The sequence below is a fragment of the Hordeum vulgare genome, chromosome 1H (assembly GCF_904849725.1).
Source record: "Hordeum vulgare subsp. vulgare chromosome 1H, MorexV3_pseudomolecules_assembly, whole genome shotgun sequence".
Lineage (NCBI taxonomy): Eukaryota > Viridiplantae > Streptophyta > Magnoliopsida > Poales > Poaceae > Hordeum > Hordeum vulgare.
The window spans coordinates 114,677,660-114,749,748 of NC_058518.1; the positions used below are offsets into that span (position 1 = coordinate 114,677,660).

The 72,089-nt window shown below is 44.2% G+C and overlaps 2 protein-coding genes and 2 pseudogenes across 2 annotated transcripts; 1 reads left to right on the top strand and 3 right to left on the bottom strand.

The window, feature by feature from the left end:
• Positions 1 to 2,898: 2,898 nt before the first annotated feature.
• LOC123397389 lies at positions 2,899 to 4,860 on the bottom strand (annotated as a pseudogene).
• On the bottom strand, positions 4,834 to 7,371 carry LOC123407863 (cytochrome c biogenesis CcmF C-terminal-like mitochondrial protein). Its single transcript, XM_045101101.1, has one exon. The coding sequence runs from the start codon at positions 5,817 to 5,819 to the stop codon at positions 4,989 to 4,991; it is 831 nt and encodes a 276-aa protein (XP_044957036.1). The 5' UTR covers positions 5,820 to 7,371; the 3' UTR covers positions 4,834 to 4,988.
• Positions 7,372 to 20,359: 12,988 nt separating this feature from the next.
• Positions 20,360 to 24,571, bottom strand: LOC123426665 (bidirectional sugar transporter SWEET6a-like). Its single transcript, XM_045110533.1, has 3 exons — positions 23,372 to 24,571; positions 21,872 to 21,991; positions 20,360 to 21,772 (listed from the first exon to the last, which is right to left on the bottom strand). Exons 1-3 carry the CDS (start codon positions 23,534 to 23,536, stop codon positions 21,671 to 21,673), a joined length of 387 nt encoding a protein of 128 aa, XP_044966468.1. The 5' UTR covers positions 23,537 to 24,571; the 3' UTR covers positions 20,360 to 21,670.
• A 2,176-nt stretch (positions 24,572 to 26,747) lies between these two features.
• Positions 26,748 to 29,458, top strand: LOC123426657 (annotated as a pseudogene).
• The last annotated feature ends 42,631 nt before the right edge of the window (positions 29,459 to 72,089 follow it).

Consider the following 72,089-nt stretch of genomic DNA (forward strand, 5'->3'; position numbering starts at 1 on the left):
GGAAACAGGAATGAGAGATAAGAAAAAAATCTAAGTACCGAGAGGAAAATAGAGCTCGAATCCATAGCATTCTCCACGCACCCACCATTCATTAGCAGCGACCTTACCACACATCATTACCACCAACCATTTCACTCGAATCTGTAGCTTTGCTACCTTCGCAACTAGAGGCAATGAAGATATTCTTCCTTTATTTCTCTTTCTTGGCATCAATAACAAAAAGAACCATAGGTGCACCAACCAAGGCAGAGATTGGAGATACTACGATTGGAGTGCAGTGACCATACCCGAGATAGATCTGAACCGACGGTTGCGGAGAATAGAATAGGTACAACGGAAAATCATGGGAATAACGAGAGGGTACGTAGGGAACATGGCTGACCAAGCTCCTTTTTCTAACGATTGCAAAAATTGGCCGGTGTTCTTCCCAACTGCTCCAATAAACGTGCCTACACCCCATTCCGTCTAGAAAATGATATGATTGACCGATAGTACTTATGAAACCCGGCACTGAACTAAGGGTTTGATTTGCGACCTCCTGAACTGTTCGCATTGCTCTCTTCGGTTCAAGGCTATGATGAAAGTTCAGATCGCCTTCCTAACGTACGGAATACGGAATTTAGTCGATGCTAAACCTCTGTTCTAGCTGAGACTAACGGCACAGATTTCTAGTGCTATAACAGAAACTGCCCTTAACGCGCAAATGAAAGCCCTCACAACACTCTTTACCTGCAACTGCTCCCGCTTATGGTAGTAGATAAACAGGTGGTGGACATGTATCTGCAGCCTCTGCTGCTGGTAGATTGACTGTTTTATATGGACTGAAAAAAAACGGAGGGTAGTGCTTGAGAATGCTACTCTATTCCTGGAATTAGCCATCCCCTTCTTTGACTATTCGACCTGCTCCTCGAAGCAAGGAAGGGAATGAAGATGGCATTGAATGCCCTTTCCGCAAGAAGGATAGGAGTTGGCTTACCGCATCTACCTTCTCATCGCGGGATAAGGGCTGGGGCGTTAACTTAAGTAATAAAGCTGCTGGAGCGGCTGCCTTCGTTGATTCCCCACGAAGGAATCGGAATATCGCTACTTCCCCTTACTGCCCTAAGCGGGGGAGATGGATTAAAAACCTTGTGTGAAGGAAAGGCTGTCAAAGTCGTTGACCATTAATCCGGTTGAAGGACAAATGGACAGTGAATCAACGGAATCGAGTTGTTCTAAGGATTCGGATTCGGCAGTCGAGACATCTATATCTATGGAATTTCAAAAGAGAGAAAAGGATCCGAATCCGACCCGAGGACGAGCTCAAACCTTAGGGTTTGAAAATAAGAAGTAAAGCTCTCGTTTACTTCAATCAAAAAAGGTAGGTCATAACACAGATTGAATTAGACCTTACTCAATCACTCATCGCTGGAAAAAGTAGAGCGATTTCCTCGCAAAAAAAGCACGAGCGAGATATTCTTCCTTAACAGGGATCTCAATTGCGGGAAGAAGTACAAAGGGCAAAGGCAGAAGTGGAAGGGTCAAACTCCTCTATCGGGGAAAGACAGGAAGGATAAAAGTGTAAAATCACTTGTTTGAAACATCTAAAAAATAGAAATGGCTATTAGAAGTTGTATTTTTGGTGGTCATAGGGAAGGAATCAGAAAAGAGGGAAGCGCTCTCAAGGTAGAATCAGTTCCAGGCAAGTATGTCCATTGAAAGGAAAGAGTCCCTAAACAAAACAGACAGGTTTTCAGCAAATAAGACGGGTCCTGGTCTTCGGCAACAAAAGAAGCCGAAGCGAGAGCTCGATCAAAGAACCTTTATAGATCCTCATCATCCTCAGGTTCTGGATACACAGCGAGAAGGGAATCTTCCTGTTCGAATGGAAGATTTTCGAAAGAGAGGGGAGAAATCAATCACATGCGTGAGCGGATCGAGCTATTATATAATAAGTAACGGCTGAAAAAGCTATTCTTGGTAGATCCACTTGTCAAGGCGCGGAAAGCCGTGTTCCTTCTCAGCTCACGCTTTCCTGATTGATTTGAAAGACCCTACACACCACCGTATCCTTGGCTTTCTTCCCACTTTCAAAGAACTTGCTATCATTCTTTCGATTCTATCTCCTCGCTTTAGGTCTTATGCTTCTTATTAAAGGGGTTATGCCACTCCGAGTCCATCAGTGTTGAAGGAATGGACAGAGACAGGCAAACACAAAGTACTGATTTGACTACCGATAGAGAGCAGAGCTAGAGACAAGATGCCTAGGACCTGGAGGAGATCCATAAGAACCAAGTCGTGGAGAAGATAGCCTCAAACTGGAGATAATAAACCTAACTCTCCGTGCTTTAATCGAGAATGGATACAGGGTCGTTGAGCGAAACCTTTATTAGGGGGTAGACCTACCTTGTTTTGTTGACTTATTGCTTTCCAGCAAAGCGTGCCGGCCCTATCTCTAAAGCACCAAACTTCCACATTTTAGGAGATGCCCTATCTTCCCTTAAAGAGCCAGCTTATTGAATAGAGCTGTCACTCCTTACCTTACCTAAGACCCCTTCGGGATATCTTTTGAAAACCTTTTCTCTGAAAAGAAAAGATGTTTGCGATCCCTTGCCCGCTCGATTAAAGAAAGTGGGATCTGGCCTTGCATTTTTTAGATAGGGCTCCCTCACGGCATTCTTGCTCTTGCATTTGAAAGTCGAATCAGGATTCCATCTAGAGAAAGGTTCCGAATGGAACTAGTGAATGTGTATGCCGAACGTAGGCAGGTATACCTGACCTTTGATATTAAGCTATGATCTCTCTTCTCTCTCTTGAAGTTCCCACAAAACGACTCTGAACCTAAGACCGGGTTGTGGGATGTCTTTTGATATTCTAAACTAAGAAAAACGCAATTGGATTTCTTTTTATATACCTATGATAGGAAATGAAAGAAAAGGTCGAGCTTAAGCCGATTCCATTGCGGAAATAAAAGAGGCTCTCCCATTCCCACCTGATACGTCAAAAGCAATTGACTAATAAGGGGAACCAACCAGTCGAATTCGATTGATTATGTCACTCCGCATTACTATAAAAGGGCAGCAGCTTTCTACTAAAATGGGCTTTGGCACTCCTTCCGCTATTACTCGAAATAATAATAATAGTGAAAGGGCAGTCGAATTTGTGACTACGTCAAAGGCTCGTTTCACTCGAATTTAAAGGCTGTAACTCCTACTTATTTCTATTAATTAAAGCTTGCCCATGGCTGCTTTCTTCCCATTCTTTCTTCATTCCACTAATCTAATGGTTTCATTCTCCCATCGAGAGGTTATGATACTAGCAAGAGTCCTATTCTTCTCCTCTCGATCCTACCTTGGGTTATGTTTGACAGGGATGGTCAGTGAACTTCTATTGGTTTCAAAGGAGGATAGAGATCCATTGGGGAAGGCTCGAAAGGTTATTCGATATCAAGGTTGACCCTCGACGCGCCGCAGCCACTATTTTTACTCCTTTTATGCAATTATGAACGAAACTTTCTCGATTCCAATGCAACTTATCCTTTTGGAGTTGACGTAACAAACTACGCGAGCCTCCTGATGAAGCCAACAGAAATCCTATCTGAATACTAAAAATAAAAGGCAATTTCATTATGGTGGTATACCAGCCGCCAGTTCTGGAACTTCCAGTTCCAATCGGAGCATATAGATCCGTAAATGGATTTGTATGTATAGCCACTTCAGTCGTGCTCCTCGTTTCTCGAATGGAAAAAAAGTATCTTCTTTCTGGGAACATGCTAAACCAGAAATTCTTATGTTCGTGATTCTTCATCCACCGATGCAGAAAATCTTCCAGTTTTCCATTCTCATATGAGGCAGGAAAGTTTATGGGCAACAAGTCGGCACGAAGTGATTCATCATGTTCAAACATGAACCTTTCGCTCGTTGGGGACGGTTTATAAATCATCAAATTCCCACAAATGGAATGAGAAGTGGGTCCATGTAAATGATCGAGACCTCGCAAACAACAACGTTCCTTCCCCATATGGAGTTCGGGACCCAAAGGCAATCGTTGAGTGAACTGTATCTTATTCGTATTAGTTGACCTAAGCCGCACCATTATTGCAGGGGTGGGGCTCGGCCTCCGAACCATACGTGGGACGAGTTTCTGCCTCATACAGCTCGGGCCGAAGACCGGGGAAGTTGAGGAGAGATGGGGAGACCCAACTGCTGCCGGTCGGGACGGACAGGAAAGGGGGCGGGGATAAGCTTGTGAAGAAGCAAGCTTATTGCCCCACCCCCCAAAAACAAACCGAACCCAGCAAGAAAACGTATCCGCTTTAGCAACAAAGCGCTCATCCCTTGCTTGCTGCTTCGCGTTCTTTCTATTCCATCCCAGTCCATTCCGGGATAGGCGGCTAATATAATATGTGCACTAGTCGTCGTCTGACCAATCGGCCCGGACACCAGACCGCTTGTGCCCGCCCATTCTGTCTCGCCCTAAATGGAATGGCTCTCTTAGTTACGCTGTGCCCCGACCCGAGTCCCCACGTCCGCTTTTATCCGCCCGCAACCCGGCCAACACAACATTAGGGCCATCCCCCCCATTCTATGCTGACCCGGGCCGGGGCTCGCTTTTTGGGAAGCCCGTTCCAACCGCGCTCACGGCCCAGCTGGCCTGCCAGCGGTACTGGGAATTCTCCCGTTCCCTGGTCAAAAAAGGGTTGGTTGGATGCGGGATCTACTCCACGAGGAGCGGTACGGACGTAGATGATATCATCACGACCTCTCTTTGCGTACCGCTAGGGATGCTTAACGCCACTTCGCCAACTCGCATTACCTGCGCTTTCGTGTCTCTCAGTGTGGTCAACACTGGGTGTTTCCGAGCAGCGAGGCTTACACCCATTCGCATTAATTCATCCAAAGTTCCTTACCCTTATGCACGAATTTTGGAATAAGCCATCTTCCTATCAAGGTTAAGGAGTCAACTGAGCATCTCAGCGGCGGGATTGAATACCCGGATCGAATCAGAGTTCACGCCGCCCGCCCTGAACAAATAGAATAGGAGGCGTGGGCCACAGGTCGCACATAAGCCATCGGGTCGCACGACAGAAGAACACCCAACATAAAGATGCACACTCCTCCATGTGAAATAGAAAGATTCATCTTCACTTTTTTGTAGTAGTCGTGACCAACAGCCATCAGCAGTCGGCTCGTTGGTAAGGCGAGAGCTTCAAGCCCGCTTTCTGGTGGCACACCCCCCAAACAAGCACCACTCGACGAGGGGGGGGGGGCGGGGAAAGCTACAGGCCCAAAACCTTCGACCCTTCTTTCTATATGGGGGTGCCCGGGGCACCTCATCTTGTCATTTTGTTGCTCATTCCCCTTAGGCCGAAGTGTTTGGCCTTTACTTCGGAGCGCCCGCTCACGCTTCGCTGACCTATCGCGTGGTAAAGAGAAGAGAGTACGAAAGAATTGTAAACAGAGCAGACCGCAGAAAGATTCTAAATATGACAAGTCCCCCATGGATTCGATAATAAGGAAATGAAGAACGGGAACGAAACAAAATAAAGCATTTCTAGCGGATGAGCTTCTCTCCATTTTGTCTGGTAATAGAATAGGGCGGCTTGCTTTGACCAACACTCCACTTTTAGCTCTGTCCATGGAGCGTATGAATTTCCTTAAATGTAGATAGACCAAAAAAGGGAATAAAGGGATAGGAATAGGAATTATAGTACCATTGGAAGAAGAGGCACCAGTGGGAACATCTCTACTGACGAACCATTTCAATAGTACGGGTGCTGCCGTGCCACGGGGCACGACCATGGAAGTAATGAAAAAGAAGAAGTTCTGTAGTTGGACCATCTGCTCTATCCGTTCGATTTGAGCTTCTCCAGAGAAGATGAGACGCTAAAAATGAAAGTGTTCGCAACGCATACCGAAAAAGGGTACCTATGTTGCCGACCATTAATGACTAGTTCGAAGACCAGGAGCAGGGGCACGTGCCAAGAAAGATTTGTTACTTTCCCTATGGTTTTCGAACGTTTTCAATAAAACCTTCTCGTAGAAGTATTTTCACAAAGTTTTCGGTAATATTAGTAGATGCTATTCGAACCCTTCCTTTTATTAAGATTAGAATTCTTATTCTTATTATTATCTAATTATTCTTTTTTTTCATGTATATGCGTCAGACACAATCTACTAATTGATCTATATTCTGATACCCTACTATATCATAGTCTCTACTACTAGTATTTTTAATACCTCAGGAGCTCATGAGACTCTTTTAGTGAAATTCATAAGTCTCAATTCCCGAGCGATCGCACCAAAAACTCGAGTTCCATTTGGATTTCCTTCTTGATCAATGACAACCGTCATCATATCGTATTATCATACCGTTGTCACGTTTGAGTTCTTTACATGTACGTACAATTACAGCTCGTCTTACTTCTGTCTGATCTTTCTAGAGGCATTTTGGGCACTGCTTCTTTGATTACAGCAACAATAACGTCACCAATATGAGCATATCAGTGATTACCAGCTCCTAAGATTCGAATACATATCAATTCGATATCCCCACTCCGTTGTTATCCGCTACATTCAAAAGGGTCTGAGTGAGATGGATCTTGGAAGTCTGGTTTTTGATTGGATAGTGATCTCGGGTACGAGTGGTTGATCTTCGCGGGCCGTGAATGGCCATGGAAAGGAGTATTGATGTCAATATGTTCGATCGAGAAGATTGGACGATGAAAGACGGATCCTTTGTGGTTTGAATAATAGGCTGTGGTCTCGATATTGGGCTATGGGCTGATTGCTTTCTGTATGAGCCTCTTGTGATTGGGCTCTCGTGGGCGGATTACCCGATGTGTACTCATCTTCCAACAAAGAGGAGAGGACAGGGCTACTGCTGGTCCACGCATGAGAGCTCCTCTGTGTCTTTCCGGAAATTACTTCGACTCGCAAAGGTGATCCCAGCCCACAATACAATCAGTAGTTTACTTAACTGATATAAAGAGTTTCCCCTGCCTGCCCCTACTATCAATTGATAATACATAAATGATCCGGGGCTAGTGTTGGGTAGCCGGGCCCACTAGAATTCAAGTGCTTCTTATCGATTCAATACGCCCTTAACGGATCCCCGTGCTTTATCTCCATTGGGTGGAGCAAGACCCTTGTCCTATCTTTTCTTTACAGAGCAATAGAAATGATGGTTGCCCCTCGCTGCACTGACCAATGATATCTCAGAAGAGAGAAAGACTTCTATAACTTGCCAATGATATCTAGTGGGCACTACGAACTCCAGGCATACTGTACTTGACCACCCTACTTTGCTTTGTCCCTATTAGGCGAAATCAATACTTACTTTCAATTGGTAGAGAGGAAGAAGAGAACTGACACTAGTAATAGGTTGATGACTTCTCTTAAAAGAACTGACACTAGTAATAGGTTGATGACTTCTCTGACTTAATAGCTGGCCGACTTCTCTTCATGGATCACCGTTCTATATAGTTAGGCGCAGCATCGCGTTTAACCACCTATCCCTATTCCCTCAATCGATACCGTCCAACTATCCTTTTATTGGGACAGCAGCATACTTCTCGTTAGGGACAATAGTTCCTATACTTAACTAACCTCTGTGCGCAATCACTGTTTGACACATCATTCTTTCAGCTTTTCGTTCTTGACGACTCTGTTTGACGGAGCCTGACCTTGAACTAGCTTTTTGCAACACAAACCACTATCTTTACTTTCCTTTAGCAATAGTATCTAACTATCAATTCATAAGAGTCAAACGGGTGGGTCCATCCCATCTATCGACAGGTCCTGATACCGGATCTGGGAAACAAGCAATACTCGCCGCAATTCCTTAATGAAAAAAGACCTATCTTCTCTTGAAAGACTGTCCTTTCCTCGCTTGTTATTGTGATATCAATGAAAGAAAGCTGGATACTAACTTCTTCCCAAGAGCTCTATCAGCCCTGAATTCCTTAGCCATACGACTCTTCCTTAGTTTCCTAATGCTGGTGGCCCTAGCTAGTGGTGAGACGGGGCATATACTATTCTCGGTCTTATAACGAAGAGGTTGCCTAGTTTGAACCGAACACTGTACTTGATCTCTCGTCCTATCACAAACAAGTCTCTTCCCCCGAGTCCTAGTAGACTAGTCCAAGTAGTCCGGGACAATAGCGTCCCGTCTCTTCGCTGACCCCTGGCACACAATCACTATAAGACAAAGCAAGACAAACCTCTCTTATCCTTCTCGGCTAGAAGTTACAAGTTTCCTGTTCCGGTTTCGGCTTGAGGGAAGTGCCTGAAATCGATTCAATTCTTATCTCCGATTTCGAACTCCGGCTGGATTCTTATGACCAAGAGCTATTTTCTTGGTCAGAAGAATGGAAGGACAACGAGAAGATGGTTCGGTTGCTCCTGCTGGAATATTCCATTTATTTAATACTCCGACTCGCGTAACCCCGAATGGCAATGTTGTTATTGCGGTTGGTCAGATCAATAAGACAACAAGGGAGTCAGAATATTCTGATAATAGCAAACAGGGCTTTGGAATCTATGGAAGGAGCCTTCAATGCTTCTCCAGTGTCAACCATTAGTCGATAACAGAATGAAATGCCACAATTAAGTTGAAAAAGAGAGTCATTAAAAAGAGGCATGCTTGAAAAAGAGTACAGATAATATGTTATGGATGTGAGGAGCCTCACCCAGTACTTTTCTTACTAAACTAAAAAACTCTACTCTCCTTTCACAGCCAACCCACCCATTGCTTTTTCGAGCTCGATAAAAAGGAAAGTTCACGTGCCAATCCTTACCATTGGTAACTGTAATTACCAAGCCTAATCTTTCACTGAATACCGAGTAAAGCAAGCAAGAAAGAGGGAAGGAGCAGCTGTTTTCGAGCTAGGATCGATCCCTTTTTCATCCACTTCTCGCTATTTTTAATTCTACTTGAATTAGTTCTTCCTAAGTTTAGTGAGGTGAGTACTGCATCCATAACTAGAGGACTTGCTTTTCTGCTTGGCTCCCAGGGGAAGTTGGATTGGATAAGAGGAATTGAAGCGCAAGGAAGGCAGTCGGTATTCAAACAACTATTCAGAGTTCCCAACTCTGGGTAAAGGAAATCTGTACTTGACGACTGAACCAAATCCTTTGCCTTTATTTATTCTATTATTTTTATATAGATCAGGTGAAAACAAAACAAAAATACTACTACGTTGGGACAATGACCCACCTTTCTCTGCTCAACCTGTCATCTTCTCTCCTCGCTCCCTGGGACAAATAAGACTATTTATTAAGTGATAAACAAGAGAAACTAGTGATATTATCTAAGCTTCTGGCCATGTCTGATTGGCATTCAAGTCTGCCTTCCATTGCTTGAAAAGGCCTAGCACCGTAAGTAGCAATTGGCTATGTCCAAACTCAAACGTCGTATTTTATCTAAGCACAGGAGTCGTAATAAGGAAAGAAGACATAAGAATGGGAAGTATCCGCTAGTTATAACGTAGTATAAAGAGAGCTATTTCATGGATCTTGGTCACAATAAAAAGAATCCAATAATGATCTATCAACTAAATGAGTTTATTATATAATCCCGTATCTTCAAGGTTGTTAAGATGATTTAGTAGATGTGTCGGTATTGTTTTCATCTGCCGTTGGGAGTGACTGCTTTGCTAATCTATCCTTTTATCCTTCTTTTCGGAGACAAGCACATATTACCGTAACCTAGTGATTAATATATCCTGTTGGTACTACTTCGTCGAGCAATCAATCCTTTTTCCATTCTTGTTCTGAGGTTGTCGGCTTCCTCCGATGGCACCACTTGTACTCTCTGTCGGAATCTGTAGACATAGTTTCTGGGCGTCTTTAAAAACTGATCGACATAGTTGTCACACACAAACCTGCGCAACGGCTTTGGAGTAAAAGAATCTCCTGCCCGGTCACACACATCATCTCGAGCGCGGAATCTACTACTCTAACAAGATACTCGGCTCGGGTAAATCATGCTTTCGTTATGCGAGGAAAGTGAAAGGAAAGAGGGAAAGGGAGACACTGGGCAATCCGGAATCGATGAAATCACTGTTTTTTCGCCTTGTAATATGTCCGGTTACATTCCAAAGATGAATCAGACCAGGAGATAGATAAGCGCTATGGCGGACACATGGAATAAGAATTTGAAAAGTAATGATCAACTTTATGGATCCATAGGTAGATTCACTTGTGAAGCTATGGGATGGGACAAGATTCAAAAGTACCAAAAGTAAGTTAAGTGGGACGCTGAGTTCATTGCTGCGATCGAGGGTCCAAAGCTTTGGGAGAAGAGGGGATCTGTACCTTCATCTGAAAACTATTCGCCGGTTGTCCGCATTCCTCTCCTCGAGCGAAAGGTGTTCCCACGCAATCGCTATCGCTGTTCCTACGACGTAGTCAATACGCATTGGAATAATGGCATCCCCTCCACCATAGTAAGAAGTAACGGGTCTACGCCCTGCTTCCTTGTTCGGTTCTGGTTACGGGAACGGTTGACTTTCGAAATAAAATACCCTTCTTCCCTGTTTTGCAAATTCACCTAGAGCTAGCGAACCGAGTCCGTTTCCTAAGGACGAGCGATGAAGAGCTTTTTAGAATTAAATATTGGTCTACGCCCTCCTTTGATGCCCAGAGGAAGAAAAGCGAAGGCAAAGCAATGGCATGGGCATGAAAGGCTACGTAAATAAGTACTTCCCTGAAAGAAAGGGGGCAGTCTAAGGCGGGACCTATCCACTACTTGTGAAGTAATAGAAGAGAGGATTTCTCGTATCTAGCGGAAGTACCACTACCAATGCTAGGCTCCGTAGAAAGGACATCGGCTCCTACGCATCCTACGCATTAGCGAACCTACGATAAATGAAATACGAATTATTAGCGCTATTAGGGACGAGCTCCTGCTTCCTCGGTTTCCTATCCGATCAGAAATCCTATCCTTGCTAAAACCAATCCAATCCACGAAAAGCATCGTATTGTAACACTTGTTAAAAAACAAAAAGTGTTGTGAATTCGATTGAGTTCGAAAGCACATTCCCTTGCTAGAGATATTCCTTTTATTCATCCCGGATTGTGTGAATGCGTTCACACCTATCCCGAGTGGGTATAGTTACGTGGTTAAGTAATCCCTTCCTATGCGAGGTTCATTGTATGAGAGAACATAAGGAAAGGCTTGATACATCCATGTCTAGCTCATGTCGATCTTCGTGTCATTTTTCTTTCATTAGCTCAGTAGGATAGTCCACGTTGCTAGGATGTGTGGGTCTAGTCAGGTCGTGACCCTCGATCAAACCATCCTAGCAATGCCCTCTTCTCAAAACAGGCGTTCGATGTACGGATCATCGCCGCTTGTCTTTGGGGGTGGGATTTTGGAATTGGAAATTGGAATTGGAAGGTTTGACAGCGCGGCAAATAAGTAAATCTCTTCGACATAGCTGAAGAGAAATCGAGATTGTGTGTTTGGAGAGGTGTAGATTGTAGATTCCAGCCGAGAAGACCAAGAAAAGATAAGGATAAAGAATGTCATATATCTCAGGAGCTAGATCACTTCCCGATGAACAAGTCAGAATTGCCTCAACAAAAATGGATGGAATTGGACCGAAAAAAGCCATTCAGCTTCGTTATCGATTAGGTATCAGTGGGAACATCAAGATGAATGAGTTAACTAAGTATCAGATCGACCAAATTGAACAAATGATAGCTCAAGATCATGTTGTTCATTGGGAATTGAAGAGGGGAGAACGAGCAGACATCGAACGATTAATTTCTATTTCTCGTTATCGTGGAATTCGTCATCAAGATGGATCGCCCTTACGCGGTCAACGAACTCATACTAATGCAAGGACTGCTCGCAAGCAAATTCGGAAATGAAAGAAGGCTACCGAAAGAACAAGCAACGGATTTCGCGCTCATCCCTTGCTAAAGCGCATACGTTTTCTTGCTCCTTGGTACTTGTCTGATCAATCACACTGTTCATTAGTTCACTTGATTTTTCGTTCGATGTCTTGAACCGCTTACTAATCACGTATACGTATAGTAGGCCCCCTTCGCCACTCCACGTCTGGCCCGTCTTGGTCTCGCTCACTTCGCCCGCCTATCGTATCGGCTCGGCTTCGTCCGTCAAGCGACAGCTTCTGCCTCTGACGGCTTCACTATCGCTCATGACTGGTAGTAGTTGTCTCTATGTAGTAGTCGGCCTTTGTTAAGCTTCGCCAGAAGCGACTAGTCGCTTCCCGAATGCCTCTTTCTTGTACTAATTAATGTGTATGGTCTAGTCTTTCCAATGCCTCCTTCCTTGCCGCCAACGCACGCTAGATGGAGAGTAAGCAAGCTACCTTGCTTGCATTGCATTCGTTAAACGGTAGCTTCCGCGCCCTTCCTGCCTGCTTCAATTGATGTGAATGATCGTGTCTTCGACATCAATTTCAGTCTGATTAGATATGTCATTGAAACAAATCTGTTTTGTCTCTGTTTTCTTTTCGGATGATGAGGATGAGCCAGCCGATCCTAACATAATTTTGGAGGAGCCGGACGACGAAGCCTCAAAATCAGATAAAGTTGTCTCCGACGCGACCGGACTTCCACTAGATTTTTATAGGGGTCAGGAGGGAAAAGATATGCTGTTTTCTATCAGTCCCAAGCGGATACTCCCCAGCTTCCACGGTCCGCTTACCGAGGAAGAGATGCGGGAGGACCCAGGGCCAGAGCAAGTTGGGTTGGGGTATAGAGCCGTAAGCGCGGTGGGGGTGACAGAGGATGTGCTCGTACGGTTCATAGTTGGGTATGATATTCTCGTGGATTGTTGGGAACGTCCTCTATATTCGAAATATGCCTTTCTAGGAGCATTACGATCTGCAGCTCAAATGGTCCCTTATGAAGTCTCTATTGGTCTTATTCTTATTGTGCGCCTTGTGAGCACGTTTGGATCCGCGAAGGCAATCGCTCGGATCTTCCCCTAACCCAACCCGGGAACGGACCGGAGGGAACCGCAGCATGAGGAATGTCCGCGTCTCGTCGCAAGGCTCATTTTGAGTTTTGGGTCATAGGGCGGGCAGTGCAGTCCGGGGCACAAGGGTCCTGGTACTACCCAGGTGCGAAGAACCCCGGAGGCGACTGCAATGAGCAAAAATGTAACTCACCGGCCTAAACGACGAGCAAACACTCGAACGTGAGAGCAAGGGATCACCCAACGAATGGACGAGCTCCAAGGAGGGAGGAGAGAGGGAGGCAAGAACCATGCTTTCAGAGAAGTGGCGGTCCGAATCCACTCTGACAAAATAAAATAACAGACTAAGCCGTGCCGTAAGGGGGGCATTCTCCACACGGGACGGGGCCAAGGCCTTCATGTATGGGTGACAGATCGGCCATAGGAGTACTCCGGGATATACACCAGGGCAACTAATGTCGAGCATACGATGATGCCGCCCGTTTTCATTTCGTGAAAGTCCCCGGCAGAGGAAAGGGCTGTAGGTGATGGCGCGTTCTGCTTCTTAGGGCGATGAAATCGTTCCTATGGGATCGTGCGTGGCAGCTGGTATAGATGATGATGAAAGGCGGGCCGCTTGAACCGGGACCTATTCTCATAATAGGCAGCAAGCAAAGCTAAATAGGAAAGGGGGCGACTGATGACTGCCTTTTTCGTCAGAAATCCAAAAGGGTGGAATGTGGAGCTAATATGGCTGGCTACAAGTATAGCCAAAGAAAGATGAGACGAGACGGACTGTCAGAGGACGGAGCGGGAATACCAGGGGAAAGCCCGCCCCCGCTAGCTAACATAGATATCTATTCTCGGTGCGCATATTCGAGATTTAGAATCTCTTTCCGACCAGGCCAGGCCGAATCGGGCCACCACTTGGGATGGGAATGGCTCAGCCCACATGCATCATTTGATGAAAGCACTCCAGTCCAGTCGCCTCCGATCAGTGGCTTGTCAACCACCGGACCGTAGCTCCTCACGAAATGCCCCTGCATTGGGGCAACACAGCACATGACTAGTTCGCTCAAGGACCACACCCTCTCGAGAGCAGGATGCCGGCCGAGATGGAGCGCCAACCTAGACTTTCCTTGGGCTTGCCTTGCCCCAACATCTAAATAAAGGGCGGGCGCCGAAAAGGAAGCAGTGACGCCTTTTCGACGAAAGCTTAGCTTGGTAGGCGCAGCTTACTCACCCTACTCCCTTAGACAATGCAATGCTCTGAACACGAAATTTTGCAGTTCAGCCCTCTTCTCCCATGCAGAGTCGCAGGCAGCGCCTCGGATAAAAGCACAGACGAGCCACATGCAGGGAAACTTGCACGTGTGGTTCTGGCCGGGGACCCCGGTATACTGTACTAATATGTGTAGGTCCCTGTAATTCGAGTGAGATTGTCATGGCGCAAAAGCAGATATGGTCCGGTATTCCCTTGTTCCCCGTATTGGCTATGTTCCTTATTCCTCGTCTAGCAGAAACTAATCGAGCTCCGTCTGATCTCCCAGAAGCGGAAGCTGAATTAGTTGCACGCTATAATGTAGAATATGCGCGGGATGCGATCCTTAATAGTTCACTGTTGGCGGAAGCCAATGTCTCGGGGACTCATTCTGACTTAAACAAGGGGTGGGTCTTTACCAACTTCCAAATCCAAGATTTAGGGAAAAAAAAGAGGGGCAGGGCACTCTTCATTCTTCATTCGAAACTCATGAATGTCGGGTCGGAGGTTTTTTCCTTGTTATCAAAAAGGGGAGTTGGGTAAAGCAAACTCCCTCCTTGGACGAGCACGGGGCTTAGTCAAGTAGAACCGGGTTGCGCTGCTTGATGCTCCGATCGAAAACAAATCAGTGGGGCCATGCCGGTACGACAGAATATGCGTTAGAAAGGTCAATCCCTCCCCCCTTTTTGATTTTTTTAATGAAAAACCGGGCCGAACTTCTAAAAAGCAGCCCACCCGCTTCCATAGAACAATATCGCGGCAACGTAGACCTAAGTGGATTTATTGGATCCTGGGGAACCATCACAAGTACGGCCGGCCTATAGAACGAGAATGCCGTGTCGTCCAGCGGAGCTTAGAAGAAGGTGACTCGGAGCCTAAGGAAGGTGACTCGCGCAGACAGCTGACTCCTTTTCAATAGAAAGGAATAGCCAAACCTACCCAGCTGGCTGGTCAATCTCAGTGATCTTATCGGCCGGCAAAGCAGAGACGGACGACCACGGTGCCGACCTTACCAGCACCGTAGGTTTACTAATCAATGAAGCCCCTCAACCTACTATCTTTTCTTACAAACTCAACCAAGCCTAACCAAACCCCATGCTCACGACATGTTCTTGATATTGATTGAGTTGGAGGGAGTCAGAGACTACCACGGAATCCTTCCATAGTCACCCCGGTGACCTTCGTCACCAAAGCGTCACGATAGTTTCCAAGACCCCTCATATAATCTCCAGTGGGGATCAGTCGGAGCACGTAGGAATGCCGACCGCTACATAAGCCACGTCTGGCTGAGGCGAGCAGCAAGCGGGGGAGAGTATTTTGAAGTACAAGAACGTTGGGGTGGGACGCTAGTACTTAAACTAGGGTTGCTTCTTAGCGCTAATCTTGCGTTTTTCAGCAGTTAGTTGTAGCGCGCCTTCCCTCCTTCTCTCATTTCGGAAAGATTTGGCAGTATTTTCTTATGATGACCTGGTCGAGAGAGTACGAAACATCGGTGTAAAAGATTGAGTGGGATGGTTATAGTAAGGGGCGAACCAAGTGCTTGCACGAAGAAGCGAATCAATCAGAATGGAGACAAGGAAAGGAGGAGAGGCGAAACTCAACAAAAAAGGAAAAGGGAACTCGACCGACTATCATGAGCGAAGCGAGGGAATTCCTTCTGATTGGATCCCTTAGGAGAGAGACAGAAGGTATTATGAAATAGAATCAGATCTTTGACGATCCAGTATTAGCTAGCAAGTGTATGGACTCAGACTTTGATGACTCCCTAGTGGCCAGGGAAGCGTTAGCTTCACCCTTTGAACGTCTCATTTACTCTCTCTAGCTCTCGACTTTACGTATAGGAATTTCAGGTACATTGGTCGATGAAAGTGAACATCTATCTTATCTTATCTTACGCCACTTACTCTAGTTTTACTTTGTGGAAGACGTCCGATTGAATGATCTCCAGTGGGTTCTATTACCATGTGTACCCAGGCCTGCTTCCTTCTTTTTTACCAGCCTCTCTGCTTCTGTCAGTATAGAGGAAAGTCTTCAATCCCTTGAGAGAAATCAAAAAATGGCCAATAAAAGATACCTAGCATGACACATCAGCTACGCCATCTGAGCCTGTCCACTTGCTAGTCAGGAAAAATAACCGCTCCGTTCCGTGGGCTTCTTTCGCTGCTCTCTTCACGCTCGCTTTACGAGTGCAACCAAGTTCAATAAACTGTTCATGCTAATTCATAGACTATGCTGGTTTCTATCTAAGAGTCCTGTGAGACGCTTCCTTCTCATACACATCTGAAGCAACGTTTGATCATCCGCATTAGAGAGTTTTGCAGGTCCTTGAGAGAACGTTATCCAGTCAGTTATGACTTGACCATGGTCTGAGGTGAAATTGGTCCTGGTCCATAAAACGAAAGGTGCTGGGCAAGCGCAGATAAGTCGTCTGAAGGGGAGTTCCATAGGAATGTTCAACTTCGATCAACCTTGGTTTGGTCCCATGCCTAAAAAAGAAATAAGGTCCAAAACAAAATAGGGGTGATATAACCCACTGCTCGCCTAAGAATGTACTGACGTAATCCCTACTATGGCTTCCCGAAGGATCCAGCTGCTAAGAGGGTCCGAGCCATAACGGATTGATGTGACCGTAGCGGCGACTGGAATCGATCTGAATGAGGCAGTTATGGGACTTTTCTTATATAACAATATATATGGAGGAAGGATTCAAAAAAGGTGGGGGTCAAGGTGTATAATACGAGCACCACTTTCAGGCAATGAGCTAGCTTAACCCTGATTGCTTAAGGTTTAATACAGTCATGTTGGATCTGCTACTAAGAAAGGAAGAGAAAGACTGATTGCGACAGCTCAACCGGATGAGACATCTCTTATTTACAGAACTGTGCCAACGTGTGCCTACATTGTTTGATTTACCGGTTCCGGGTATTGGATTTTGGAATAGAAAGAATGAAACTAGTACCAGCTTATTGCCAACCGTGCTTTCTACCAACTCCGCCAACCCCAGACGGGAATATTGATTGCGATTTAGCCGCACCTGAGCCCGCAACTGCTGCCTCTACTCCGCCTACTTCTTGTGCCGACTTCGCCAGCCTCGCGGGGTACCGATTTCCTCCTGCTTTGTGTGCGTGCCATTGACTCCTTTAATGGGTCGAAACCTACTTAGTTCTCATTTTTATTTCGTCTATACAAGAAAAGAAGGATTTGTGTTTAGCAAGACAGAGAATTGAATAAGTAAAAATAAAGTAGTGTGTACCCTTTACCGAAAAGCAAATATGACAGATAGGGTACGACATATTGCTTATTCCTGATTGATCTAGTTGACGACAGTTGCCTTGTTGGACCGATTGTGGATTGGAATAGAAGTTTCTTATATACAGATATTCGTGTTTACTGATTTCGCATACTGGGAATGGAACTTGATGTAACCCATTGGAAACTCTCTTTGAGACTCATTATCTGTTATATACGACAGGCTAATTAAGTCCTTAAATTTAAGAAAGGAGTCTTTCCTTACTTCCTTACACAAAACTGTTATGTTGTTATGCTGCTCGTGCAATCAAAACTTAGAATAGAAGAAAAAGAGTTCCCTCGGGACCCATCCTCTTCTCCTTCGCTTGTGTGACTATCATGAGAAGAATTCCATTCCAAGAAGTCAAATAACAAGAAAAAGAAACGAGGTCAAGATCCGTTGTTACCAGTACCGACGAAATGGAGAAAGTGTCCTCCGGGAACGCAATCTACTACATTAGTTGGTGTAGCCAAAGAAGAGGATATCCCCTTTTTTGACCCATTGGTCTTCAGACCAGACCCATACCATAGCTACAAACACTTTTGAGTCGGAGGAGACTGGCCAGATCGCCTTCTTGAGGCTCTCTGGGCTTATCGGACGTCAATCTGTATAGCCACTGGTCCCCTTCTCCTTAGTCGTTGGCATGGACGCCATTCTTCCCAGTGAACTCGACGATTCCTTCCCTGCGCGTTCTGCTCGACGACGATATGACTGATAATCAGAAGCGAGAGGCTCTCGAAACTTGACCTCCTCGATTCGATCGATGGGAGAAAAAAAAGGTTACGAGCGGCAGAGCACGCACAAGTCTATCAACGTCAACTCAGCCGCGCTTTGGACCGATCCTACGAATAAGAGGCATTAACAAAGCATTTATGAGACACCATACTTTCAATAGGCAAGGGCCAGCCCGAAGATCAACGGGATCTTTCTCCAAGCTAAGTTTCTACCCCCGAGGGAACCGGCCACGATGCGTGGGGGTATCGGTGCTGATAAACTCGTCTCCGCTCATCTTACCTGGAAATGGAAATAAATTCTGGTAGATTACCTACCTCATCTGAGATGAAGGAATTTCCTACTTAAGATTCATATGCCTATTTTGCTGTTGATGTGGAGGAATTGGTACTAGCCTACTCGATATGTTCCTTGCCTGGTTCGCTATAGGAAGTGCTTTCAGCAAATGAGGAGGGGAATATTCATAGGTATGAATCTTCCGTCAATGGTTAAGGTTGAAGTGAAGGCAAACCTTCTTTGAATTTTGATGCCTAATTATTTAGCTCTGGTATTGAGAAAGAAACCATTCATACGGCCAGGTCACAGGAATGCTTCTTCGGCTTACAATTCCGAGTCAACAACCGTAACTCGAGCACTTAGCCTTAGCTCTTGCTCTTTCCTTCCTTGCAACGGGCTGCCTGTGTGCCTACTAATATTTACTTACCTCAATGGTGCGCTAACTTTAGAACGAGGATTTGCCAAATTCGTATTAGGGGGGGCTATGCAGCAATTCGACCACTGTTACTGTACTAGATATCTCAGGCTTATCCTAAAGAAATTATGGCTTCGCTTCTCTTCTTCCTGGTGATGGATATAGTCTCGATGGCTTTGCCCAAGTATGGCATAAAAGTAAAATAGGATATCCTTCAAAAGGGAATTTCATGTGTGAGCACCTTGCCTCTTTTAGGGAAGGCTATTTACCAAGTGAGTCTGCGCAGCATGCTACGAAACATAAGAATCATTTGGAATCCCATTTGCACCCGGATTCAGCTTCTTTCGAACTAGCAAATGCACTTTCAGAGCCAACAACGGATCGGCTTGGCCCATTCCCCATCTGGGGAAGAAAGAGTACCTAGATCTGCATCTACTAAGTATGCCCTGAAATTCATGTTATGATCCGGTCTTTCCCAAAGCTAGGGCTTCTTTTCCCATCCCTATCCTCCGCGTCAACCTGTACCGGACCCAGAGTCAAAACTAAAAAGAGAATGAAGTCTCGAAAACTCTTAATTAATAAATATTCGTGCGCCTACTTTGCTTATCCTTCTCTGCCCCATTATAGATAGTTGGGTAGAGCGAGGGATATCGGGGAAGGAAGAAAAACCTCCACTTGTTTTACGGATTCACATACTGGTTGGTATGTTCATCAAGTTCTCGATTACTACTTACGGTGCCCACTGACTCCCTTTAATGGTACGCAGTCCCTGCCAATTTCTCGAAAGAAAGTGCTATCCACTGAGGGGCAAGCGGAGGAAGTGCAGAAATCGCGTATCCGTCTTATCCTCGATGGAGTACAGTGGCTATAGAAAGAAAGGAAGAGTTCGATTGCTTGGAGAAGGTATTCTTCTTGGTCGACGGGACCTCCCCTCTTCTTACCCAGAAAAGGAAACGAGTCACTTCTTGCGGAATGATAGATCCGTGTGTCTTGCTCTACCTAAGCAGGATTGAGTACGATGATGCTCCCTACCTATGTGTACCTCATACTTTTCGGGCTAGAAATGCCATATAGTTAATGGAACTATCCATTTTGGTCGATCTTGATTAGTAGATTGCCAACTTCTTCTTCTTCTGATAGGAATCTTCCCTTTATTAGGTGGCTATAGCATAACGAAACAAGTAAAGTAGGTTATTCTTTACTAAGTTGGTTCCTCGGCTCGATTGGTAATGCAGAAATCACCTGGGCTTGCAAGCTATGTGATGTGACATACCTGGCTCAGCTCAATCCTACGACGAATACCTTCTGCGCCTACGACGAATACCTTCCTTTCCTTAGCGGAACAAACACTCCTATCTCCTGCTAAAGCTGGATGCGCGCCGGCACACGGGCCAAAGAGGACTAAGGAGAAGGGATGCCATACTAATAGACTGGGCAAGCAAAGCAAGGCAAGCGTTGATGACTCTCGATTGAAAGGTTAAGAGAAGGATGCGCATGGCACGTGGAGCTAGCGACTTCGCGTATTACTTATTGATCGAAAGTAGGGCTTACAGCAACCAATGAATACATACCGGGAAGGGCTGAGAGCTACCTACTCCTTACAGGGCTGCGTTTACCCATTCCTTGCCTAGAAGAAAAAGAATAACCATCTTCCCTCTTCTCCTCCCTTCACACTCGACTAGAGGGCGGGATTCTTTCATCCAATTGATGGCACTTTACTGAGACTGGAAAAACGGGTAAGAAACCCCGTAAAATCGATTCAACTTGACTGTCATAATTAAGAAAGTGAAGAGATAGGGGTCACGGATTCCATACGCCCGCTAGACCCATTCTTAAAGCAATGCGTAAGGCTTTCGGCTTTCACCGTAGGTTAGGTTCCTCATCTCTCTCAGATGTAGTAGTTCCAGTTGCTCTGGTTGTCTCAATTCATTCGATTGTGATAAGGCAAGAAAGCTAATAGTTGAACAGGTGGTGAAGTCACCAGTACGGTAATGATGCTCGGCATGTGGAAGTTCTCGTTTCTCAACGTGCCATTTGGTTCTAACGAATTGAACTACAAACGGGCTTTCCTTTATCCTCCTTGTACGCCAACCTACTGACAAAACAGGATTTCTAGCTGCCTCCTCCGGTGAAAACGAACCAGTAAACATATTATTAGACCTAGGAAAATCAGAACTCGTCGAACAGAAGAACCGAGTACTATAGAATCTGAAACACACATATGCGAGCTATTAAACATACCATTCCTATTTCTAAATAACAACATATTACCGCAGCGCTAAGAAAAGGGTTTGAAAGCTCTAAGTGGTACGATAAGCGGAATGAATCAAACGAAGTGCATCATGAGGGTTGGGGATTTAGCATACGCTCTACTATCAATTATAGGTTCACCTATGCCCCAAGAAAGAGGTGCAGAGGTGGAATTCAATAGATTTAAGCAACTTCAGTATGCGGGTAGCGATGCTTTTTGGAATCCAAGAGAACTTTGAATCGGAGGAACGACCAACACAGCTGGCATGGCTTTGTTGAATCAGGATTTGATGACAGGAACGTTGTTGAAATAACTTCTTTACCCCCCGTAAAATCCTTTATGCCTGATTTCAGTACTAACAATAAATGGCTAAAAACATCCTATTTTTTATGGTAAAATATGGAAAATCATATGGGAAACGAATAACGAATAGAAGTAGCCTAGCCTTTTCTTTCAGTCTCGGTCTCTAGATTCCCTTGTTCTTACTGTAGCTAGCACTTGTTATTGCAGTCAAGGAGCCAGGAAGCGGGCGGGCCTTCAATCACATTTTAGCTTGACGTTCTTCTCCTTCTTGGGGGTCGACTTGTAGTAGCAGGCGTACAGGACGAGGCCGAACAGCGCACCGAGGCCATTGGGGATCTGCAGTGCACGAACGAAGACAAGAGCCGGCACGGTTAGAGAGACACTCTCAAGTTATATAAGATTTGGTTGGAACCTGAAGATGGAGATATTACTGACCGTGACGTAGAGGTCGAATTTGATGAGAGCGTAGGACGTCCAGCAGACGCCGTTGAGGAAGCTCACCAGCGACAGGAAGAAGGGCATGTACTCGACGCTCTTGGTCTTGATCACTTTACCCTGCACGCAACCCACAATACACATTAATTCCTCCCCGCAAAAATATATATTCATTAATTCCAAGCACAGGATGCAACAGCTCGAGCGTTCAAAAAAAATATATATATATTACACAGACATAGGTAATTAACAAGATTGATTCTATGTTCTATGTAAAATGTAAATAAATTCCACAGGTAATATTGGTGAACTCTACACCTGGACCACATGACCCACGAGAAGAAACCGACATACAGTGTCCCTTTTCCGTTTCAACGTGATCATCTCACAGAGTTGGCAAGGGAAGATCACAAAAAGCACAGACTGGTACAGGGACACATGTACTATCTCCATCCAAGAACACATGATTCGAAATCTGGCACACCTGAAACTTGCATCCCCTAGGTGAACACATATGTTTATGATGAAGCTGAACATGGCAGATTTCATTAGATGAAATATTCCTCCCGTTCCAGACCCGTCACTCAACAGCCAACGAGTTTGGCGAGAACAACAGAACAAGTTTGGTTGGCTAATCAATTGTACAACAGAACTGCCTGTATTGAATGCAACTGCAAGTAACCAAGGATACCGCATCGATAATCAGAGGACACGTAGGGGCTACGGTATCTTTTTAGGTAGAAACGAACAATAGGCCTTTTGACGGAACATAGAGCAACATGTTCTTGGGATGTGCCACACGAACACCATGACAGTTTAGCCCAAAAGGTAGCACGTTGGTTTTTACTGGTAAAAAGGGGGAAAGAAGAGATTTGACACGATGGTTAAAACAGGACCATTGATGCATCTTTTAGAGATGGATTTGGTTCCAAAATTGGCTTCCGCATCCATGCTTCCAGAACAAACAGCAACTAAGGTATGCTAATAGTGGTACATAATGAATGCCTCAACTATAACCTAATGAGTCACTTGCCCTGAGTAAGCTGCAAGATCCTTCACAGATCACTGTGTCTAGATCATGCAACAGATTTGAAAGATGATGGCAACCCATCATTAATCAGTAATCAGAAAAGAACCTCGAGACTGGAGAAGATGAATATGGCTAATCTGTTTTTAAATAGAAGTTCCAGAAGAATTAATATCGGCTTTTTAAATCTTAAACAGTAGAACCCCTGAATCACCAATCCATTCTGAACTGCAAAGGCAACATGTCACTGACAGCTGGGTCCAAAAAATCCTTGACTGACCCAGCAGTAAGTGACCATGCACGACAACTTAACCTATGAAACCCTCATCCACACAACACCAACAACATCACCGCCGCCACCAACCGAAGGGGAACGCACGCCTATTCCCCAACAATATCACTAACATCTACCAATATAGATCTAAAAAGACATCTATGCACGTGGATCAAGAGCGGGATCGATGGGTACGTACCATGATGGTGAGCGGGGAGGCGTACATTGCCGAGCCGAATATGACGCAGAGGATGCCGTAGAACACCCAGAGCATGCAGTTGAGCAGCGTCGCTAGGTACGGGTCCGACTTGAACTCCTCCACGTCCTTGTTCTTGATGATCCGCCAGAACGTCGGCCTGCACATGTACAAGCAAAAAGCAAGCGCCCCCTCATCAGAATCAAACCCTAATTACCAACCACCTTCCATAGAGAGTAGACTAGACAAGCGGACGAGGGGGATGGCGGCGGCAGCTTACACAGGGGAGAGGAAGAGGCCGAAGGAGATGACATTGCCGACGACGTTGCGGGCCGCGTCCGGGGAAATCATCTTGCTTTGCTCGCCGCGAGCGGGTGGGGACTTGGGATTGGTTTGGATTGGACGGCGCACGCGGCGAAAGGGAGGGAGAGAGAGAGCCAAAGCAATTGAGATTTGGGAGTCGGTTGAGGTCGAGGGATTAGCTTATATAGATAGACGCGGCGGGGGCGCGGTATTTATCCGGTCTCGTGTTAGATCCTATGATTTGGTTAGTTAGCCTACGAGAACAAGTCACAAGTTTTGAGTTTTACTATGCATCCAGTTCGTTGCTATCTCTATCTTTATCTACATGGATATTAACACGCACTATTCTTGAGAGTCAAGACACCGTTTTGCTTTAAAGAGCAAAAGAAATCCCAGATAATTACTAATGCACCGTTGAGTACACAGATTCTTTTCCTGTTCGTACTGGAGTATAGTAAGGAAAAACTGCTTGACCGAATCAAGGTCAAGATAACTAGTGTGATTCCTACACTGGGAGAATCGTGGATATGTAGGGAATAGAGAAATTCCACCCGCCTAAGTAAAGAACTGTTACAAATAAAGAGGAAACTAATAAGGATAAGTAAGAAACAAGAAAAAAGAAACCATATTTGATACCGGAATATTCGGTTCGATAACCTGCAACTAATTCCCCCTCTGGGTAATCTTTCACATTCGGCCAAAGAAGAAATTCTAAAAACTAGAAAGCCTATAGGCTGACGCCAAAGATTCCATCAAAAAAACCATATTTTGGCTGTGCTTCTACTATATCAACTGTACTTGAACTGTTAGATAATCATAGTCGATAATAACATCACAGCTCCCACCGCTATTGCAAAACCGTACATGAAACCTTAGCTTCATACGGCTCCTCTATGATAAAAAAAAGGACTGTTTCGGTATTATCCCCCTGGTTTATCAGTTGCAGGTGAATCCTGTGAAACATCTCTCTCGAGGCTAGTAACAACACTTGGAAATGAAAAATGAGCTTAGCGGCTGTACTGGGTCAGGACCATAAACACCACGAGCCGGTTAAGCAACAGAAGCTGTGGGCGAAAGCACACTCGTCATTCTCAGACCTGCGGTCGAGGTACGTGCGAACAAGTTCCCATTCTCTATGTTTCATGGCCTATCAATGAAAGTCGGTATCAGGCTGGCTCGCTTGGCGGGTCGTCTCCTTATATACCTAAATCCTCGTTTCACTCATCTGTAAAGGTCTACCCTTCGAAAGGTAGGTTGAGTTCCCCCGTATGTAGCCAGCCACACTCTACTCGCAGGTCAAATATTGGCGTAGACAACAGAGAATGTGCTAGGTAGGAAACCGAAGGAACTCTTACTATACGAGAATTTTCAATTCAATATGACAACCGATCAGAAGGGATTGGACGATCCCAATGCGTTGCCCTCCTTCGCAATACCGGAACTATCTGACCGAGCTCCATCAACACAGAAAGCGGAAGGGACAGCAGATACGGATAGACTGGATCCAGAAAGGGATTTCAGCCAGTCCTTGCCTATTGCTGGGCTGGTTGTTTTGTCACGGTCCGATTAGTAGAAGGTGAGTGAGTAAGACGAGGCCCCCGAAGCGTAATGTAGAGCTATACTGCTCTTGTTTTTCCTTCCGCCCTGCTTAGGAGAACTTTGTCTAGAACCCACTTTAGCTAGCTTTCGAGGATACCATTACAGATGAGTGAAGCGAGTATACCGTTTCCGGAGCTCCCGAGGTAGCGCGGTAGCGGAAGCCCTTTCTAGTTCAAGCAGTTCCAATTCCTATTCTGCTTCACCGCTTACACCACACTCTATTGGTTCGCCTTGTGGTGCCTTTCGATCAAGGTCTACTTTGGTTGATCCACTTTCTTCTACAGCGCGTTATCCGCATCGAAGTTAGCCAGGTTCCTACCGCTTCTTGATATTATGGATTTTGCAATCCCTGAACGCCAGTGCTTCTACAACCAACGGATACTATTTAACAGAAATAATAAGTAGAAATGGACAAACGAGTGTGGCTACACAGAGTGAGGAAAAAAACATGGTGGTACCAGCATTGCGTATCACTCACTATGCTTTATGTAATATGGCTTAAGCAATGGTAAAATGGGAGTCCTGAGCAAAGCACATCTGATCGATATGAATGAAAGATACATCCGTCTTTTCTTCTCCTTCGAAGGTTAGGTATCCGCTCGTTAGTTCAGCGCCGCATAAATACTGACTTTAAAAGGGGCGACTCCCGCCTGTGCTTAAGTTGTTTCAAGCTTGTAAAGAATCGCGATCGGAAGATTGACCTAGTTTTCTTTCAGCTGAAACTCTACCTAATGGTTCAGATTCCCCGGGTCCATGGGTCCATGGCCGCTTAGCTTAGACAGCCTTGTTAGAGACATGAATGCGGGGTTCGGTTTCCAATTGATTTGTATTCACCGGGACCTCCCCTTATTGGATTTTCTCCACTTTTCTAGTTGCTGTGGAAAGAATGTTGAGCAAATGAGTTTAAGGGGTGGTTTTCTGTTTACTTTGAATCAGCCTACGTCGTCTCTCTTCCAGAACCTCACAATCATCAGTGTCTGAAGTTTCATGATGAATATTGGTTTCACATTTTATTGCTTACGTGAGGAAATATCAATTTGGAACTCGAATTTGTATTTGAGTTATGATGAGGAGTGAGGTAGATTCGCATTGTTGAAGAAAGCGAAGAAAAAGGATGCTGCTATGGCTTGCTTGTGGCTCTTTCTTCTATTGGCTAGTCTCAGGCATGATAGTTTCAATTTCTTTTGGAAAGCAAGTGCGGCTCAGTCATAAGTGTTAGTAATAGCATGAAGTAAGTTGTCGGTAGCCGGCATTAGGTAAAAAGAAAAGCTTCTCAAAAGCATCCTGAAATATCATAGAATGGTGATCGAGATCACCTTCACGGGAATCATCCTTTGCAAATTGGGGGAAGGGAACCAATCAAGTCACCAAGAAGTTCCCGAAACTTGGTTTAGTATTAAGGTTCTTCTCTTCCAGCGTTTACTATTCAAGTTCTTCTCTTCCAGCCCCCTGGCCCCTCTCTAATAAGGAAAGTTTTCAAAACGAAAAGAAAATGACAAATCTTGTTCGATGGCTCTTCTCCACTACTCGCTTTACTACTTTCTATTTTTTCTTATGTATTAAGTTTCCCTTAATATATAATTTTATATTACTTTCGATTTGTATATTTTTATTCCTTTGGCGTTTTATATTAATAGTAATAGCCGTTTTCAATCTTTTTTGTTCGTGCTTCGTCGGCTCCTCCTTTCTGATCACTCTCCCGCCGTAGATTCAAGACCCCCAGGCTCTAGCTCATTTAGCAGGGCTAAACTTCTATCTGAGTCTTTACGAGCAGGATCCGGGATGGGTTACGTTCATTCAGAACGAGCTGTTTCACAATACCCCCCTGGAAGACATACCTGGGCGGCTTAAGCTCTTCCTAATGGAAGAAAAGCTCTCTTCTATGCGACAAGATGTCATTCAGGAATTTGTGGCGCTTTATCAAAGAGTAGGGCCTTATCTACCGATCGAGCCCTACTTGGTCGATGAAGCGCTTCGTTCCTATCTTTTCCATATTCACGCAACTGATTCTTTCACTGTTCTCCAAGCGTCTTATCAAGATCTGCGGGAGAATGAGGGAGGATCAGTTTTCTTTGAAAATGCTGTTTCCCACAACCGGGATTTCCTTGAGGCGGAAAGCTCCGCAAGGAGGTGCCTGGAAGTGGAACAGAGGATCCGGTGGGAAGAAATCCCCAAGAGCAAGGCAAGTCTCGAAAAGGCGGAGCACGAGCATGCTCTCGACTTGTTTAAGTCGGAGGATCTTAGAAGGGAATTAGAAAAAAAAAAGCGGGGTAGCTCAGTAATTCTGATTCTTTTCTCTTCCAGCGTTTACTATTCTCTTTCTTCTCTTCCAGCCCCCCGGCCCCTCTTTGATAAGGAAAGTTTTCATTTCTAAAAAACAGCAAATGACAAATCTGGTTCGATGGCTCTTCTCTACTAACCACAAGGATATTGGGACTCTCTATTTCATCTTCGGTGCCATTGCAGGAGTGATGGGCACATGCTTCTCCGTACTGATTCGTATGGAATTAGCCCGACCCGGCGATCAAATTTTGGTGGGAATCATCAACTTTATAATGTTTTAATAACGGCTCACGCTTTTTTAATGATCTTTTTTATGGTTATGCCGGCGATGATAGGTGGATTTGGTAATTGGTTTGTTCCGATTCTGATAGGTGCACCTGACATGGCATTTCCACGATTAAATAATATATCATTCTGGTTGTTGCCACCAAGTCTCTTGCTCCTATTAAGCTCAGCCTTAGTAGAAGTGGGCAGCGGCACTGGGTGGACAGTCTATCCGCCCTTAAGTGGTATTACCAGCCATTCTGGAGGAGCAGTTGATTTAGCAATTTTTAGTCTTCATCTATCAGGTATTTCATCAATTTTAGGTTCTATCAATTTTATAACAACTATCTTCAACATGCGTGGACCTGGAATGACTATGCATAGATTACCACTTTTTGTGTGGTCCGTTCTAGTGACAGCATTCCTACTTTTATTATCACTTCCGGTACTGGCGGGGGCAATTACAATGTTATTAACCGATCGAAACTTTAATACAACCTTTTTTGATCCTGCAGGAGGGGGAGACCCAATATTATACCAGCATCTCTTTTGGTTCTTCGGTCATCCAGAGGTGTATATTCTCATTCTGCCTGGATTTGGTATTATTAGTCATATCGTATCGACCTTTTCAAGAAAACCGGTCTTCGGGTATCTAGGCATGGTTTATGCCATGATAAGTATAGGTGTTCTTGGATTTCTAGTTTGGGCTCATCATATGTTTACTGTGGGCTTAGACGTTGATACGCGTGCCTACTTCACCGCAGCTACCATGATCATAGCTGTGCCCACAGGAATCAAAATCTTTAGTTGGATCGCTACCATGTGGGGAGGTTCGATACAATACAAAACACCCATGTTATTTGCTGTAGGGTTCATCTTTTTGTTCACCATAGGAGGGCTCACTGGAATAGTTCTAGCAAACTCTGGGCTAGACATTGCTCTACATGATACTTATTATGTGGTTGCACATTTCCATTATGTACTTTCTATGGGAGCCGTTTTTGCTTTATTTGCTGGATTTTACTATTGGGTGGGTAAAATCTTTGGTCGGACATATCCTGAAACTTTAGGCCAAATCCATTTTTGGATCACTTTTTTCGGGGTTAATCTGACCTTCTTTCCCATGCATTTCTTAGGGCTTTCGGGTATGCCGCGTCGTATTCCAGATTATCCAGATGCTTACGCCGGATGGAATGCTCTGAGCAGTTTCGGTTCTTATATATCCGTAGTTGGGATTCGTCGTTTCTTCGTAGTTGTCGCAATCACTTCAAGCAGTGGAAAGAACAAAAAATGTGCGGAAAGTCCTTGGGCTGTTGAACAGAATCCAACCACACTAGAATGGTTGGTACAAAGCCCTCCCGCCTTTCATACTTTTGGAGAACTTCCTGCGGTAAAAGAGACAAAAAACCTCTCCTAACTATGAAGGAAGTTTCATAGAGATAGGTGTGGGGACGGGGACAACAATTGCTTTAGCTGTTTTTTCAACTAAAGCGGGGCTTCTTTCTAAGCCTAATCCCTTCACTTTGGAAACATAAGCAGTTTTTGTGTAGTGATCTCTGTTCATGGAGATCACGAGGCCACTGATACCCTATGTGGATAGGTGGGATAGAAGAGTGGGAAAGCGGGCTTCTATCACATAGTTTATCTTTCAGGGTACATAGGACGGCCCTCTCGTCATTACCTTTTGTGCTTACCCGTAGCTAGCTGTGCCTGAAGTCATGGATGATGCTATTCCCACTGAGAGATGTGCTGCAAAATGGAAGCTGTGTTAGTCCTCGGCTAAAATCATCTTCCTTTATTAAAGACCATATATATCCATATGTAGATAGAAGAGGGGATATAGTCGTTCAAAGCTAAGGTGAGTCTGTTCCAGCTAATTCCTCAGATTCCACTTTCCTGTCTGTCCATGTAAAAAGGAGTCCAGCCCACAAGGAGAGGGAATCCACAAAAATATCTGTTTTAGATGCTTTCTACTATGTTTCAAGTGATCAAAGAATAGTATAGTATCTTTAGATAGAGCTGAAATAGCAGATGCAGATTCGAATGTTAAGGTTATTAAAGCTTAAAAGAAAAAGCAGTCATAGGTTAGGTGACTAAGAAAAGAATGTGGAAAGGGTCACGGATAGGATTGGTATATTAGTTTCAGCTATAACAGAGATTTCTCAGCATGTTTCTATCTGGTTGGTATCCGCTGGTACCATTCATTGTGAGTGCTTTTAGGGGTTGCTCAACTCTCGGCTATTTTCACCCTCTAGATGATTGCATCTTCCCGTTCTCACAATTTCTCAAAGGTTATTGTATTGATACTATGGAATTTTTAGTGAAAAAACAATAGGGTTAAATTCGATTCATTTTGGAAACTCTAGCGGGGCCATCCCCAATTCCTCTCAGCTGTCATAATTGAATAAAAGGGATCGTATAGCTTTCCAATCCAGCAACATACATCTATCACCTAGGCATAACTGCCAACATCAGTATGCAGAAAGAATCTGTTTAGAACGGTTTAGAGTCGGAAGCAAGGCAAGTCACAGGCCAGCTTTCCTGCTTAAAGCAAACTGTCTGGAAAAGGAAACATTTGTGGCACCTAAATTGGTGAAAGCAAACAGATTGGGGAAACATGGCAAGCTAATAGGAAGGAAGCCGATCAATCGAGTACGAACCTACACCGTGGCCGTTGTTCGAAAGTCAACCGTACCGTTGTTGGAAAGAATCGAAGCCGAGGACTCTACTACCCGGAACTCAATACGATTCAACCAAAGCCTTTGCTTTGCAAAAGATACCCGTTCAGTTGTTCCTTTACCAGCAACAACTATGGAATAAGAACCTTCGCTTTGCTTTCGATAGTCTCTCGGCATTAGCAAATCTCAAAATAGAGTAGATCCCGGGGCGTACCTAATGGTTTCATTGATTTGAATGGATTGATCCGTTGTACCGTTGTAGGAATCCTCATCCGATGTACGAATCCCGTGGAGGAAGTGGGAAAACAAATCCAATTATTTGATTTTGATAGGAGTAGTGCCGGTATTGAGGGTTTCTCTATCTCTTCACTCATGAAGTTAATACAAGTGAGGATTGATTTCAGTTATTCATATAAGAAATAAGAGGAAGACTGTCTTCTCGGGGAAGACAGGCTTTCCCGCTCTCGGCACATCTGCGCTAGGGATTCTTCTCTACCTTCTTGCGTTGAGATGCCATCAACTCTTTCCTGGGGAATCAGGTCAATACGTTGGCTATGGAAAAGCAAGCTATAGTAGATCGTTGAGTATAGAGAAAAAGGAATGGAGTTTCATTAGCTCTCTGCACACATCCAGTATAATACCTTTGCGAGCCCCTATGGAAAGGGGTGCCGTGTTCTCTTTACAATGGGGGTGATCCAGGTTTCCAAAAGACAAGGTTGGTTGTATCTTTTTCTATTGGCAATCCCCAATCCGTTGCTTGTTCGTTACGAACAAAAGAAGCCGATACCAGAAGAGGTGTTTATCCAGCGGAGGTTCGTATCTCTTCCATGTGAGACCAGCGACCTCAGATCATCCCGGACTTATGTGCTGGAATAGCTTCGTTATGAGTTGAAGCAGCCTCAGCTACTATTCCTACTAAGGAGGAGTCACCTTTTTCAATTCCCTCCCTTTTGCAATCCCATGTTGATGTAACGACTGTAGAGTATTGGCAAGGCTGTAACATTACATGCAGGTCCTAGCCTACGTTCGTTGGTGGTTGACTACCGGGAAAGGGCAGAATAGCAACAGTGAGGAAGCATACCACCCAAAGCAAGACGTGAAAACCTTCTTCGTATCCAAAAGCCCCTTTTAGTCTGTCTGGCCTTAGGCGAAATGATACATAATCGCATCTTCTCCGCTGGATCGAATGAAAGTAAATGGTGGTTGGATCCCACTAAGGAATTGGCACGCCCGTGGAGCTTACAAACAAGCAAGCCAGTAAAAAGTTAAGGAATTCACAATATCGAAAAAGAGTTGGTTGGCTTCAGGAGTCACTCAATTGGATTCGATCGGGGACTGGAATGAAACTTCTCAGAAACGATAGCAGATTTGGTACCATAGCTGAGGCGAATGCTCGTTGACATGATCCAAAATTGAATGAACGTTGCAAGATAGATTTATTTAGAACAGTAGGCTTAGACTGGTGCTCTCTGGATCACCCCTATGATGAAACAAAGCCCCTATTATGTCCCCCAGATTTGCACATTCTTCATCCCGTTTTGCCATTGTGCATTAAGTAATCCAACGTTTGTGGAGGAAGCTGCAATGCACCACATGTTAGCTTATAGGCCAGATTTGGGTCCTACATTCTTCACTACCTTAACTACTATATTTATTGAGGTGAAGGTCTTACTTAGTAGGCAAATTCGAGCTGTTGTTTTAATTCAGAGACCAGACGACTTCGATACTGCTGCTTCTATGGCCTTGACGCAGACATAAGCGCATTTATATTACGAGTTATTAGGCGAGGCTGCCCCTAGAACCATCTTATTATTTTTAGCGTAGCAGTTGCTTAAAATTGGAGAAAAACAGACAATTCTGCCTATGTTTCAGACAATCCCATGCTTGCCCCGGATCCAGAACTGTGATTAGCAAGCGCTACTGTCAGGTTCTTGACAGTTTCCTCTCGACTTTCAAAACACCTATACTCATACTCTCAATCAGTGCAGAGTGCTCTCAGGGTATCCAATCGATGGGATACTGGTGCTGGGGAGGAGCACTAAACTTACAGGAATGCTTCTCTGGAATGAATTCATTGGTTCGAATTCTTTTCTATCTAAAAATAAAGTGGAATATGGAAGTTTTCTGGGTGAAATGGGCAACTGGATCAACAAACATGAGTGGAGCCATAGCCTTGTATGAGTAACGGTGCGACTGCCTATCTTATCCATCTCGAGCCCTAAGCAATGCGATTTTCCTTTACTTTGCCACTAGCTATATCATTGTCTTAATGTTGAAGAACTATTGTGATTTCATTTCGATCGGAGGTTACACATGGAGGCTCTGGGTCAAGAGGGGAAAGCATGGCTGAACATAGCAGCACTTCCCACTCACTACCACCTATGTCGCAAGCGCCTTCCTCCGTCTATCTGTTGTCGATTCCGGGCACACCATCAATTGATTCATCTTTGAATAATAATGGGTTTCAGTGGCGGACAATAGCAAGCTACTGACCCTCTGGAATATGGGTGCATTCAGCATCGGATTGACAAGTTCTGCTGATAGCGGATCCTGAGACGCAACAAGGGCGGGGACAGTGCCTATAGTGGGGAGGGGACCCAAGCATCACAATATCACGATGTTTTCTTTTCATTGATCAAACCGCTTCGCTTGCACGGATCTAGAAAGAATAACAAGAGCTGAACTACCGGTATGAGGAGTGGCTTCGACATGTCTAAGCAAGGGGATGAGTCGGCATCTTGTATAAGATCTATCAAGAGTGGCAAAAAGAGATGCATTATTCGTGGCAAGTAGGCGGTTCCTTTTCCCTATTACCTCATTGACTTCCCGTTTGGAGCTTGCAAGCCATTATTCTAGGGAGCACGAGCACATATGAAGGGGAGGAGACGACTGGTGAGGGTGGATTTCAGTCGAAAGAGCTTCTGCAGTCACCATTGCGTATCCGTATCGTGTTCCTCTATTCACAGGTTCTCATGCCCTTACTAAAAAGCTCTATAACCTGGTCCCTCATAATGAATGTCATTCCTTTTCGCCTATATAAAAATCCTGCAGAATCACATTCGCTCTTGGGAAATAGGCATTGTCGAGCTTGATTTTCAGACAAGTTCATCTCCGTAGTGGCCCAATCCAACAAAATAACATCTCGCAGGTGATCCACCGAGCGAATCCTGAGGCTGTGATGCTCATAGTACCCGAACCCTTGGATCTCGCTTTGCAATGGAACCTCTTCTGTGGACTCAGCTTAAGTAAAAGTTGGAGGTTTCGGCGATGTCTGGTTGGACGGACCCCCTATTCAGAATACGCGTGCGTCCCCACGTACGCGCGTGATAAACCATAAACACAAAAGAGTGATATGACCCTCTAAGAAGAGGAGGAATCCACTTGTTAAAAGAAGAAAGAAGCAGCTAAACCACTGGAATAGAGAGATTCGCCTCATGGAATATAAGGAAAAGATGCACAAGAAATCTGAGGAATGCACTCAAAAAGAAACTAAACAGATCCAAAATATAAGGAATGATCGGCTTCGCCTTCTATTCAGATGCACAATCCATTGAAATTATTCCACTTTACCGATGCATTCATCTGGTTTCGGATGCATTCATCATGTTTTCAGTATCCATTCCCTATGGTGCCCAAAGGGATTGCCTTATGAATCGAAAATTCCGATCAATCAAAAAACGAATGCAGCAGGACACACTTTTGAAGATAAAACGAGTGTGCAGCTGTGATGCACACCGGGGGAATTCCAAAAAGACTGGCTTCCCCTTTTAGAAAGAGAATACGCGTGTGTCCTCACGTATGCGCGTAAAAAATGAAGAAAAGAAAGGTATGGATTGCTGCGAGAAAACAGCTTGCACGAAAGAGCTCGAAATTGAGTAAGTTAAGTTGACCCAATTAACCGATTTTAGAGTCTTGAAAAAGCAATCGAATTAAGTTGTATATAGTCTAACTCAAATACTTGATTCATGATTAGAAATCTCGATCTTAAATTAGCTTATATAATGTTCTTTACTTTTGATGCAATGACAGATTCTCTTTCGATAACATAGCAGAGCCATTGGGCGAGACCACGTGAACATGACTACTTAGTAACGTCGTTGAAACCGGCCAACCTGCCGTCGTAAGAGAGAGATTTTAGCATTGTTGCAACCAGTTATCAATCCAATCCTTCGCAAACCAACTGAGCTATAAAGCTTTTTTTGTTGAAGTGGCAGACACAAGATAAATAATGTGAAACCGGATCTCTCTTACTACAGTGGGAGGTGTAGGCCTTATTTGCAACATCAGGTGCAACATTATTCCCCCCTGGAGAGCCAGCGGGTCCCCACGCTGGTGCATTCGGGAAGCTGTATGCATTCGGTGCCCTCAAGCGGGGATTAAGATTACCCAAATCAGCATAACGAAATGGGAGCTCAAAGACAAACTCCAGAATAGCTGAGTTGACATCAATACAGACCATGCAATGCTTAAATTGCCTTTGCTCATTGCTGCTAACCTGACTCCAACAATTAGACAATTGTTGCAACTCGTGTCATCCGTGAGGGTAACTTGAGTAGTAATTTTACTGAACTACAGCAACAGCCATGAACTCACAAAAGAAGTACTCCATCACGGTAGGAGTCCATGAATCCCATTCAGCACCAGAGCTCAACATACACAAGACTAAACTGCCAATACTCTAACAACCAGCTAGAGGTGGCTCACGAATGAATAGTTCCAGGCGAGTAGCTTCAGGTGGTGGTCGTATCTCATCTCCATCCACGAACCAAGGTACTAGCCAGTGCCAGACTGTACATGTAAAGGAAGAGACGCTGAAGACTGCCTTTTATTCATGAAAGATAGATAAACAAGATTCATTCCATCGTAAGACAGAACAAAATACTACTAGCCAAAGCCTACTTCGGCACATGAAGGAACTGAGCAACAGCCCTTGGGCATGAGGCGGGTAAGATATGCCTAATCTATTGGGCCGATAAATACTTCTTTCCCAGGGGTACGATATTAGAAATCTTTGTTGCGAACAGAAAAGAGAGAGACAGAATAGATTTGGTAGGCGGAGGAATGGAAGGGCCAGGCTCACATCTTATGAACGGAGGAAGCGAAATGCTGCAGTCAAGCGAAATCCTTAACACTTATTCACAGCTCAAAGCCATAACCATAGGGGCCTAGTCTACGAGAGATTGATCCGACAAGCAACTCCGGGATGTGAGGCGTTTAAGCAATAGTTGAAATAGAAAGTACCGGTAAATGACTTGCCGGGGATCCGCTGAAATACAAGAAGATCCCGACGTTTTGCGGTGCATGCGCTTGGTCATTGGCATGAGGAGTGCGGCAGAGGAGAGCATGATGTTGCCAAACTAGGATGGGGCCCGTTCCTGATAGCAGCTTCCCTGGAACTAGCTGCCATTGTATCGGTTGGTGCCATTTCTTCTCTTGGAGGCAGGGCAATAGATTAAGATTAGGCGGTAAGCGAAGGAACTGTAGGGCTTAGGGCTGCGGGTGAGCGCAACTTCAATAGGTCGAGGGGAGGAAGAGAAGAAAAAGCAGCTATTTCACCTGGTGTCATAATAACCACAGTTTTAGGGTTTTAAGGCATAAGCGCAGCAGAGATCTTCTTTCATTTAAGAAGAAGCCACCGTAAAGAAGAGGAAACAAGGCGTTTAAGGGACACTGACTCCCATTATTTTCTCCAGGCCTGCTTTGGCTAAATCGACGGAGGCTTAGCTTATTATGTTTCGGGCGTTTAGCTAGCTTAGAGAATAAATAAATCTATCTCTAAAGGGGGAGCGGTACGACTATTTTAGGATAGAGGAAGGTTGAAGAGAGAATAGCTAAAATAGCCAGTCGGGTAGGCAAGTGCGGGTGGCTGTGGTCAAAGTGAATATGTCTTGTTGATCAACTGTTTGGTATACCCAGTTCTGTAGAATTGTTTTGTGCCTGGAACTCCGAACGACCCTTATATTGTTTTGCTTTCTGCTGCTTCTTGTTCTGCTTTGCCGAGAGAATTTCACCTCTGTGGAATGCCCTATAGCTATATTTAGCTATATTACTCCTCTAGCTATATTTAGCTAGTTCACCGCTGTATACGACCAAGGTTTACACCTGAGAGTCGTAGTAAATCCTTGCATTCGTGAAACTGACCAGATGAGAACGAAACTGGTGGGAACAATCAACTATACGGCAGCTGCGAAGTTCTAGTTGGCTTCTGAAAATCAACTATGCTGAAATAGATTCTCTTTTGAGAGCCCTACATATACCGATCAAACATTCCATTTCAGACTTGTCTGCTTTACTATCTAATAATTTTGATAGAAATCAAGGCGGGTATAGCTTCCTTTGATCCATACCGTAATATTCAAGCTGACTTTGTCAACTTATTCCCCTTTTTTCAGGTTGAATTGACAACGCTGTACTTTCTTCAACCATAGGAATCAGAATTTCGTAGGTAGAGGGGGCCAAGGTGCCAGAAACATGGATTTCATGGAAACAAGGTAATCCGTAGTTGGTAGCAGATGTTCCGCGGGATCAGATATCCTCCGTCTTGTCTCTGCATTCGAGGAATGCTTGTAGCTGTGCTAGGCGTGAGAAGAACTCTACAATACGATTTCTACGATTGGTACCAGATTGGAATTCATTCTCGGAACTCTCCTCTAGAGAATGGCCTGGCTAAAGAGAGTGATAGATCCATCGTGTCGTGTGGAAACTAAAGCTAGGCGCCGCTATTCGTCCTCAGCCGTATTCTCATTCTGGGAAAAGGTATGGCTCGTTCTGGGAAACGATCAGTAGTAGTGGTGGATGGCAGGTATGGAAGGATCCCGGCAAGTTCCTATCTGAGATTACCACCGGCCCTGCCCTGAGCTGACTTCTTTGCTAGTAGTGAAGTGCGTTTTCACTTAGCTGGAAAAGTCCATAATCCGATTTGACCTCGGGAGCCTGTCCACGGATCTGATCAAAGTATGATTCCCTAGTGCCAAAAGTCCTAAAGCCTATGGCGCCAAGCATGGGGAGTCCGCGGAGAAGAAAAACTCTATTTCGCTATGGGCCAAAACTAGTGTTTTTTCGGATTTGTAGTCTAGTTTAAGTGCAGGGCTAGAGAGTTCTCTTCCAGTATTCTTAGCTGACTGTCCGCTTGCTTGACTCGAACAAATAGCTTTTGTTTCCACAAGGCAGATCCCATTCCTCGAATGCAAAGGACAAGAAAGACAGATTCTGGCTGGAAGGAAGGGTTCTCGTATTGGTTCTTCTGGTGCGCTACTTCCTTGTGCTGTGCCAGATTGGAATTGGTATCGGAATCCTGGTTGGTAGAAGGAAGCTCGGGTATTGCTTATTGTTGAAAGCACTCGTTTGTTCCGGCTCGTGAGTTGAAAGCACTCGTTTGTTCCGGCTCGTGATGTGTCTGACGCATGCATAGAATCAAGATCTATTGAGACCAGGATGTTTGTTTCTTCCTCGAAACAAGAGATACGCTCTGGCTTATTTGCATTCGACCGGAGAACCTCACTTATCAACTGCCCTGGATTGGATCTACTTACGATTTGAGAAACTGGCTCCAGAACCCCTGTTTTTGATGCAGAATCGGTGGTTCCTTCTCTTTTTCGTGATTTCATCCATAAATCAATGGAAAGAGCACTTTATTCAGTGAATTGACACGTTCCTGATGCTTTTACAGTAGCAGCAGTCTCGGTAGCAGAAGTAGATCCGAGTGTAGATACCGGGATCATATCACCACTATTGACTATTTCAATTCATTCACATCTGCTCGTATCAATCAAAGTTTCCTATCAAGCAATCCCAGCAGCAATCAAGTTGGCACCCACTATATAAGATGCACTATTTCCTGATCTTGTCCCAAACCCAACTAGGCACTTTTAGACCTGGCCTGGATCCCTCCCTTCTCCTACAATATATGCAACCTTAAAGAAAAGAGACCACTCTCAGAACGACCCTTCGGAAAGCCCCACAACAAGCTATCCCAGAAGAAATTGTATAACTTGGCCAAAGTATTCACTTCCAGTTCCCTTTGCAATAAGATCACAGTAGATACTGTTTAGAAGGTTCACTCTCTCGTCTACAAAAAATAGATGTGTGCTTACTTCTTGGAGATTGACTCCTGCCGGTAAGTGCACACCCTCAGTAGTATCTCTATAGACTTTATAGAGTATTTCCAATTGAGAAATGATTTGTTCTTTAAGAACATCTTTGGATATATCAGTTACTTGTGTTTCAACATTAATAGCATTTATGTGATGGATCATCGCCCTAACGGCGACAAGAATAGCTATCGACAATGACAAACCCAATGAGACAATATACTCAAATATAATCGTTTCCATAAAAATCTGCCATCATTTTTTTAGTCATACTTGTCCCTTAGCGGACTCACTCTTGTCTTGCTTCATCTAAGGAGTGATAAGTGCCAGGAGTCTGCCTCTAGCATCAATACATGTCCTAGTTACGAACAAAGAAGCGGTGCTGTCTCCTTAGCGTTAGCGGCCTTATGCCTATTTCAGTATACGCCCGTGTCAATATGTCTAGACTTACCTATACCCATGCTTCCTTCTTCTTTGACTAGCTTGCTTCCCCTATCAAATAGAACGGGAATGACTGCGTGCTTGGCCATCGTTAGTAAGCCCGCGTAGGATAGGACCATCATCGAGCAAATGTTCCTTCAAAGGCGCGGAGCGTGCTATGGCAGATTTTCATCCCGCAAGAGGATGCGCCTAACTAAAACGCCGAAAGGCAGTGCAGCTCAATCCGTTGCTTTGCTTGTTGGGTCCACTTTTGGAAAGTTTCTTTGTTCGTAACATTAGTAGTTACTCACTGCATTAGTAGTTACTCACTGGGTGGGTGCACCAACGGCTTTCTAGGAATTTGAGTTGCTCAATACGGACGGAAAGATTCTTTCGTGAAATAAAAGAACGGCAGCGGCAGGTTGATGAGGGAAAGGAAACCAGATCTTTTTTCTATGGTATGGCCTGGGTGGCCTAAGCGAAATCCTGAGATATGAAGGAGCCGATCAATCTACCCGCCCGAGGTAAGCTTGCTCCTCACTTGAGTTGAAGCTGCCTCCGCTCCCTGCCGTCATACGGATTGATTTACTTTATCTTGACATACGCTACGCATATATTTGCTAGAGATATCAATCGAAATAGGAGCTTTCTGAAAATAGAAATCGATATATCCATGGTATTGAATGGACAAGAATTGAATGGGATTGTGGCACCCAGTGATACACTACGCCATGTTACGAACAAAGAAATGATCAAGAATTTCATTATGGCATGGCGCTATAGGCCATCGATTCGGTTATAGGAGTAGACGCGGGCAATGGCAAAGAGGAACATTTGGATGGACGACCTCCAAGACACGAGTCACTACTTTAGAACTACGTTATTCCCTGGCGTCAGGTACACATCCGGGGTTGAAGAAGGGACGCATATCAAATAAATGCGATCTAGATCCCTTTAACAGATTAGAAGCATCTTCGCATTCCGAGCCGAGACTATTATGATTACCTACCGAATTGGAGGAATCAAAGATCCTTACTTGAGGAACTTAACTGGCACTCTACTGATTGGACTTTACCGACTTCAGAAACCAGACAAGATTCTATACCGAGCTGACCTATCAACCAGACGGACTTGAACAACTGACCTGTCTGCTATTGTTATTGCCGGGCCTCCAGACCATACCAATTCACCGAGTTAGAAACCGGACCAGAGCTATTAACCGACTTGACGTGCTTTCCTGACTGACAGACCGGACAGACCAATCCAACGAACTGACTTTGCTAGCTTATCGAGCCGAGGAGACAAGACGGATCCATATAAGGATACCAGCAACCCGAAGAGAAGAACCCCAGTTTATTAGAGAGATCCGTTCTATTTCACTAGTTGGGTTTCTGTCTCGGCCTGGCATCTTTGGACAAGAATCATAAGTATAAGTAGCAGCTTCCTATTCCTTAGTACTTTCCTGTAGTGTAGTTTCTCAAACCAGTGCTTTTCCTGGAATGGATAGAATTCCTCAACTCTAGGAAAACCTGGTATGACAAATTCCGTATAATATGCAAAATTCCGTTTCCGTATAAAATAAATAAGTAGACTAGCTCTGGACCGGAAATCGAAACCCTGGAAACAAAAGACAGGACAGGTATGAATCACTAAACCTGAGAGCTTCCTTCTCTTCTCCCAAAGCCAACTCTGGATTTTCCTCCTTCCGGCAAAGTCAGAGTGATGCTATCTCTCCTCTCCCCGGCCCTCCGGGATGAAGAATGTCCAACATCCTCTTCTTGGATACCAGATTCCATCCTTATCCACCTGGCTAGAAGCTGGCTAGAAGATCGAATTTCTTGGAATGAGTATCTTTTAGGTGTTTACGTAACTCATCCAGTCCAGAAATAGCTTGACCTGTCCAATTTCGAACGAATCAAGATATCCTATCGTTCCGGTAGCTATAGTAGCTATCTGTTCTTCCACTGGGAGAAGGTTTGATTGGGATTGTTTAAGCAATTCCCGTCATAAAAACAATGGATTCTGGCTAGTTTTATCGAGAGCAGAGGCGAATAATAGGCTTGTCACTCTGCGAATTGAGCTAGTTCCTATTTTGATTTGCCAGCTACTTGTTTCATTGCGGCACATTTGAGCCGCTGATCCTACTCTGGAAAGTGAAATACCCACATGAATAGCAGGTCGAATTCCGGCATGGAATAGATCCGCAGATAAGAAGATTTGTCCATCTTGGAGATGACATTAGTTGGAATATAGGCGGAAACCACTCCAGTTGGGCATACTCTCTTCGCCTAAAAGAGAATTGCATTGAGTGGCTCTTTCTAAAAGGCGTGAATGCCAATCAAATCAACCCTATCCTGATGGAGAATAGAGATCCACCCACCCACCTTCTATATTCTCCCATCCCCGAGGGAAGACCACGCACGGCCGAGAAAGAAGTGTCTCGTATTCAGCAGCTCGCCTAAGTCCTAACGTTAGTGGAAAGAGTAAGATAAGAAAGCTTAAGCGTGGTAGCCCACAGACCAAATATGAGAAGTGATGTTTTGAAAGCTTCTTATTGAGTCTAATACTATCCTTTTGAAATTCTTGGTCCTGAGATCTGATACCATAACCAGCATCTACATGCTCATGCTGCAAACTATCACATAGGTCCTATTTCAGGTTCATTTACTTTCTCAAATAAGTAACTTTGTCTAATGTTCCCCGAACGAGTAGTTAAAACAACCACCCCCTGATCCGAAAGGAATGGGTGTTCCTGAGGCTTATTCAAAGGGCTTTCTAGTGAGTTAATGGGGAATGAGGGTATCACCCATAACCAGTTTGAGGATGCAAAAATTCTGTTCTTGTCAAGGAGGGGGATTAGCTACACAACCAAGGAAGGCCTTTTTAGATTATTAATATTCTGACTGCTTTTCACTCTTGTCTAGATCTTGCTTTTGCTTAGAGGGCAGGCCGCAGGACAAAGCAAGAGCTTGAATGCGAGGGGCGCAGCGAATGTTTGCTTCGAAGGAGCCTGTGAGCCAGCGATAATTAGACCCGTTAGTTAGTAGGGACAACTTGAAGTAGGGACAACTTGAATACTCCGCCTGTGTCTAATCATCCACTCGACCAGCCAATGAAACGAATTGAGATGAAAGTGATCGAAAGTTATCTCCCGTAGAAGGAGCTATGTTTGCGAAGGATCGAAGAGAGCGTTGAGGGCGCTAGCAACAGCGTGTTTGTTTCAACACAAGAAGTGCCGATCCAAGCTTTAAGAACTCAATCGTCCGTCCGACCGAATCACCCGTTTATGGCTCTGATTCCAAGTCAGGGTTTAAAACAGCGGTGACCCAGCTAGTTGAAAAGTTTTTACTTGGAACACCAGACATGAGAGCCAGCTACAGAGACAGCTAATGATATCAAAGTTGACGAAACAAGAGAGTTTCATTCAATTCTTTTCAGAGTGTACGCCTATGATCAATAGTTCCTTATGTAAAGGATCTTTCCCTTCTCATATTCTATTCGAGAGTTATCAGTATTTAGCAAAGCTGTTCCTATCTAACGGAGGGCTATTGGATCAAATGAAAAAACATTGTTGAGAAATAGTAGCCACCCGAGGTAGAGGGAATCCAACCTTGCCCAGTCGATGCTCAAGTGGCCCAAAGAAGCAATCTAAAAAGGGAAGAGCTTGTTCTGAAGGAACCGCACTCAAAGGTAATGTTTACTTTATCAAATCATTCTTACTCCTTGGTTACCCCTGATGAAACGAGCCTATTCATTTGACCATTCACTAGTTTGTAAACTGCGCCTACTTCATGCACAGAACTCCGCTCTACTGGAGGCTTGGCATGCTCGAAAAGAAAAAAAGCGGAGTCAATCTTTTCAAATTCCTTGCGAACAATACCGAAGACTTGCGGCGTGTAGTTGCTTGCATGAGATTTCTCAAGATTGTAGAAAGGGGTTTTTAAAACAGGTTCCTTCCGTCTGAGAGACTTTGCAATCCAACTCAGTCTCCTTTGTGTGCGCGCACACGCAAGCCAAGTTTCACTTTGAATACCCCTGCCTTCCTCTCCTTTCAGTAAGTTTGGTATTCTGTCTTGTGAGGTAGGAAAAGCCATCATGTGTAGGAGATCAACAAAGAGTGAATTGGTACATATGGACATAGTGAAAATAAGGAACTAGGGGAGTTACAGCATAGTGAATGTAAAGCTTACCTACCCGCCTATCCTGCATTGCTGACCTACCTGTACGAATGTGCTTAAACAGAGAATGAGGTGCCCTACCAAATATCCTGCTTGGGGCTCCCTACGAATAGAATTTAGGGAATCCCTGCAGTAAACGATGACATTATATGGGCAAGAGCTTTACTTGTACGTCACGGACTACTTTTCTCTCCGTTCAATAGTGAGTTGCCTGATAGATATCCTTCTTTGCTTCTTATCTCTTATCCATCGCTGCGCGCCTTGCTATTCTTTATTATATATCATATCATTTGTTCCATTCTCAATGGTTGGCCAGAGGCCAGGATGCTTTAGTTTATCGGATCGATCGCTGTGGTCAAGTGCGCTGGTCTCTTTCCCAAGTCGCAGGGGTACGGATACCAGAAGTAGATCCAGCAGGAGGTGGTAGCCATTCTTATTGAGAAAGATAAAGAAAGCCGCTTCGTTCCCTTGTTTACTGAACTCTTTTCGGGAGATAGGTCTACCGTTGCAAACTCATTTGCTTGTAAATTCATTGTGTAAAATAACTCGTAAATTCATTGTGCCAGAATTGATCATCTAACTAGAACTAGTACTAGATATGAGCGTTATTTCTGCGGGTTGCTAGTAGTTTGTTTCATTATCCCTCCCCGTCGTCCTCGATGATGAACCTTACAGATAAGTCCCCATTACGCACCTGTCTCTCTGCCCTGACCCAGTTTACCGCTCGAAAATAGTAGCGGGAACTGTTTCCATGATGCTTAAGACTTTCATACACGACCCAAAGCTTCTCTGGGTCATTGAGCTCCTCTTCCTTGTGCTGGAGGGCCGAGGCAGCGAGATCCTCGGCGCTTTCCTCCGCGAAGTGGTAGCTCAAGACCGAGGTAGCATCGAGGTCTCTTAAAAGAGCGCCGATGTGCTGGTGGTAATTAAGGACTAGGGCTAGCCGTTCTTCTTCCCCCATTGTAAGCGGTCGTCCTTCGGGCAGATTTACAGGAGCCTGACCTCCCTGCGGGAGATACGGGGCTACGGCGCGAGACAGGTCGTCATCGCCTAAAAGCATCAGATTAGTAGACGCTTGAGCCCTTGCTTGCTCCCCGCCTTCCGTCAAGCCCCCGGGGGTTTGACTTGTGGACGCGACTTGTTTCTCACGCCTATTGGCACCCCCCTGGAGAAGCGCATCCCAGAAGCTATCCTCCAGTGGTGTAGCCCCCGCCCCTGACCCCGACGGATCCTCATTTTGCGCGGGGTCGTTACCCGGCGAGCATTCCGCAGGAGTAATGTTAGACCCCAGCACCGCGCTACAACAAAAGCCGTAAAAAACGTGCGCAGCCCAGACCGGGCAACGCGGACATAAAGCGCGAACCAACTTCCATGATACGAAAACCGAAATAAGAATGAGGAAGAAAAAGATATCCAGATGAATTTGATTTAAATTTAAACCCAAAAATAACTTCCCAAACAATTTGGAACAAACAAGTTCCATACGAGACATAATTAACAACATGGAATGTCAGAGAAATTCTAATTATGTAAGTTTAATAAAAAAAGTCCCGCGTAGAGTCCACGGGGAGCCTTTTTCTATTTTTTCTGTAGTCAAACTAAGACTGGAGCTTGAAGCCACTACTCTAGAACCGGAAGAAGCCTAACTTCTGCATTTTTAGTATTTTTTCTTACTATCATTTCCGTTTAATTACAATACGAAAATCTTCGATTGGTAGAAGTGAGTCCGGATCTCCCTCTTTTCCACTAAACCATTTAATTTCTATATGAAAATAAGAGATGCTTCTAGGGACAATCAAGATCACTAGGAAAGAGCTGAGTTAAAGTGGCACTCACTTGATTAAAGGGTTTCGTGTGTACTGACTGATCTAAGTGCAGAACCATTCAAGAAACGTAATTGAAAGAAAGAAAGAGCGCTATTCTTCTTTAGTTAGGTACTGCCATCAATGAGTTTGCTAAGAAAGACCCCGGTGGAATATTTGGCCTGCTTACTAACTTATAGGCTTCAGAGGGGACCCTTTCTCGCCCAGCCCTACCTACAGGGAGTGTAGGATTTCGTTCGCAACTCTTTTTCCTAGAAATCTCAATCCAGCGAGTCACTACTCTTTTTCTCAAACAAGAAGCTGACAAAGAGATCCATCCATTTGATTTTCCCAAGAGACTGGTTTGATTCCACCACAGTCTCTCTTAGCGCATAAGTAGAAATTCATTCTGATTAGCATGAAAACCATTCTGCAAGATATCAAGAAATTCTTTAAATAAGTCATCATTCATTAGCGCGTAAGAGCATTCATTCTATCAACAATATTTCTCGAACTGGCGCACTTCCCTGTAGAGAGGAAAGTAGGAGATTTCTCGTAAGGATTATACGTGATTTTCCCATTATGTGAGCGTGCATTTCCTCAATCATTAAGAATTGGGCCTTGGGAAGAAAAACTAGTTCTATGTCAATTCTACAGCCAGAGAAAGAATCAAGTCTATCTCACTCATATAGTGGCTGCCAGTGGCACTATTTCTTTTCAAGACAAACCTTTTATGGTAGTTTCACTCTGATTGCGGGAGGGAAGCAGGGCTATAGAAATCAGTTCAGAAAAGGACTGATTGATAGACTTAATTTTACGGAGAAGAAAGGAATACTCACAGCATTCATCACTTCTATATTTTACTATGATTTTTCGAGCGTGTATAGAGCCTATCTAGCTCTATTTCCTAGTTTCTCCTTTAAGTTGTGAGGATTGAGTTTGCTTTGATTCTGGTTCAGGGCAAGGGCTACTTTCTTGAGTTCGTATAAGCATGGATCTAATCTTACCTGGATTGGTTATCGAGATGAGAAGACTGGCACTTTAAAGCGGGTAACGTAAAGGATAGTCCAAGTAGAGATGCCAGGCTGGGTCTTATACCAGTAGCTTCAACCCAGTAGGTTATTTTGACTGGGCCTTTAGTTGGCAACTCGACTCCAACCCGATCTAGAAGAGGATTTCTTTTTTGCGAACTCATAACTTAGCTAAATGGGGAGAACGAAGAGGCGTGGGAAATTGGGGGACGGACTCCTCAATACCGGATGAAGTTGGCTTACTTAAGTCCTTGGAGCTTCCCCCGTGGTAGAAGAATCTATCTTAAGGATATCGTCGGCATCACAACGAAGACACACATTCCGCACTACTTGCTCATCCCATGACTTCCCATCAGCTTTCCGTAGATCCCTCACAATCGAGTTAGGCCGATTAGGGAATTTCTCTCTCTTCGAACCTTGGGATCCAGTAGTCCACCCAAACTTGTTGTGCTTAAACCATCTCCAATGCGCCAGATCAGACCCGCCAAAAGAGTTTACCTTGCAGCACAAACACCCTCCTCCATGTGATCGAAGCCTGAGGCGGAACCTTTGCCCTTAGACAATCTCTATTCGGGTAGTCGCGCCCTTGAAGCACCTGAGCACATAGAAAATCAACGGCAGTCAACAGACTTCATCTCAACTGAGTGTGCCGGTCCCAGGTTCTCCAGTGGAGTCGATATGTGTGAGTTGAGTCTAGCAGAGGCAGGGGAGTGAGAATAGTCGACAGTTGAATAGCTTGGCCAGAGAAAGAGGGAATGAATGATCGCTCTCGTTTTGGATCTCTTTCCTTGCGCCCTAGTCCATTCCATCTATCTTGACTGCAACTTGGATTCTTTCTTGACTGCTATTTGGATTGGTAGTCCGTCAAATCTCTAAGCAGGTGGCTAGAAAACCTTCCGGAATAGGAGGAATATCTGATAGTTTCTCATCAGGAATGGAATTCTCAAAAAAAGTATAAACAGGTCTTCCCCACTGCTGCGTAGAATCTGAGCTGGGTGGAATTGAAGTTCGGTTTCGATCAAGACACCCCTGCCTACTTACCTGAAAAAAAAACGACTAATGATCAACCGATCACACAGGTCCTTTTCCAGCAACTTCAAATCAGAAAGCCCCGACTCCCATAAAGAATGCTTGCAGATCTTTCTTTTTATTACGATGACGATATGGACCTCATTACTGTCTCATTTTCTTATATTTATATAAGTTCTCTTTTTTTGGTAGATATTTTAAGAATCCTACTCCATTAGCCCTAATCTTTGTAGTAGGATAAGCGACATCACTATATCGTCTTGAGATTTTCCCATGATGCATCCTAGGAGAGAATGAAGTTTGCGCGCTGGTTTCCACCATTCTCTTAACGTAGAGCTTATTTGACGACTCATTCTCAGCTCTTTTGATCTCGTAATGCTTCGGATTTCCTTCTCTAAAGCAGCTTCCATTACTCTCCCCTTCTTCCTCAATCCCACTCATCTCGTTTTATTTATATATGATAATAATATGCACGACTGATTATCGTATCCGCTCTGATACATGAGATTCTTTCTTTGCTTCCAAGAACATGTATATACCGACTTTTGACGAGAGGAGGCATCACTCCTGAGGATCAGTGCTAGTTTGGAGCCACAAGGTTGACCATAGAATGGACTTCTTCAATTGGAGTAGACGCTGTTTTGCAATGCCCCTGAAGAGATAGCTGCCTTCTATCCTTATGCGCATGTTAAAGATTTCCTTTTTTTCAATCTTAATAGGTATCTTGACATATAGGTGCGCGTATGCCTGCCTTGCTTAAGGGCGGTTCTTAGGTCAAGCTTGTTTTAGACCAGAGCCAATCCTAGCCCGATACTAGGATCACGATACGCATTTATAAAACGGACACCTGGGAATAAAAAAAGCCCAAGCGCCCTCCCGAGATCGGACTCGAGGGAGGGTAAGACATCCCACCGGGATGCCCGTCAGCAAGCAAGCACTTTCGAAAGCAGGAAGTAGGTATGGTTTCTGGAGTTGGATCTTTCATCAACCCGGAACAATAGTGGAGGCGAGCCCGGATGCAGAGATAGATGGATGAATGGTGTCGATTTCCACTCTGAGATTGCCTGGTCCGCCTTTCTCTACTATGCCTTTTTTCGTGAACTACTAAATGACTCCTCTTGCTCCAAGCTCCCTTTTGTTGCCTTCTCGTTCACATCCTCGTTCAATTGAAACAAGCTTTCAATCAATATCTGCAGGCACATTATATAATTTCTATATGGAAATTCATTTGCGGAAGACCTCCATTCAAACATGAGAAAAGCTTCTGGGCCCGTCCAAGATGGGATGGGAGAAAAAAAGCTAAAAAAATCTGGATTGTGCATTGGTCGGGATCTCCGTAACAAGTAGGTGAACGGTGATGATCAAAACCAGGAGAAAGATCTTAAAAAAGGGGACTTGGATAGGATTTTGACCACGATCAAAAGATAGGAGGGGTTCTCTTTCTTTCATCGCCGTCAAAAGCAAAGGCTACCAAAAAAACCTTTACTATCACGGAGATCGTTAAAGAAAACATGGATCCAAATGCCAAAGGGGAAAAATGGTGGAAAAGCTTCTCAAGGCCTCGTCCTCCTCACCGCGCAAGCATGGGAAAAACGTTATGTGCTATCGTTGCGGGGAGAAGGGTCATCTTGAGGAGATCTGCAGAAAAGAGGCGACCCGCTTCGTTTGTGGCGCCTTCGGCCACAGATCCTTCTACTGTCCTAGGCGAGGGAAGCAAGGTAACCAAGTAATCCTCTTTCTTGTGCTTCAGCCCTATGAGGATATGGTGAGAAACGTGGAACATTTGAGAAAATGTGCTGTGTCGTTGAGGGGAAGAGCTTTTCTTTCGAAGGCATCTTTCTGAAGGAAGAGTGTCCCCTCCATTTGGATACAGTTTCTGATTGTTAGCTAGAATATATGGGTGTATTGTCATTCAAGTTCTATAGATGGTGTCTGTCTCACTATCTGTTTGAGTGCCTGAAGGCCCCTGGAGGAGTCGTTCTGTGAGTTGTATTCAAGCTCGCCCTTAGACCGAGTTAAGTTAGCGATAAGAGTCAGCTACTTTGGCCTTGTCATTCGCTTTGTTGCCATATAGATAGGTTGGAGTGCGGGTGGCCACTAACCCAACGAACGAACTTACGTGTAGGTGTGATCCTATCTGCTCTTCCACTATAGGACTAGAAATCCAATACAACCATGTCCCTTTCTTAGGGGAAAAGCCCTCTTTGAAGGAGAATCCACTTCTGAGCGCCAAAGGCGGGCATCCGACGTCACCAAAAAGAAGGAGAAAGGTATTCAGGCACCGCAAATCCAAGAAACTCCGAATACAGGCCGGCACGAAAAGCGAAATGACCAAAAACTAGATGCTTCAGCGGGATCCATGCCGGAATAAGAGTAAAGGAGAGAATGCGCTTTAGTGGTTACGAAACTTTGCTACAATTGAGAATGCACTTTCCAGTGAAGTGGTGAAGTAGTGGCCTATAGATGTAGTACTAATGAAACCGCACGGGAATGAAGCTTTTCCTTGGTTTCGATTCCTGCTCTGATCCGAAGTCAATTCTCCTACGGCACATCTTTCTCTGATGACAATGAGTCGAACGATATTAAAGTGATCCAGTTGAGAACGTAAGCAAGGCATAATTGGAAAACCTTTAACCCATCCGAAGTGGAGTTTTCCTTCCCATCAAGGTATGTACGGAAAGTGAAAGTGCTGAACGCATTGACTAGCTTTACGTTATTCTCCTTATATGCTAATTGTGTGAGAATTAGCAGCTTATAAGCATGTATGCGATATCTGATCAATCGCTCCTGCCGGTTGTACAGATTCTATCACTGGCTTTAGGTTATTCCTTCTCGGACCTGACGTCTCCATCACTACTAATAAGGAAGGCCACTTTCTTTTGTATCGGGCCTCCAAAACGCAACGCAGTAGAAACAGATAGCTGAGTAGAGAGTGCGGCCGAAGCATCCATAGCTTAGCGATTATGTTCTTATAGATAAGGATTAGACGGATGTAGACAACCAAGAAATCTAAGGTGAACCAATAGAAATAGAGTCTGGTGGAAGCGGTCATCCCGTGGGGAGAGACTCAAGAATATGATAATATGATGACTCCGCTGCGCTGCTCTGCTGACTAGCCGTTTCCTCTTCTAAGTAAATAACTAGCTTCAGTTCATGCTCCTTGCTGGCATAACCATATTAAGCTGCATTGGATAAACAATCGAAACTCCGTAATTGTTAATAGTAGGGTAGCGAAGTAGCCGGGGTTGCACGCGTCATCAGAATTCTAGTATAAGGAAGCGACGGGAAGGGAAAGGTGATTACAAAATACGGATACGTAAGGGTTGTGTTTATTGACTATCACAGGAAAATGGGAAGAATTTATCACACATGGTATCAGAGCTGATACCTTCACCCAAACCGTAGACGCCGGCGGTGAAGAAGGAGGTGAGGGCGCCTGCTTTGATTAGGCTTACTGTAAGTTTGTTTGAAGCTCCGGAGTCTAGTCTACCAATGGGTGCTATGGTGTGTCCTCCCCTCTAAGGTCTCGCTTGGATAATCGACTCTTACGACCCACACAGGAGAGGGTTTTTCCCAACCGTTCATGCCTCTCGGCTATTAAATAAAAGAGTGGGCTCTTTGAAGCTAGGTATTAAGCACAGGAAGGTATGGGAATATAGCGAGCACTTTCTTAAACCGAGATGTGAGACTACTAAAGAGGCAGGTAAAGTGGGAAGTGGGATTCATGATGCAAGCTTATGAAGAAAAAAAGAGATCTCATTAATGCTTCTAAAAATAGTTATAGCAATCCCTCGCCATCTGAGCCAGAACGAATCCCAGTAAAATCTCTAAATGCTTTTGGCATTCTTTTCCCTCGCATTTCCCTAATTCTGTTATTAATATGGGAATGGGAGCAAATGAGGAGGCATCGAGTCGAAGAAATGAATTGCTCTTTGGCTAGTGGAAATGGGGTTCTTGTCGTCAACGAAGTAACTGCTCTATTTGGAGAGTGGAGCCAGCCTCAAAGCCGCCTTGGTTCTATAGTAATCTCTCAGCGTTTGAGTTGACTAATCCGATGGTACTTGAAGAAGAGTGAAACGACGAGATTTCCTTATAGGAGGAGAAAGGGATTCCTGTTGCTTTTGGGTGGGTCCAATCAAGGTACGAAAAAACTCTTTTCCCACGGCTCACTAATACGATCCTATCTTACCATTCTTCTATCCTTCTTCATCACGGGACAGAAGCATAACGCTGATCTATGGACGAAGGAAGGTATCAGAAAATTCATTATGACCTAGACCTAAACCAGGCTGATATTGAACAGAGGAGGAGTTCTTGTTACTACTTCTCGCTGGCACCAAAAGAAGTTTCGCCTGATTCGGACCTTTTGTGGTGGTCTGCCGAGGACAGCACCTAAAAACAACCCTTGTTCCATGGAATATTCCCTTTTACGATTGGAGAACCTGGCTTTGATGACATTCCTGAGGAAGGTATTTCCCCTACTAGGCTCGTTGCTTCGCTTATTAAAGATCAGAGAAGAGAATGCCTCTCGTAATTGATTGAAAAGTGCTCGCCTCTAGTTCCGGCAGATGCCTGCCATGTACCATCCGTGGAGGAAGTAGTGGGTTATTGGAAGTATAGGATTATTTCTCAAGTGTCACCAAGGATACACCCCCACTTACTAAATAGGCCTGTGGATGCGGCATCTGGCTCTATGCGATGAAAGCAATGGGAAATGAGATTCTGGGTTTGATTACTGGTACAAACAAGTTCAAAGCTAGCGAGAGCATAAAGAACGGTAGATTCCATTCAACTGGTAGGTCAAGCCCTTACCCATAACACTTATTCAAAATGGGCTATCCGAAAGAGGAGATCAATAATTCCACTATCAATATGGGTAGGCTGCTATATCTAGAAAGAGAAGATGAAAGGTTTTGGATTATTAGCAAAGGTACTTATCTTATTACTCAGCTAGGCACTTACAAACCTATTTATTTACAAGTTCCACATGGGTCTGGTCAGGAAGACTCGGAATCATTCTCACGGCCACCCCACACGGGAGCGGCTTCTCCGCCAATCGATCATCACTTGCATACAAAAAAAACCCCTTTTCCAATGGAAACCTGGGGAAATACAGTTGCTCAATTCATTCGATTTCGAAATAGCGTATAAAGTGATTCTTGCAATTTCACTGCAGGCAGCGTAGCAATTCTCGCGGGAATCTCGATCTTGTTTGGGCTGATTCCTTAACGAGAGCCTAGTCGAAAGCGCCCATAAAAAGAGTAAATCGTTTTCGGTATGGGTACGCTGGCCCCTACGAGGGGCGGTAAGCAAGGTAGAGACCAGGGAGCAGGACCGCGAAGGGTCTTCCCATCTCTTCTTGTTATTGTCTTTGTCCGAGATGCCCGGTTCACCAAATGATAATTCAAATCGAGATTGTGTGAAGTAAAGATCGAGGTTTTTCTTCTTACTAACTTTGTCAAAGAGGCTAAAAAAACAATAAATGACCAACGAAACTTCGAGTGAGTAGGATAAGGAGGAGTAGTCGGAGGATCTGAGAAGGGAATTAGAGAAAAAAGAGCAGCAGCTCAGTAATAACACCTAGGCTTTTGAATTAACTCTGCGATTTGGAAGGCGGAGGAAATGAAAGTAGAAGAAGTTATCGAAACTCGGAACCACATGTTCAATCTTTTTTTAGCGGTCTCCATTATCGGTATATCTTACTTGGAGCTATCTTTTTATCGGTATATCTTACTTCGACCACGTGGTATGTGTTTTACTTGGAGCGTCATTTTATTTTGTCGTATCTTGTTATATATTATTTCTAATCTTATTTTTCAATAAAAAGTTCCAAGAATTGCCTTTAGAATGCTTGAATTGCATATGTGAGATTTGTTGTACAAAAAACACAAACTTTTGTTGTTGTATTTGAATTATTATATTTTACTGAAACATGGAAAGTTTATGAAAAAATTGCAGTACTTTCATACAAATTATTTATCGTTCCCTAAAGTTTTAGATTTTTTGGAGTTAGATAAATACACTATTTTAATTAATTGATACAGACTGCTTTCTTTGGACAGATTTCTGACATAGTTTTGTTCTTTGCTCCCTCCGTACCAAAATTAGTTTCTCAAGCTTAGTACAATTTAGTACTAGAGCTATTACAAAGTTAAGACAATTATTTTGGGACAGAAGGCGTACTTATCTTAGAGTTTTCATGGCTTATATTGGTAGATATAAATTATGGAAATGATAGTATAAAGTGCATGATGTTTGAAAGTTATTATGAAGTTGTCTTGGCAGTACATGAAGTGTTGATTTATTCTCATGTGTACTAACCTATCTCACGATTTCTTCTCAGGTTTTTCATGTGTTAGAACATAGTTCTCCGTATGTGGTTTTGGTAATTGATGACAATCCCTATGGACTAATGGTTGCATTGAGTTATATTCGAAGGATTTGTCCATAGGCACTTCTTGAAGTACATTTGTTGGTTTCAAGGAGTTTATATGATGACCAACGTGGTATTGAAAGTATTATCCAAAGATTGGTCATAAAGACACAAAGTTTATCAAGGCAAAGACAAAGAGTAAACCAAGTCGATCGGCACATAAAGCGTACAAGATGTACTAAGAGGGATCAAGTAATCCCATGGTATGGCAAGCATTGTCCATTACACTTTTGTGTACTAACCCACAGTCTTGTTATGAGTTCTATGTGGGGTTAGTTGTGTTTCCATGGGCTTGCGTCAAGAGGAAGATCTCATACAACCCATGGAGGATGACTTCAAGTGGTGATCGTCATCAAGATTGTGGTGTGCAAGCTCAAGTGGAGCATCACGAAGATATCTTGCTTGAAGCTTGTCGTCCATTGTGGTGCCAATGGATTTGTGAAGATGTGCTGGAGAGTGGCTCACCCATAGTGAGTACGGGGGAGCAATCAATTAGTCTTCATCAAACCAACACAATCAAGAAAGGTGGTTCATCTTGAGGAAGCCAAGATCATCATTATCTATCTCAAGAGGACTCGGTGCAAGGTATAGGTTGCCCTTGATAGGTTTTTCTATTTTAGGATAGATTGTCGTTCTGTCAAGGGGGTTCTCAAGTGAGTAGCTTGATCGTATCGTTCATTGAGAGCTCAAACCATTTTCATCCTTGCATCATATTTCTTGGTTCTTGTTTGGTGTTTCTCTTTGTGAGTTTTAGAGCTTATGGTCATCTTCATGACAAGCTCGAGTTCATAAAAAATCGAGTCCATATGCATCTTCTATGATGTTTTGGATGTTGGAAGTTCTTGCCGGTTCTTCATTCATAGAGGTACCACATCTCTATATCATTGGAATTTTTCATAACTTCTGTTTGGATAGCTCTTATCGTCTTGAATCCAATAAGCTTGAGTTTGCTCGATTTGTAGCTCATATGCGAATGTTATGGTAGTTTCAGTTCCAGAGCTATTTTTCTCTAAACACGCGGTAGTACCACTCGGTACCACGGTAATACCGCTTGGGCGGTACTTCCGATGTGTAAGAGAGGACATAGCTTTTTACTACCGGCCTCAGGAGGTAGTACCGAAAAAATGGGACTGGTACTACCGTGCCGTATTTTTGCACAACTGTAGCCTTAGCGGAGGTATACACGAAAGTAATTTTTTTACTTTTGTGTACCTCGTGTGGCAGTTGGATACTACCTTGCGGTAGTATCATAAGGGCATGCGGTAGTACCGCTCCGGCGGTTCTGCCGCTCGTTGCCCCATGCAGTAGTTCCTCCCTCTACCACTACCGTGCGTGTGGTAGTACCGCACCGGGCAGCAGTAGTACCGCACCGAGCAGCGGTAGTACAACTATGCTAGAGCTGAAAGTGGGGGCAACGGATGGATTGTTTCCCCCACTATATTAAGGGGTCTTCTTCCCCAATGGGTATATTTCTGTTGAGCACGTGTCCTTCCCCCATTGTTTACCTTCTTCGAGCTTGCTAACTCTCAATCCCTCCAATGATTCTTGCTCCTTTTTGAGGTAAAAGAGGGAGGAGATCTAGATCCACATTTCCACAAATCACTTTCTCCTCTAAGTGACAGGAACCCCTTGGATCTAGTTCTTGGAGTTCTTCGTGTTCTTCTTTGTTCTTCCTATCATTTTCCACCATAGCTTTAGTTGTTGTGGTGGGATTTGGGAGTGAAGGACTTGGGTACTCCGTGTGCCCTTGCCATTGCATTTGGTGTATAGGTTTGAGTTCTGCACAGTGATACGTAGAAGTGAATTTTCATAATCTTATTACCCTTTGGTACTTTGTACCCTAGAGATTGTTCTTCGTGGATGCTTTGGCGTCCTAGAAGCTTGGTGGTGCCTCGGAGCTCAATCATTGTGGTGTAAAGATCGGGGCAAACGCCGGGGTCTCCAATTAAGTTGAGGAGATTGCCCCGAGCATTTGTGGTCACCTCGAAGCCATATGCCATTGTGGTGAAGCTTCATGGTGTTGTTGGGATCCTCCAATTATGTTGTGGGGATTGCCCCAACCTTGTTTGTATGGGTTCGGTGACCGCCCTCAAGGGTCCCTTGGTGGAATCACGGTATATTGCATCGTGCGAGGGCGTGACGAGATTACGGTGGCCTTAGTGGCATATTGGGGAGCATTGCGCCTCCACACCTGTGACAGCCCAATGTCGACGATCCATAAGATTCCCCTTTTCTTTCCGTTTTCATCGTGTGTCTATTTTCTTTTGTCTCAACATCATCACATCATGCGCATCATCAGCATTGCATCGGTATCTCCGTTGCCGCCAGTTTTCAAACTTGCATCCGTTAATAGTTGCCGGTTCTCGTCGTTGTCCGTTCTAAGCCCGACCACACTCGCACGCGGTCCGCGGCTCCGTCGTAACCCTATTTTTAAAGTGTGCGTAAAACTTTCTCTGATCGGGTTGAGATTTGACGTGCGGTCTTATTTTAATATGGCCAGGCCGCCTGTCGAATTTCGTCACGATCGGAGTTCGTCTGGTACCCAAACGGTCGACCGTAGCGGCACCGTATTCGGTCTACCGTCGGACGTTTGTCGGTGTTTTTTAAAATTCGTTGCCCCGCCGCCCATTCTCCCTCTCGTCTCCGGTAAACCACCCTACACGGCCACGTACCCATTCCCACGTGCGGAATCGTCCGAATTCGACTGCACGGTTGGATCCGGAACGCGATTTCGGGTAACCTAGCCCCCTCGTTTGTCTATATATAGGCCCCGTGCTTAATTTAGGCAGCCCCCTCTCTCCTACCTCGAAATCCATGCCTACCCCTGAAACCCGAGCCAACCTCTATCCTCCCTCCAGCCTCGCCACCCTGCGCACCGCCGGTCTGCCTCCTCGATCCAGACGGGATCGGGAGCGCAGTAGCCGCCCCGCATGAACGGGAGCTCGCCTCGCTTGGGCCGCGCCCTCCCCACAGCCCGCGAGGCCCAAGGCCCAGCCGGGGCCCCCGAGTGACCAGCGCCGGTTTCCCCTCGCCTCGGCCAGGCCGTCCCAAGACCGGGTCGGCCACCTCTCCCCTGCGTCGGCCCAACCGCCAGGCCGCCCACGGCCCACCTCCAGCCAAGCCAAGGCCCGAAGGTTAGATTCCCCTGGCCTGCCTATGTTGTGCCCCGAGCATGATTTAACTATCCCGCGCCCGTGTACTGTAGGCCCATCTGCAGTAGAATTAGGCCCGGTAGATATTTTTTAGTTTTCGGATTTATTTAATTTCAGGAAATAGACGAATATTGTAATGCCCGTAACTTTTTATCCGTAAGTCGGAACGAGGCGTATTTTATATGGTTTTGGGGTAGCTTCGCGAGAAGAACACGATTTCACAACTTGCATATTTATTTGAGTTGTTTGACGTGTCGTTTGCCTAGATTTATATGCTGTCTCAATAGTATATTGCCCGTGTTTAATTTTCGTGCGTGTCCGGATAGCCCGTATGCCTTAGATTAAATGCCTACGTTTTAGGAACTATTTTTCCGTGTATTTTAGAGCGGTCACTCGTATTTTTTGCGTGTAGGGATTGCCGCTATATTATTTTCCCGTATATAAGTTATTTTCCCGCATTAATGTGTGGCTTTATTTTGTTGTGCAACCCCACATAATTATATATGTTTTCGGGGTAGAAAAATCCACGGGATTTTTATGAGCAATTTGTTTTAGCTTTTGAATAAGTTAGTTTGCGAGATATTTTGCTATGTTGCCCTTTTGTTTAATTCGTAGGATTTATTCCGTGCCTCGTTAGAATTAGTTGTCAACTAGGGAGTTCTTCTTAGGTGTTTAGACTAGCCCCTGGTATTTTTAGTTGCAATAGAAATGCATGTTTAGGTGTGTTTTGATTGCCCTCAAGTTGCTAGAAATAGTGCTGATTTGGAGGAGCTGAAATATTTCTAAGTCTGGAATCTGTTATATTTTGTTGCTGTCTTGTCTTGCTTGCATCTTGTGATCTGTAGCTCCTTTGAGGTTGGTCCAATGGAGTTAGTTGTACCCCTTGTGTTTTTCTAGAATGCTGTAAATTTTCATGCCATTTGGAGTCATGTAGATATAGGTTTTTCTGTTGTCAATATAGCTTCAGATCGAAAACTGCACTTTCATGAGGTGTAATTTTCACTAAGTCTGAAATAGTGTGTGAGATGCCATTTTGTGTCTTCTTTTCCTAGTGCTCCTTGCTACCATGCTAGTTGTTGTTAGTTGTTTGTAGTAGTGCTTCTTGCCCTGTTCCGTGCCATGACTTGCTTGAGCTTATCGGAGTTGTGTAGCCGAAGTTGTGAGGCGTAGAAAATGCTATGTGGCTGATTTTGGCAGATTGTAGTCATTTCTTGTTTTGCTCGTAGTTTTTGAACCGTAGCTCCGTTTTGATCGTGCCCTACATGAAACTTGCTTAGAATCTCGTGTAGTTTCATTTTCTCTTGCTGGTTGTATGATTTGAAGTGCTTGTAGCCGTCGTTGCACACATATTGCATTCATGCCATCATATCTTGCGGTGCTTGTATCTCTTGAACCGTAGCTCCGTTGGAGATGTTCTTTATGTGTAGATTTCTTGAAATGACGCGTAGAATCACGTGAACCTATTTCTTTTGCTGTTTAACAACCAATTAAATGTGTTAGTTCAGATCTGGACAGAATTGTAAATTAACATGTGAGGTCATCTCGGAGATGCTATATGTCATTTCCGACCTCACTTAAAATGTCTAGATAGCTAGCTTAATTTCCTATTCACCTCTTGCATGTTTGACAACATTAATATTGCCACGTAGATAACCGGGAGTGAACTAAATAATTCACATGTGGAGTTTCGTCAGTATGCAACTCGTTGCATATTGAACTTCACTTAATGTGTAGTGTTTGATTGTGTGAATTGTCATGTCGTGACTTGCATGCATTCAACTTCTCATGCATCATATGTGTTGTGCATCGTGTGGTGAATTCCGTGTGTTGATTTGTGTTTCCGGTTTGCTTCGTCTCGATAGAGTTCCGCAGCGTGCCGGATTGTGAGGACCCGTTCGACTACGTCGGTTCGTCTGCTTCATGGAGGCATTCTTCTTCCAAGCGGGATCTCAGGCAAGATGACCATTTCCCCAGATACCATTACTATCATTGCCATGCTAGTTTTATCGCTTCTATCGATTATGTCTCATTGCCCACCACATGTTAAATTTCAGCCTCTCAACAATGCCATGAACCCTTCAACCTGTTCAACCTAGCAAACCACTGATTGGCTAAGTTACTGCTTGCTTAACCCTGTTGATAGTGTTGCTAGTTGCAGGTGCAGATGCTTCCATGTGAAAACATGGGTTCCTTGTTATATCACCCTACTAAATGCTATTTAATTTAATGCACCTATATACTTGGTAAAAGGTGGAAGGCTCGGCCTTTCTAGCCTGGTGTTCTGTTCCACCTTGGCCCCCTTAGTTTCCGACTACCGGTGTTATGTTCCATAAATGAGCGCTCCTAACACGATCGGGGTTGTTATGGGGACCCCCTTGATAATTCATTTCAGATTAAACCTGGTCTGGCAAGGCCCAACTTTGGTACTACATTTGCCTAAACACCTAATAAAATTGCATAGGGACTTTCCGGACCCCAAGGATAATTTAATCAACCCCCGGGCCAGTGCTCCTCATGAGTGTTGGCCCCACCTGAGCGATGTCCGGTGCCCCTCTGGTCACCCGGAGGTTTAGCGATCCCGACGTCTAGCTCATCTGCCGTGTCCTGAGAACGAGGTACGCGACTCCTATCGGGATCGTCGACACGTCGGGCGGCCTTGCTGGATTAGTTTTACCTTTGACGAGATATCTTGTGCATCGGGATTCCGGTGATGCTTTGGGTAATCTCAGAGTTGAGGTTTTCCACTAGGGAATCCGACGAGATCGCGAGCTTCGTGATTGAGGATTTCTATGCGGCTCGTGGTAATTTGTGATGGACTAGTTGGAGCACCCCTGCAGGGTTAAATCTTTTCGGAAAGCCGTGCCCGCGGTTATGTGGCAACGTGGAAACTTTGTTTAACACTGGTTCTAGATAACTTTCAGTTAACTTAATTAAAACTTGCCAACTGTGTGCGTAACCGTGACTGTCTCTTTCGTGACTTCCTTCTCCGATCGAGGACACGGTGGGGTTATGTCTGACGTAGGTAGGTGTTTAGGATCATTCATTTGATCATCAGTAGTTCACGTCCGTTATGCGTAGATCTCCCCCCTCTTATTTCTGGTATTCGTAAGTTAGCCACCAAATATATGCTTAGTCGCTGCTGCAACCTCACCACTCAACCTTGCCTCACCCATTAAGCTTTGCTAGTCTTGATACCTTTGGAAATGAGATTGCTGAGTCCCCTGTGGCTCACAGATTACTACAACACCAGTTGCAGGTACAGGTAAAGGTTACTTGACGCGAGCATGTTGATTGTTCATTTGGAGTTGCTTCTTCTTCTTCTTCTTCATCGATCTAGGATGGGTTCCAAGCCGGCAGCCTGGGATAGCAAGGATGGACGTCGTTCTTATTTTTCTCGTTTGTTTTCGTCCATAGTCGGACCCTGCTCTTACTCTTGATGATGAGGTAATGTACTGATGTGACTCTAATGTAGCTTTTGGCGAGTGTAAGCCAACTCTCTTTATATATCTCTTCTTTTCAGTACATGTACTTGTAACGATATCCATTCTTGCGACACGACGAGATGCGCTTCTATCCCTGACGAGGCTCTCGTGCCAAATTGAGGATAGGGTCGCATCTTGGGCGTGACAACACCGCTCCAAACGGATATTAGCATCCGCAAGGGTGTGAACTTTGGGATACATCATTGTATCCGTGTGCCTTGGTTATCTCTCACCCGAGCTCATTTCTTATGCACTTTACTTTGTGATAGCCATATTGTTTCTTGTTGTATATCTTGCTTTCACTTAGTTGTTTATCTTTCTTAGCATAAGTTGTTGGTGCACATAGGTGAGCCTAGTTGTTTTAGATTTTTTGCTTGACAAATTAAACGTTAGTTTTATTCCGCATTTGTTCCAGCCCAAACTATAATTATTTTAAAGCGCCTATTCACCCCCCCCCCCTCTAGGTGACATCCACGTCCTTTCAGCGTGGATGTAGTTTTTGAGACTTAGATGAAACCGGGATACGATAGGATTGAAAGACATACAACAACTCAAGCTTGGGGAAACCCAAGGCACCCCAAGTAAATCTTTCAAGAAGTCTCAATCATCTAAGTTTGGGGATGCTACGCATCACACCTCTCTTCGTCAACAAATACTGTTTAGCCTATGTTGATCCTATGTTTTTATTTGTTCGCATGATATGTGCTATTCTTGGAGTGCATTTTTTTATTATTTTGTTGTTTGAATAAAATTCTCACATCTGAAAAATCTTTGTTGAGAGATAGTCCTCACATAGCTACTTAATTGTTTGACTACTCATTGTTCTTCACTTATATCTTTTTGAGAGTAGTTTGATGTTTACTCTTGTGATTCATTTATATCCTAAGAGTAAATTGTGAATAAAGGAATGTCCTAAATGTGAAATTATCAATGTGATATATTCTAAGCAGTAGTATCACATTTGGTTTAGAAAGTAAAATATATTAAAGTTTGACAATAACAATATTAGTCATACAAGCAATTCATAAATGATTAGTATAAGAAATAGATTTTGCATATACAAATATATTATCTTGGACATATTTTATGATTGTGAATGCCATTAGTTATATTCAAACTTGATCAAATAGTTGAAATTGGACAAGGAAGATATTTTAATGGTTATGTTTGGCTATATTTGCATAGAAGTTATATTGTTATGGATCATCCAACATGTGGTGCTTGTTTAGAACCTTTTGCTAGCCAAAAGTTCGTACTTAGTAGAGATACTACTTGTGCATCCAAATCTTGAGCCAAGTTTCTTCCATGAGAGTCCACCATACCTACCTATATATGGTATTTCACTACCATTCCAATAAATTTTCATGTGCCACCTCTAAAACCTTCAAATGAACATCCATTTTGTGTGCTCATACCGCTCATGCATGGAGCGACGTGGCAATAATTATCTTACCTGCTAAGCGGGTTATTCTCAAGGTGAGTGTTTATTCACTTGTCATTGCACGAGAGAGGTTGGTAAAAAGGATTCCCAGTCCTGCATAACAAAAAAAGTAAATAAACAAGAACCCCCCTAGAAAGTTGTTTGTTTGGAGAACACCTATCGATCCGGCTAGCCATGGAACATGATTGAATGGTGGACGGGAACCGCCAATAATGTTATTATCATGGAAGATATTGAAAACTCTATTGTGACGTTGACAGTAAAGGCACACCACCCAAAATTACATATTCATCTCTCTTTTAAATAATCAGCTCTAGCACCTATGCATATCCTTCCTTCCCTCTGTGAAGGGACAATCTATTTACTTTCATGTTATTTACCAACCATGTTGAGTCAACTTCTTATTCCAAGATCAATCTACTAGTTTCCAAGCATCATGTGGTGAGGAAAGATCCAAACATATATGTCAAGTCAAATATATTTAATCATCATTCATTATCGTTGAAAATTATCTTTATCATAAGTATGTTGCGAGGCGAAACTTTAAGCCCCTACCTTTCTTTGTGTGTGATGGATTTTGTTTGTTCCAAAAATATGCCTTGAGTATTAGCAATCATAGAAGACTATATGATAATTGAGTATGTGGAGCTCTTACTTAGACTTGATGATGCATTCAAATAGTTTGATGACTAAGAAACATGGGTTGTTAAGTTTCAAGAGAATGCATTGTTTGAACCATGACATGTGAATTGATTCCTAGTCGACCGTGATGATTTTTATGAAAAACTTGTTGGTTATGATGCTAGAAAAAATGACTGAAATTATCAATGATAAAAAATGTCCACTATGCTAGCATTCACACTTCATAAATTATTTCTTTTATCATTTACCTACTCGAGGACGAGTAGGAATTAAGGTTGGGGATGTTGATACGTCTCCAGCATATAGATAATTTATGAAGTATTCATGCCATCATTGCCTCTGTTTACAAAACTTTTATATGGTTCTGATGCACTTCTCATGATTTATTTAGAACTAACCCGGACTGACGTTCTTTTTAGCAGAACTACCATGGTGTAGATTTTTATGCACAAAATGGAAGTTCTTGGAATAGCCCGAAAATTTTTGATGATTTTTTCTGGAACATATGAGCAATATTGGAGTGAAGAACCACCGGAGGGGGCCACCTATGGGCCACAATCCAAAAGGGCACGACCACCAGAGGCGGAGTCCAAGATATTTCTAGAAGCGAAATTCAAGCCAGCGTAGAAGATTTTTGTAATCATCCAAAGACTCAAGCCATGAGCGGGACAATTTCTAATCATTAATTTCATTCTCTCCCAGGATTGTGCAACATGTTCATGATCAAGTTGCTTAAAATTCATGATATCATTACGAAGTGAAATAATCTTAGCCGGCGGAAAATACTTGGATATGTAAGCACACGTGTCTTCGTTTAGCGTGTTTCAATGCCAAAAATTACTATCTATACATAAACCCTCAGAAATAAGAGAGAACTTCCACTCCACCGCTGCAACTCTCTGTATCGATGAAACACACATTTGGAGCCTTTCCAGTACCTAGTCGGTGGGGGGAAATCATCTCCCATGGCCATCTTCATCATCCTAGCAGAGGGCTTGACAAGGAGGGAGTAGTTCACCCTCTGGGCTGAGGGTATGTACCAGTAGCTATGTGTTCAATCTCTCTCTCTCTCTCTTTCTCGTGTTTTGAGATGGAATGATCTTGATATATCACAAGCCTTGTTAATGTAGTTGGATCATATGATGTTATTCCCTTGCTACCTTGTTGTGATGAGTTTAATCTTTCCCTTTGAGATCTCGTTGTGTTGGATTGAATATTGGATTTGAGAACACTTGATGTATGTCTTGCATGCGTATACACGTAATGACAATGGGGTAATCTAGTGATTCAATTGATATATGTTATGGTATCAACTTGCGGATTCTGGTGACCTTGGGGATCTATGCATAATTGTTGATTCGACATTTTCATAGTAATTTCTCCGATAGAAATCTCGTAGTGCCCCTTGAAGTTCTTTGTGTTGGATTGAGTATGATAGACCTAAAATTGTTTGATGCATGTCGCATAATTTACCCACAGATACTTGAGATGACATTGGAGCTTAGGGTTAATTTTTATGTACATTGATGTTATTTTAGTCTGAACTCTAGGGCTGTTTAGGACAATTATAGGAATAGCTCAAAAGATTGATCTGAAAGAATAACTTTGAGGTGGTTCTACTACCTACAACAATTGCATCTTATCTTCTCCACTACTTATGAACTTTGGAGTGATTTTTTGTTGCACATTAAGGGATGACCTTATGATTCAACTATCTTAGCTTTGTTGAGAGATTACACTAGTGAAAGTATGAACCCTAGGCCTTATTTACAAGAATTTATACAATGTTTTGCTCGCTGTTTTCTAGCTTCTACCTTGCTATTTTATATTTTTAATTTACAAAAAACTATATCTTCTATCCATGCTACACTTGTTTCACGCTCTCTTTGCCAAACTAGTACACTTGTATAATTTACCATTGTATTAGTTGTGTGGGGGACACAAGAGATTTCTTGTATTTGATTGCAGGGTTGTTTGAGAGATACCATCTTGATCCTACACCTCCCATGGATTGATAAACCTTAGGCCATCCACTTGAGGGAAATTTGACACCGTCCTACAAAACTCAGCTATTGGAGGACCAACAACGTCTACAAGAATAAAGTTGCATTGTAGACATTAGGCCACTCTCAGAAACGATGCTCCGGGGACCCAAAGAGGTTCGAACTCTAGGGTGCGTTGGTTCCCCTCCCCTACTCTACCTCGCAACCTCATGGCGACACTCCGACATGCTCGAGCTAAGGAAGAAGAACTGCGGTCACGACAGTTTACCCAGGTCCAGGCCACCTTGCGATGTAAAACCCTACTCATGCTTTCTTGGATTACTTGATTATTGGAAGGAGTACAAAGGTGAGTAATGGATACCTTTGGGTCGCTCCCCCTCTACGGAGCCAGCCTACCCTATCATATACTAGCCTCGGTCCTCTTCCTCCGAAAACGTAAGGCGGGAAGGGTTGCCACAACGACTAGTTTGAGGGGGGACAAGACTTTAGCCTATCTTGACAAAAGTAGTATTCGCGTGCAAAAGCCTCCTGCCATGACGCACTGGTGGCCTCGGGATGACCTCCGTCTTCACAAGCCCCCAGCCTTGGTATCAGGGAAACCTTTGGAGATTGCTTTGGGAGCTGAAGAGCTGGCTTGGCTCCCTTAGCATCAAATGTTGGGGAACATAGTAATTTCAAAAAAATTCCTATGCTTCACAAGGATCTATCTAGGAGAAACCAACAACGAGCAAAGGAGTAGAGCATCTTCATACCATTGAAGATCACTAAGAGGGAGCGTTACTAGAATGCGGTTGATGGAGTCATACTCGAAGCGATTCATATCGCGGTGGATTCCTATCTAAGCGCCAAACAACGACGCCTCCACGTTTAACACACGTGCAGCCCGGTGACGTCTCCTACGCCTTGATCCAGCAAGGAGAGATGAGTGGTTGAGGGAGAGCTCCGGCAGCACGACGGCATGGTGACGGTGGAGCTGTGTGGTACTCCGGCAGGGCTTCGCCAAGCTCTACGGAGGACGAGGACGAGGAGAAGTAGGGCTGCGCCGAGGGAGAGAGGCAATTGTGTGTGCAGCCCCGAAAACCCCTTGGGTTTATATAGGAGGAGACGGAGGAGGGTGCCCACCCCTAGGGTTTCCACCCTAGGTGGTGCGGTAGCCCTAGATGGGCAAGGGGCGGTGGCCATGAGGAGGGGCGGCGCCCTAGGGTGGGCTTGGCGCTCAAGGCAGCACCCACGCCTAGGGTTAGCTCACATTCCCCTCTTGTGCGCCTTCGGCTGAGGTGGGAGGCGCACCATCCCATCTAGGGGCTGGTTCCCTTCCACCCTTGGCCCATGTAGGCTTTTGGGGCTGGTGCTCCTTCCCGGTGAACCCCCGGAACCCTTTCGGTGGTCCCGATACGTTTCCGGCGATCTCCGAAACTCTTCCGGTGATCAAAAACTCCACTTCCTATATGTGAATCTTTACCTCTGGACCATTCTGCAACTCCTCGTGATGTCCGAGATCTCATCCTAGACTCCAAATAACATTAGGTAACCACATACTATTCCCATTACAACCCTAGCATCATTGAACCTTAGGAGTGTAGACCCTACGGGTCCGTGAACCATGCAGACATGATTGAGACTCCTCTCCGGTGAATAACCAACAACGGGGTCTGGATATCCATGTTGGCTCCCGCATGTTCCACGATGATCTGATCGGATGAACCACAATGTCGGGGATTCAATCAATCCCGTACGCAATTCCCTTTGTCTACCGGTATGATACTTGCCCGAGATCCGATCATCGGTATCCCTATACCTTGTTCATTCTCGTTTCCGGCAAGTCTCTCTACTCGTTCTATAACACATCATCCCGTGACTAACTCCTTAGTCACATTGAGCTCATTATGATGATGGATTACCGAGTGGTCCCAGAGATACCTCTCCGTCACACGGAGTGACAAATCCAAGTCTCGATTTGTACCAACCCAACAAACACTTTTGGAGATACCTGTAGTGCACCTTTATAATTACCCAGTTACGTTTTGACATTTGATACACCCAAAGCACTCCTACGGTATCCGGGAGTTCCACAATCTTAGGGTTTAAGGAATGATACTTGTCATTAGAAAAGCTTTAGCAGACGAACAATACGATCTAGTGCTATGCTTAGGATTGGGTCTTGTCCATCACATCATTCTCCTAATGATGTGATCCCGTTATCAATGACATCCAATGTCCATGATCAGGAAATCATGATCATCTATTGATAAACGAGCTATCCAACTAGAGGCTCACTAGGGCCGCATTGTGATCTATATATTCACACATGTATTACGGTTTCCGGTTAATACAATTATAGCATGAATAATAGAAAATTATCATGAACTAGGAAATATAATAATAACCGCTTTATTATTTCCTCTAGGGAATATTCCAACAATCTCCCACTAGCCCTAGAGTCAATAATCTAGTTACATTGTGATGAATCGAACGCCCATAGAGTTCTGGTGTTGATCATGTTTCGCTCGTGGAAGAGGTTTAGTCAACGGATCTGCGACATTTAGATCTGTATGTACTTTACAAATATCTATATCTCCATCCTAGATGTATCCACGAATGGAGTTGAAATGGTGCTTGATGTGCTTGGTCTTCTTGTGAAACCTAGGCTCCTTGGCAATGGCAATAGCACCAGTGTTGTCACAAAAGAGAGTCATTGGGACCGACTTACTAGGAATTACTCCTAGGTCGGTGATGAACTCCTTCATCCAGACTCCTTCCTGTGCTACTTCCAAAGCATCTATGTACTCCGCTTCACATGTAGATGCCGCCATGACGCTTTGCTTGCAACTACACCAGCTAACTGCCCCATTATTCAAAATATACACGTATCCGGTTTGTGACTTGTAGTCATCTGGATCTGTGTCGAAGCTAGCATCGACGTAACCCTTTACAGCGAGCTCTTCGGCACCTCCATAAACGAGAAACATATCTTTAGTCCTTTTCAGGTACTTAATGATGTTCTTGACCGTTGTCCAGTGATCCACTCCTGCATCACTTTGGTACCTCCCTACCGAACTTATGGCAAGGTTCACATCAGGTCGGGTACACAGCATGGCATACATAATAGATCCTACGGCTAAAGCATAGGGGACGGTACTCATCTTTTCTCTATCTTCTGCGGTGGTCAGGCGTTGAGTCGTAGTCAACCTCACACCTTGTAATACAGGCAAGAACCCCTTCTTAGCCTTATCCATATTGAACTTCTTCAATATCTTGTCAAGGTATGTGCTTTGTGAAAGACCTATGAGGTGTCTCGGTTTATCTGTATAGATCTTTATGCCTAATATGTAAGTAGCTTCTCCATGGTCCTTCATTGAAAAACTCTTATTCAAATAGGCCTTTATGCTTTCCAAAAGTTCTATATCATTTTCCATCAACAATATGTCATCCACATATAATATGAGGAATGCTAGAGACCCCCCACTCACTTTCTTGTAAATACAGGCTTCTCCATAAGTGTGTACCGCTTTGATCACCTCATCAAAGAGAATGTTCCAACTCCGAGATGCTTGCACCAGCCCATATATGGAGCGCTGGAGCTTGCATACCTTGTCAGCATTATTAGGATCGACAAAACCTTCTGGCTATATCATATACAATTCTTCCTTAACAAAGTCGTTTAGGAATGCCGTTTTGACGTCCATTTGCCAGATTTCATAATCAAAAAATGCGGCAACTGCTAACATGATTCGGACCGACTTTAGCATCGCTACGGGTGAGAAGGTCTCTTGTAGTCAATCCCTTGAACTTGTCGATAACCCTTAGCGACAAGTCGAGCCTTATAGATGGTCACATTACCATCCGTGCCAGTCTTCTTCTTAAAGATCCATTTATTTTCTATGGCTCGCCGATCATCTGGTAAGGCCACCAAAGTCCATACTTTGTTCTCATACATGGATCCTATCTCATATTTCATGGCTTCAAGCCATTTGTTGGAATCCGGGACGGTCATCGCTTCTTCATAGTTCGAAGGTTCACTGTTGTCAAACAACATGATTTCCATGACAGGATTGTGGTACCACTCTGGTGCGGAATGTTTCCTTGTGGACCTTCGAGGTTCAATAGAAACTTGATCCGAAGTTTCATGATCATCATCATTAACTTATCTTGCCGGTGCAGGCACCTCAGAAACATTTTCTTGTGTTGTGCTACTCTCCAGTTCAAGAAGAGGTACGATTACCTCATCAAGTTCTACATTCCTCCCACTTACTTCTTTCGAGAGAAACTCTTTCCCTAGAAAGGATCCTTTCTTGGCAACAAAGATGTTGCCTTCGGATCTAAGATAGAAGGTATACCCAATAGTTTCCTTAGGGTATCCTATGATGACGCATTTTTCCGCTTTGGGTTCCAGCTTCTCAGGTTGAAGTTTATTCACATAAGCATCACAGCCCCAAACATTCAGAAACGACAGCTTAGGTTTCTTGCCAAACCATAATTCATACGGTGTCGCCTCAATGGATTTAGACGGTGCCCTATTTAAAATGAATGCGTCAGTTTCCAATGCATATCCCCAAAATGACAGCGGTAGATCAGTAAGAGACATCATAGATCACACCATATCCAATAAAGTGTGATTACAACGTTCAGACACACCGTTACGCTGCGGTGTGCCAGGCGGCGTGAGTTGTGAAACAATTCCACATTTCCTTAGGTGCGTGCCAAACTCGTGACTCAGATATTCTCCTCCACGATCAGATAGTAGGAACTTTATTTTCTTGTTACGTTGATTCTCAACCTCACTCTGAAATTCGTTGAACCTTTCAAAGTTTTCAGACTTTTGTTTCATTAAGTAGACATACCCATATCTGCTTAAATCACCAGTGAGGGTGAGAACATAACAATAGCCACCATGAGCCTCAACACCCATTGGACCGCATACATCGGTATGTATTATTTCCAACAAGTTGGTTGCTCGCTCCATTGTTCGGGAGAACGGAGTCTTGGTCATCTTGCCTATGAGGCACGGTTCGCATGTGTCAAATGATTCAAAATCAAGAGACTCCAAAAGTCCATCCGTATGGAGTTTCTTGATGCGCTTGACGCCGATATGACCAAGGCGGAAGTTCCACAAGTATGTGGGACTATCATTATCAACCTTACATCTTATGGTACTCACAGTATGAATATGTGTAACATCATGCTCGAGATTCATTAAGAATAAACCATTGACCAGCGGGGCATGACCATAAACCATACCACTCATATAAATAGAACAACCATTATTCTCAGATTTAAATGAGTAGCCATCTTGCATCAAGCGAGATCTCGATAAAATGTTCATGCTCAAAGTTGGTACTAAATAACAATTATTAAGGTTTAAAACTAATCCCGAAGGTTGATGTAGAGGTAGCATGTCGACGGCGATCACATCGACCTTAGAACCATTCCTGACGCACATCTTTACCTTGTCCTTTGCCAGCCTACGCTTGTTCTGCAGTTCCTGTTTTGAGTTGCAAATGGGAGCAACAGCACCGGTATACCTAGGAGGTACTACGAGCGCTGGTAAGGTACACATAAATAACATGTATATCATATATACCTTTGACGTTGCCGGCCTTCTTATCCGCTAAGTATTTGGGGTAGTTCTGCTTCCAGTGACCGGTTCCCTTGCAGTAATAGCACTCAGTCTCAGGCTTGGGTCCTTTCTTTGGCTTCTTCCCGGCAACTGGTTTACCGGGCGCGGCAACTACTTTGCCGTCTTTCTTGAAGTTCTTGTTACCCTTTCCTTTCTTGAAACTGGTGGTCTTATTCACCATCAACACTTGATGTTCTTTCTTGATTTCTACCTCCGCAGATTTCAGCATTGAATACAACTCGGGAATGGTCTTTTCCATCCCTTGCATGTTGTAATTCATCACAAAACCCTTATAGCTAGTTGGAAGCGACTCGAGGATTTTGTCAATGACCGCATCATCCGGAAGTTCAACTCCCAGCTGAGTCAAGCAGTTGTGCAACCCAGACATTCTGAGTATGTGCTCACTGAAAAAACTATTTTCCTCCATCTTACAACTAAAGAACTTGTCGGAGACCTCATATCTCTCGACCCGGGCATGAGCTTCAAAAACTAATTTCAGCTCCTCGAACATCTCATATGCTCCATGTTGCTCAAAACGCCTTTGGAGCCCCGGTTCTAAACTTTAAAGCATGCCGCACTAAACCAGAGAGTAGTCATGACTCTACGACTGCCAGGCGTTCCTAACGTCCTGGGTTGCCGCGGGAACGGGAGGGTCACCTAGCGGCGCATCCAGGACATATGCCTTCTTGGAAGCCATGAGGATGAGCTTTAAGTCACGAGCCCAATCTGCATAGTTTCTCCCATCATCTTTCAACTTGGTTTTCTCTAGGAACGCATTGAAGTTGAATGGGACATTTGCATTGGCAATTGGATCTGCAATATTTGTAAAGATAATTTTAGACTAAGTTCATGATAATTAAGTTCATCTAATCAAATTATTCAATGAACTCCCACTTAGATAGACATCCCTCTCATCATCCAAGTGATACATGATCCACATCGACTAGCCCGTGTCCGGTCATCACGTGAGACGGACTAGTCATCGATGGTGAGCATCTCCATGTTGATCGTATCATCCATACGACTAATATTCGTCCTTTCGGTCTCCCGTATTCCAAGGCCATGTCTGTACATGCTAGGCTCATCGAGTCAACCTAAGTGTTTTGCGTGTGTAAATCTGGCTTACACCTGTTGTATGCGAACGTTAGAATCTATCACACCCGATCATCACGTGGTTCTTCGAGACAACGATCCTTCGCAATGGTGCATACTTAGGGGAATACTTATCTTGAAATTTTGATGTGGATCATGGTATCTCTGCTACCGTCATTCTAAGAAATAAGATGAAAAACATGATAAACATCACATGCAATCATATAGTCACACAATATGGCCAATATCATCTTGCTCCTTTGATCTCCATCTTCGGGGCACCATGATCATCATTATCACCGACATGACACCATGATCTCCATCATCATGATATCCATCATTGTGTCTTTGCGAAAGTCGTCTCGCCAACTATTATTTTTACTACTATAGCTAACGGTTAGCAATAAAGTAAAGTAATCACATGGCGTTGCATCTCCTAAAATCAATTAAGATAACCCCTATGGCTCTTGTCGGTTGTCATACTCATCGACATGCAAGTCGTGAATCCTATTACACGAACATGATCAAACTCATACATCACATATGTAACATCACAATCTTTTGGCCATATCACATCACATAGCATACCCTGCAAAAACAAGTTAGACGTCCTCTAATTGTTGTTGCAAGTTTTACGTGGCTGATTAGGGTTTCTAGCAAGAACGCTTCTTACCTACGTGACAACCAGAATGTTGATATGCCAATGCTATTTACCCTTCATAAGGACCCTCTTCATCTAATCCGATCCGACTAAAGTGGGAGAGACAAACATCTGCTAGCCACCTAATGCAACAAGTGCATGTTGGTCAGTGGAACCAGTCTCACGTAAGAGTACGTGTAAAGATAGTTCGGGCCGCTTTATCCCATGATGCTGCCGAATCAAGATAGGACTAGTAACGGCAAGCAATTGACAAAATCATCGCCCATAACTTTTGTGTTCTACTCGTGCATAGAATCAACGCATAGAACCTGCATCGGATGCCAATGTTGGGGAACATAGTAATTTCAAAAAAAATCCTACGCTTCACAACGATCTATCTAGGAGAACCCAGCAATGAGCAAAGGAGTAGAGCATCTTCATACCTTTGAAGATCACTAAGCGGAAGCGTTACTGGAACACGGTTGATGGAGTCATACTCGAAGCGATTTAGATCGTGGTGGATTCCGATCTAAGCGCCAAAC

Coding starts and splice junctions, on each gene's coding strand:
- LOC123426665 (XM_045110533.1), bottom strand. CDS start 23,536: ATGTGCAGGCCGACGTTCTGGCGGATCATCAAGAACAAGGACGTGGAG. Junction 21,992..23,371: donor CCTCCCCGCTCACCATCATG/GTACGTACCCAT, acceptor GGTTGCGTGCAG/GGTAAAGTGATCAAGACCAA. Junction 21,773..21,871: donor AATTCGACCTCTACGTCACG/GTCAGTAATATC, acceptor CGTGCACTGCAG/ATCCCCAATGGCCTCGGTGC.
- LOC123407863 (XM_045101101.1), bottom strand. CDS start 5,819: ATGGTCCAACTACAGAACTTCTTCTTTTTCATTACTTCCATGGTCGTG.